Source organism: Blennius ocellaris (genome assembly GCF_963422515.1).
Source record: "Blennius ocellaris genome assembly, chromosome: 1".
Taxonomy (NCBI): Eukaryota; Metazoa; Chordata; class Actinopteri; order Blenniiformes; family Blenniidae; genus Blennius; species Blennius ocellaris.
In genome coordinates, this window is record NC_137650.1 from 31350350 (window position 1) to 31421909 (window position 71560).

Consider the following 71560-nt stretch of genomic DNA (forward strand, 5'->3'; position numbering starts at 1 on the left):
TAAAGAGTGAACTGATAAACGCACTGCTCACACCTTCAACACGAATCAAGCAGCTTGACGGCCTTGTGTCGCAGATAAGGCGAGGAAGTCTGGAGGTGATGAAAAGTTAATTAACACGTCTGCAGAGAGCAAAGGAGATGCATTTGCACTTGTGTTGACAGGTAACCATCGGGAATGAGAAGCATATGTTAGCTATAGAAAGTCAGAGGGAAACTAAGTCACAGAGTTTTTACATTTGTATTTGAGGGGTGAATTAGTCATTAATTGGTTTCTGTTGCTGCTGACAAGCTGTACTTCTTGGTTTTCCAAGTTTTGTAAAGAATACATGAAGTGAACTTACATCAGTAACACTTTTAGATTGTGTTGGTTACTGTGTCAGGAAAAAACAGTTACTGGTTACTTCCTTTAAAAGTAGTGGAGAATCACATTTATCCAGTTGCTCAGAAAAGTAACTCTCACCTTATTTGTTTTACTAATTAAGATATATGCATATACAGTGGGGTGACCGTACTTACCGAGAAAAGAGAAAACACTTGAAATACTTAATTGAAAGATTACTCATTTAAACCTTATAATTTGAATACATTTGAGTACTGATATATGACCTGTATTACAAAATGATGTCTCTCTATAACCAAAAACACTAATTCACATTGGGCTGTCTCTCAACTGATGACTCTTTTGATAATGATTAAAAAAATAACAATGATGTAATATTAGAAAAAAAATCTTATTGTATATAGAAATTTTAAATACAACAAAAAGGAATTGCTATATTTAAATCTTATTGGATAGTTTAATGCAAAATATGGAAATATTCAAAAAAATGTAAATAAAAATAAATTATTAAACAAAAGTTTAGTTTTTAAAATGGAATATTGTAAACAGTAAAAGATTGTCCCAAAGATTCTAGATCCACAAACTAAATATTTACACTTTCTTTAATCAATGTGTCAGATATGTTATTATTTCTGACGACTGAGAGTGAAGATTTGAAGTTACCTCATGAGGGTTACAGGCAATAAAGTGGTGAACCGTCAACTCAAATACAAACACGATAATCCAACAAAACCTGGACATTTCTGCAAAATGTATAAATTTCACTGAGAAAAGAGTACATTTGGTCACGGTAGCTGTGTGTGTTTTGTTTCTGTGAGACATTACCAAAGCTGTTATTTTGAAAACTGAGATAACTAAGAAAGCTTAATAAGGTGTTTGCCTGCGGTTAACGTAACAGCTGATGCAAACAGTTTGTTCAGGATGGAGAAGCTAAAAAAAAAAAAAAAAATCATTTTTTTAAAGGTAAAAGAACAGTTTCTACTGAGTCATACTGAATGTATGTAGTTAAAGCCAGAAATGAGAGTTCATTAATTAAGTAAAAAAAAAAAAAAAAATCCATTAAATCAATTGTACACCCTTAAAAACACAGTAATTTAATCGACCATGCAAAAATGATCTGAGCATTTTGTTTCAACATCATTCCATGATGACGACAACTTCATTACCGCATGTAATAATTGGAGATAAATCACTTAAAAGCTGGATTCATTTGGTTAAATTGATTGAATCAGGGAGAAAACATGATTTGAAATGTCAGAGCTAATATGGATCAAACAAACACTGCAGGGGGCGTGTAGATACTTTAATTGAGCTGTAGAGATCATATCAAGATTAGTCATGTTCCAGCATCTTTTGCTGAATAATTATTCTCTTTCAGTTAATTAGAAAGAATCAAGTAACCATGCCACAACAACAATGGAAAAAAAAATGTTTGCAGCAACATATATAGTAATAATGGCCAATAATTCAAAAATGACAGAAACAGAAAAAAATTATTTTGAATGCAATAAACGCAATTCTGTCGTGAATCTGCAAAAAATGTGGTAAAATAGTCAAAGATATTTTGAACAAAGATTGATTATAATGTCTCCTGAGGTGTTAAATATGAAAACTGGGGCATCCGTGATGCTTTTTTCACAAGTAAACTACAAAAAAAGGTTATTTTCTCAAATAAATGCTTTTTTCCCCAAGTTTGTTATAAGATGAACTAAAGTTATTACATTTAGAAAAGTATTGTTTTAATCCTAGTCACAAAATGTTACACTATAATGACTTAAATATCCTATTTCATTATTGGCCAGTTATTATATTGAAAAAGGCCATAACTATTATGTTGTTGGTTGTTACACACTTTGGTAAATTGCAGAACATAGAATTTCAAATACATGTATAACAGGCATGTTTATATTGTGTGCAGTGGTGTTGCCTAATTGGCAGCCTGTGTGTCCCCCTTTAGTTGTTATTGGTTTTAAGGCATTTTATTTATAAAACAAACAAACAAAATAACGCAAACTCAGGCCTGAAGTGTACAACTCGACTCAATCTGCTTGATTTTCAGTTTGGGGATATTTCAACATATTTTTCTCTAATAAAAAGGTAAACGTATTACAGTATGTGATAACTGAGAATACTTAAAGTGTTTTTGTTTTGCATCACTCCAGCTGCCTCTTACAATTCTGTTGAATATCTTATTAATTACATTAAAGATGCAGATGTTGAAGGATATGTTGAAGGATGATAAAATATGTGTATAATATTCATATTAATTCAATTAAATGAAATTAAATATAGAATAGATTAAAAATGAAAATGAAAACCTTCCCAAGATCCTGAGAGATATGATGGATGAAACAGAAAACACAATATTAGCAACCCAATCATCAGATTCAGCATCAAAGTTTGTTTTAATCTACATTTGAACCCCATCTATTAAAGGGCCAAGTACATTTAACACACCTTGTATGGAGTTAATGCTCAGTTTAGCAAACACTTACTACATTCAGATGAAGTCGGACACGTCTTTTGTCTCCATAGATGCAGCATCATTATCTCCACATAGTGGAGTTCGACTGACTGCAGACGCAGCACAATCACACGTACTTTATTATCATGAAGACCTCTGCTCTACCACAAGACTGTAACTCAGCCCGTTGATTATTTCCCTCAAGGCTCACCTGAACACTGCGTCAGTGTTAAAACATCCGACAGCCTAAGCAGCAGGTACAAATCAACTCCATCTAACAGTTATGTCCCTCCAAGGAAATGTACACAGAAGTGTTTTTTTCTATATATTTTGTTTTATAACTTTGTGTCCCTGCTGATTTGTGCCATGATTCACTTTAACGTTTAAAGTCCCCGCAGTTACAGAAGTGCGTCTGTGCTCTGCACTCATCTCGTGGTTTATGAGCCCTGCAGTCTGACGGAGTTAACTGCTGATTCAATTCAGTTCAGATATTGGATTTGACAGTCAGTCAAGGAAACCCAGTTTTCGTCAGCACGCAGAAATAAGGAAACACACAGCACAAAGTAGGTTCTAAAATGTATGAAGGTGTTTCCCTGCAACTAAAAAGCAGCCATAAATAACCCTCAGGTTGTAAAACATCGAGAACGTGAACGTAAACATAAATGCAACCTATTCAAATCAAAGCGATAAAAATGTGAAAGACTTTAATGGCCCCGGCTCCGCAGGCTTCCTCAGCATTATTGAATGATCACAAACCAAATTTCACTGTTTTAATTGCGCGTCGTTGCTCTCAACAGCCTCGTTTTGAGAAGCAGCTGATTCAGACAAAACCCTTCAGATAAACCAACCACATGTTCAAACACCAAACCACTATATATATAAATAAATAATAAAGATCATGAAAAAGTGCAAGATTTAGCCAAAAGTGGTCAATACGCCTCACCTCCCCAAAAAAATTATAAAAAATGTTAATTAATGTTTGACAGTATTCTAGAAAATTGCCAAAACTTCACTGTTAGTTTTTTCTGCAGTTTGCTTCACAACATTTCCAGGGTGTTTTCTAATACCAAACACATACACATAATGATTGCCTCGTAATAAATTGTTTTTGTTGATGTGAAGTTTAGTATGTTGTATCTTTCTTTCTTTATTCGTCCACTTTCTCCACATTCTTATTTTATATGGACATGTGTCTGCAATACAGATAATATATACTGCTTGTATTAAAACTAATTGAGTCAGATATTGTCAAGAGTAATGTGAAAGTTCTGACCAATAGATAACTGTATTTTAAGTGAAAAATAAAACGTTTGAATAAAATGAAAAAGTACTGCATGACTTTTTCACATTTTTAAGATACCAAACATGATTTAAATGGGATTCTAGTAAAATCTTACTTTGCGTTGTGTTTCAGGCACCTGAGTGTATTAAAAGTATTCAAACAATAAGAACATGTTATAGTTTTTCAATGCCCTATAAAAAGTTAATCAGGAAGATTACTATGGTCTTGAATACTTGGATTCTTTCATTTGGAATCAAAGACATTTAGACTTTAAGGATGAAGAATATCAAGTTTAATATTCAAGCAAGTAATGATTCAATTGCTGGCCCGACTGTAATATAAACAAAAGCCTTCCTGCTCTTTTATTTGGTAATAATTGCAGCCTGGTAAAACTGAGCCAGTAACTCATTATGTGAACATCCAGTTTTCCTCGCTGTGACTAATAACCCTCTCAGAAGCTCTGACCAGTCATAAGCAGGGCACCTTATTGCTTTTGTTATGAAGAGACAGCGTCATTTATCACGCCACGTTGCAAATGAAGCAGCTTATATAGGCTGTAAACAAAAGCGTCTGGCAGCTGAAGAGTGACTGCAGACTCCTGCAAGACGCCACGAGAAGCATTTAATTGGTTTGTTCTTTTGAGTTTCTGACATCTTCTGAAAAGGCCCGACTTTGTTTCGAAAGTTGAATATTTGAAATTAGAACGAAGCCCCGATGGAGAAAATGAAACATACATTAAGTCTGACAACGTGTCAACGCAGCCTTTAAAATCCATTCCAAATGGAGTTATCCATCATAGTCCCACTGTTGAATAAGGCTGAATGTCTCTGCAGTGCTCAGTGTGGTTTTCTTTTTTTTCTTTTTTCATAGCCGTGGAATCGCTGAAACACCTCAGGCAATATTTTCCTGTTGTAATTTTAACCGCTGTGGTTTTTCAGCGGGTGAGTCACGCCATGCGGAGTCACACCGAGTGGCATATATGGGCCACGGCTTCTTCACAAACACGCTTGACGTCTCCATCGGCCCTCCCGTACGTGAGGTCTCGCCCTCTGTCCGGTGGCAAGTCGTCCGAAACGACGGCTGCAGAGGGCTTTACCCATCATGCACTGGTGGCAGCAGTGTGTAGGCCGACTCTGCTTTCGCTTTTATTCCACAAAGCTGCAAACACCCACCCACCATCAAACATCTCGGCCAGATTTTCAAGTGGAGAGGGAAGCTTTCCTTCTGCACAGCCTTCGTTTTTTTTTGGTTGGTTTTTTTTTCCTGGGCGACAGAGAGGTTGCATGCGATACAGTAGATACCAGTGAAGTCAGTGATGAAATATGGATGAAGCTGGAGAGCTTTGACAGTTTGAGGACCAGTATGTGGAAAATCTGACATGAAAACATCAACTCAAATCAAAAATGGAAGCTTTAGGTTCATTCTTACAAATGAGGAGAAGAACATAGAAAACGATGAGGATGAAAACTAAACAATCAAAGCAATCAGAGGAGCTGTAAAATATGTAAAACTCCAGGAAAAACATGTTATTTAGGACAACATGAAGATTGCTGCTTTTCCCTTTCATCCCTTCATCACAAAGCACCGCGTCTGCTCACTTATCAGATCCTGTCGTCTTCCAAACTAACAACAGTAATGTTGCTTTATTTTGAGTTTTTTGGGATTATTGTTTGGATTTTTTCATAATTGTAGACTAGAAATGGTTAAATGTATGTTATTTGGGTCATTACATTTTTTTTTTTTTTTTATTCTCATTAATACTGACTTTTAAAGTCTAGAAAAAAAACCTTTCAAACTTTCAATTTGCAAGTATTTCAATAAGTTTCCTATCAGGATTTAAGAATACCGCACTACTGCTTTGAACCAACCATCTCTTTTTTCCCCATTAAGAGTCGACACAGAGCTGACAGAGGCACTTTTACTACAGCGACCAGCCTCCCTCATTTAATCCTCCCATTATTAGAGCATGGTATTCAGCCAGATGAGAGAGGCACGAGCCACACGGGCCCAGACTGCATTTATGGAGCGTTTGTTTCCATGATAACTGTCTGAATGATGAGTGGGCACACGAGCGGCTTTCACAGGAGATTGTCCTTGGACACATTAATGACTTGAATTAGAAATTGTCCGAAAAAAAAAAGCGAGGCACTTAATGAGACACTTAGATATGCAGCGCTTCTTTAATTGTAGTTGGCTCGTAGTGCAGCAACAATATTTTTCAAGCCTTGAACATCATTTCATGGAACCAATGCAAGGCGACCGAGGCCTCTGTCTTTTGGATTATCTTTTTTTTTTTATGCTAATCCAGTAGCAATTAGCCAAATCTCTAACCAGATCGATCCCTTACTTCTAATTTATATAGAACTTTTCTTTTCATATAAAATAAAATATAACAGAAATTGCTTACACAATAAAAACGTACAAAATAACAGTGTAAAGACCACCGGTTGTATAAAATAGTACTTGATGGCTACAGCAAGGCTCAAACATATTTAACTTCACTCTTTATGTGTCTTCCTACCTTAGGAGGAAGCCTAAAAAAAACGTGCATTCAGCAAACAACAATACCCGGGTGGTTCACTTTTTGGCAGCCCATCTTTGCAAATAAGCTTCAGCGGATATTTAAATTGTCGACAGCCTCCACGGGTGTTTAATTAACCCAGTTATCTTTGCTGTCTGTTACACTGAGAAAACAGCCCCACAGTTTGGACACTTGCTGCCACATTGTGTGTCGACCGTGAGCAAACACAGCTGCTTGTGGTTTACAATCGCCGCGTGAACCAATCAGGTGGCGCTGTTGGGTTTTTGGATTAAACTCTGGCGATTTGGATATAAAGCATGAAATTCTGAAGCGAATGCTAAAATGTGGTGATGAATATTTTACATTTTCGAAGCTGGTTGGAGAAAAGACACACATGTGGCGCAGTTTTATTCATGTTATTTAAATATATGCACAGCAATGGATTTATTGACGATAAATCCCAAACAGTGGAGTATTGGGATTCCTGCCCCTCAATCTGTGGGGGGTTTTAAACAGAGCTTGGATACGTTCCTCTTTTCCAAAACATTTAAGTGCACCTTGTTGTTAGGCCTTTATGTTAATTGTTGCTTATAGTTCATATTGCTTTAGTGCCCCCCCCCCCCCCCCCCCCCTCCATCCCATTGATTTCACAAGCAGTCAGTGCATTAGTATTACATTTACTTCTTCTTCTCCACGGGCCTTCAATCTTCATTTATATGCTGAGTATTCACAAAAGGAGATCAATACTGTTTGGTCTGCCACCAGTGGTCACACTAGTCAGTGCATTATAAATTAGTCAGTGCTCTGCTCACACGTTCACCATTCGGATGATCAGCAAGCTGAACAAACGCAGATTGTTCACCTCTTTCCAATGAAAATGTGACAGTAGAAGAACAACCACTATAAGCTGGGGGGGCAGCATGTTTGCCCAGTAAACATGCTGCTCATCTGACTGCTCCCGTGCATACATTAGCCTTCAAATGTGATTCGTCAGCTTTACATTATAACCCCGTAAAGTGGCACCTTTGTGTCTTTCCATTACCCAACATGCAACCTCTGAATATTAACTCAGGTCATTTTCTCTTCAGGAGATAATTTATTGCCCCCCCCCCCCCCCCCCGCCTGCGCCCTTGTTTTCTTTTAGCAAGGAAAGGCGGGATAAGTAGTGCGCGTCAGCTCCTTCACATTTTTGTGGTGTTGGAACAACATGGTTCATGCTAAATATAGATTACCCCCATGAAACGCCTGCATGATTTGAATGCTGCTGGTGCCGCCGCTGCTGCTGCTGCTTAGCACTTGCCTTTACCTCTTCTACGATGTGATGCTGCCTTCATACTCTCATGCAGCGTCCTCTCCCTCCGACAGAAATGCTGCAATGCGTCTCCCTCAGCCAAGACTGGGTCAGTGTAACTCGGCTAGCAGCAGCCGAAGGAGTGTTCCCATAGCACCACGCAATAAGACCTGTGGCTCAAGATTATAATTTTTTTATATACATTATTATTTTGATATATCTGAAAAAAGGGGGATTAAACTCATCACGGGGGACGGATATGGTGGCAGTGGCGAAATGAGATGGCGAGTGAGCAGCAGAGCGGACGGGGAGGGGCTGAAGATGCTCGAGCACATGTTCAGGGTCATAGATAAGACAGTGTAATATCTGCAAATGGACTCTTCATTCAATATTGTGGAGGCGCTGTGTATCGCTGAAACATTGTTATAGAGTGGAGTGAAGGCAGTCACAATGTGATCTGAGTCAGCTGTAACACGTTGGGTGATACCTACTGTCCATATAGCGCCACCATCAGGCCAGAACATTATTATTTATGCAATTCAGAACTCATACTTGACATAAACAACTGATCACTCACATTATGTTATGTTAATGCTATTATGCAAATCAACCATGCACTTACATTGAATTAGTCTCAACATCCATCAGAGATGGGACATTGATACACAAGTGCAGCTATTTAGTAGGTCATGGGCTAAAATATCTGCTGTACTCTGGTTTCCTTCCACAGTCCCAAAACATGGATGGATGGATGGATGGATGAATATGTCAGGCTACACAGGGATTTTAGAGTCTTAGCAGGAAGTTCAGGTCCTAGTCCGAGTTGGTCTTAAGATTGTGTGTGTACTTTCTTTAAGATTAACTGGTGACTCTAAATTGCTGATGAGAGTGAATGCCAGTATGTGGGTGGTTGTCTTTCTCTCTGTCTGTTTGCTCTGTGACATGTTTTTTTTTAATTAAAATTTTTTTTTTACTTCTGTTGGGATGAAATGCAGATGCATCAAAACACCTTTTTCTGCATGCCCGTTTCATTGACGTGAAAATATTATAGATGAGTGGTGAGCACATATCCTTGCATCAATATCATCTATAATAGAGATGGTTTCATGTTTTCGTTATTGCATTGTATGTAATTAGCTCAGCCCAACATAACAAAGCATTTTTAATATTTCTATTGGACCCAAATTAACTATAAAAATATGTGTTTTAATGGTTTTTACATTATAATTTAAAATAATCTTTATTGCAGCCACAGGTCCATATAAAACAAGAACGTACACATTTTCCACTTGTCAGGAACTTTGTGTAGAAACCACCATTTATTATAAGTAGATATTATGTCCTCTGTGACTTGTGTTCTTCTGTGTGAAGCATTTTAAAATGTACCCTTCGTTTATTCTATGATTCATGTGCTTTTCTGTAGGACAGCGAATTTTGCAGTATCAGAGTGATGTCCTGGAGACAGTTGTGTTGGTGAACCCGTCAGAGGAAACCGCTGCTTCAGAGGTGAGTCACACTCGCTCATCAAATCATCATCAAGTATCTGTCCTCTTTTGATTTGATCCCACTGAGAAGTTTGGGGCCAAAGGGTTTGGTCTGATGTTTCCACTCGTTCTTCACTGTGAATCCCCAGTGGGACGTCCAAGTCCAACCTGCCAGTGATTACCGCTCCTCTGACGAACATGAAAACACAAAGTCAGTCACAGCTGTGAGTCTCACAGTGTGCGAGACAGACGATAATTTCAGATCCTACCGCTGTATAAACCCAGTAAATCAGATTCTTTGCCGTCTTCAGTGTGAAAATGAGTCAGGTGTGAGTTTGGTTTTTGACGGTTGATGATGTTGACTTATCTGGCAAATCTGCTTTTTCTTATGTTCAAATTTCACCAACATCATAGTTTCCATGATTATTTTTTGTCTTGTGTTTAACTTTTGATTTATAAAAGCAAGAGGCAGCAACAAAACAGCTGTGATAAACAACATGCAGACAGCACTTACAATGGGACACATAACATTTGTTTTAGGGCACTAATGCAATACAGGCACTATGTATTTACGCTAATGGTTATGTCATTTGGACTAGGACACCTCTCATGTTCTCCTGTAAATGGTTGGGGGTTTTTTGTGGGTTGTTTCTGTTTTGTTTAATTACAGGTGCATTTCACTGCAGGCAAAAGCTTTGGATCCTGCTAAATGTAAAGTTTTTCAGTGCCAAGAGAGACAGCAGCTCTGCTTCTCTTTACATTTTTTGACAAGATAACCAGTAATTAGAAAACTAACTGTAATTTTGTAATCTATATATCGTAATCAGTTCACGCAAGGATTGCTAAAGTTGTAGTGTTAAAGTAACACATATATGTGTTATTTACAACTCTATGCTTATGTAGGGAAGCGGCATATTGCAGTGACCCTATAATGTTCAGTGTGTGATTTTATGACATGTACTGTATATAATTGAAATTGCCTTTTACAATGCTTGTGCTGGGTCAAGATACCAGTTTAGTCGAGAGGCTGAGGACAAGCCTAGATGAGGTATGTTTAAGTGAGCCGAGGGTAAGACAGGTGGGTGAGAAAGCTGGAGGAGATGCTGGAAACTATCAGCTCAGTAGCCTCGTCTTTGTTCCGTTGGACGATAACCACTGTTACATTAATAAAGACGAAGTTACAAGCCAATTCCTCATCTTCCTTTCTGTTGCACCAGTGCAGAATCGCACAGTATATCATGGGGAGATATTGATGTCAGCTCCATCTTCAATGGTTTGTAGATTTATGCAATGCTAAGAGTTTTATTCTTAGCAAAACAAGTCCAGTTTACATCAGTTGGTAGAAACCACAATACAATAAAAGTATGTACATGAACTTAGAACCTATTTATAATAGATTCGATCCTGATTTTATAAGCTGAGATGGGTTTTTTTGCGAATGAAGTACCTCACAAGAATGATGACGCTTGCTGCATGTATGCTTTGTATTTATTGTCCTTTTTTTCTCCAATGCTTTACACAAAGGTGAAAGGCAGAATATGCCACATAATGTTGAAAAGATAATGCTAAGCAAGCTATGAACAAGGCAGAAAAAAAAAATTCCAACAATTGTTTAAACGTTGCTTGAAGTGTGCACGAGCTCACACAAAATGAAACTCCATAGCCAGTATCTGGAATATTAACATTAGAAATATAAGTAAAGCCAAGTTTTTCAGTGCTTTGAGTAAATATCCTCGATAGAAACAAAGCTGGGACAAGACTCAAGACATAAACACCAAAGTCCATGCAGACAAAGGGATCTTGTGCATTCTTAAGCTCTAACACACACACACACGGCATTTGTTTGCACATTATGCTGTCTCACTAATAATCACCTCATGCAAATCAGAGGAAAGTGTGAAATCACTGGCAGGTCTGTGTATCATGTCACTGCACGTGTGCACACATTAGGCATGTCTGGTTGAGCATCGTCATCAGAATACACAATTTTATCATAACTCTTCCACCTGTCACACATCCAGACATGTTCTTTTTTATAACTGAGCCACCTGGACATGGTAACACATTGAGTCTTGTTTTGTTTTGTTTTTTTCTCTCCTGTTTGTTATCTTTTTTTGTCTGAATTGCTGTTTCAACCAAATGGTGCACACAAATGGCTCAAGCAGAGTCGAGTTTGTTAATTCAAGCCAGACAAAAAAAAAAGAAATGGAAAATTGAGTTTCTAAAAAAAAAAATTGAGTTATTATTTTCATCCATAAAGACATTGTATTGCCCTGAACCACAACCAATCTCCTATTATTCAGTATGTTAATTCTTCTGACTCACACCATCAGATCTGTAACCTTAACTCCAATACATGCATCCCTTGTTTTCATGCCTTTGCATACAATTGTCCACATATAGAAACCAGCTCTACTGAAGTCCACAGCGACAATTTAACGTTTGAAGCTTCAGTACTGAAATATGTAATCGATAATGAACCTGCACTTTGCAAGAAACCTTATTTATTAAAAAAAAAAAAACTTCCAGTTATGAGGTTCATCTTTTTCCAATGAATAATATCACTTTGATATTTTCAAAATGTCTAAAACAAAACATTCATTTTAGTTCATTTGACTGGTTTAAAAATAGTATAAAACGTTGTGAACACTTTATTTTCAGGGTGACAGTAATTACACAGAGATTAATTTCAGACTGCTGCATTCGTGTCTGATGTTTCGGATCAATTCCTCATGCTGAATGTGTGACTTAATGTTTGAATTTTGCCCCAATAACCATAATTGTTGGCAGTTATTATAGTGGTTGTAGTGCTAATTATTTCCTCTACCACACAGACTCGCTCGCTGATCACCGACTCTGCTGCCAATAAGTTGCTGATACTGACCGGCCAGAGCTCTGAGCAAGGAGGTGACATCCTACTCCAAAGTGGTGCCTTCACCTGGCAGCACTTCTCTGACATCATATCAAACCCTCAAGTAAGCCAAGTTCCCTTTCTTCTTGTTTGTACATGCAGGGATCAAGCACATCGATAAATGTCTTTTTCTGTTTGGGTTTTAGGTGATTGAAGTCTTGTCTCAAGCTGCGCCAGAGCCGCCAGCAAAGCTCACGGTTTCCATTCAGGGAGACGGGGGCTGGAGCTCCCTGGGCCAAAGCCAGGAGCAACAGCCGCTTCAAAATCTTCTGGAGTACCGCTTGAACCCTGAACCCCACCTTCCCGACATGGATGGAGTCACAGAGTTCACGGAGTATGTTTCCGAGACGGTGGATGTGCCGTCACCCTTTGAACTCTTGGAGCCGCCGACCTCTGGAGGGTTTTTGAAGCTGTCTAAACCCTGCTGCTACATCTTCCCTGGGGGCAGGGGGGACTCCGCTCTGTTTGCCGTCAATGGATTCAACATACTGGTGGATGGAGGGTCTGACCACAAGTCTTGCTTCTGGAAGCTGGTTCGTCACCTGGACAGGATTGACTCGGTTCTGCTCACCCACATTGGGGCTGACAACCTCCCTGGCATCAATGGTCTGTTCCAGAGGAAGATTGCAGAGCAAGAGGAGGAACGAAATCAGGGGTCTGGCTCCAGCAGCAACGGTGAATGGATGAAGAACCTGATCTCGCCCGAGCTCGGGATTGTGTTTTTCAATGTTCCGGAGAAGCTTCGGATGCCCGAATCTGCACTGAAAGTGAAGCGAAGCATTGAGGAGGCATCGCTGACATTGCAGTACCTCAATAAGCTTGGCATCACACCAGAGCCTCTTCACAGGGTTGTGAGCAACACCATCGAACCTATAACATTGTTTCACAAACTTGGTGTAGGAAAACTGGATATGTATGTCTTAAACCCCGTGAAAGAAAGCAAAGAGATGCAGTTTCTCATGCAAAAATGGGCTGGCAACAGCAAAGCAAAGACTGGCATTATGATGCCAAATGGAAAGGAAGGGGAAATATCTGTCCCATATTTGACATCAGTCACAGCTCTCATTGTTTGGATTCCACACCGTCCGACAGAAAAGATTGTCCGGGTGCTTTTCCCAGGAAACGCACCTCAGAATAAAATCTTTGAGGGCCTTGAGAAACTGAAGCACCTTGACTTTCTGCGATACCCTGTGGCCACCCAAAAGGATATAAGCGCCGGTGCACCCCCTCCCATCATTAAACAAACTAAAATGAGATCCAGAACCGACAGCAAGGAGAGTCTGAAGTCATCACCCAAACCACACTCTAAAACAACCAAGAAAGAGACTGGTGGGCAGGAAGAGGAGCCAAAGAGCGACACTGCAAAAGAGAATAAAGTAGAAAAGAAAGAAGAGAAGAAAGTAAAAAGTGAAAGTCTTAAAGCCACGAAACAACAGAAAAACAGCGCGGTGGCTCCCGCCACAGAAAAGAAAGAGAAGAAGAAAATACCAAAAGAGAAAACTTCCAAACAAGAGAAAGCATCCAAGATGGATGAAAAGAAAGACAAAGAGAAAAAAGAAGTGAAGAAAGAGAAAGTGAAAAAAGATGAGAATATAAGAAAGGAGGAGAAAAAAGAAAGTAAGGCCAAGGAGAACAAAAAGAAGGATCCCAGCAAACCTGAGTTGAGAAAGATCACCAAACCCGACCTGAAGCCACTCACTCCAGAAGTGAGAAAAACTCTACACAAGGCCAAGACTCAAGCTAAGCCCAAGACTGACAAAAACAAAACAGCTAAAGAGGATTCAAATGAGAAGAAACCAGTTCCAAAGAACATCCCCGAAGAGGTCGCAGCAGCGGCTTTGGCAGACAGGTCCATTGTGTCCTCACCCGAAGACCTCACTGAAGACTTTGAGGCTCTAAAGAATGAAGAGCTGTCCAAACCTAAGAGTGAGCCAATCCAGAATGATGTGATGTCTGGTCATTCAGCATTCACAGAAACTAAGGTTTCCTCCATGGTGTTCCCTGAGCAGAAATCTACAACCCCGATGACTGAGACAAAATCTGCTTCGCCCACATCTCCTGTCAAACCAGAAGAAAACAAGGGGACAACAGAACAGGCTGTCGCCCATCAAATGAAAGACATAAGTGATGCCTTTGATAAGAAGTATGAAGAGGAAAAAATGGAAAAATATGACAAATACTCTGTGAAGGACAGATCAAAGAAGAGTGAAAGCTCCGAGGAGGAAGGAGACGTGATTGAAAAGGCTGAACTTGAAGGAACAGAAGATGATGAGGTACTGAAATATAAAATGGAAGAAGTAAAGAATGAGAAAGCTGTAAAGGAGTGGGACACCAAGCCAGCCGAGGAAAAACCTCTACCCACCACAACCCTGTTAGGACAAGCAGGAGCAGCTTCTGCGTCGGAGCAGTTCTCTTTCATCCAGGACGAGACCATCCCCGGTTACTCTGAGACAGAGCAGACAATCTCTGATGAAGAGATCCATGAAGAAACGGAGGACAGAATCCCACAGCTGCGCTACGACGTGGGCTCCTATGACATCTCTGTTCCTGATGTCCCTGGAACATTTGACTCCATGCATGGAATAAAAGAGATGAAGAGCTCGGCAGTGTCAGATGTTTCAGATGTCAAACCAAAATCCTTCATGGGAAGCCACGAGCCTGAGCTTGCACCTTACCCCGCCATCATTGCTGCCCCTCTTGCTGAAGAGGAGCACATCTCCTCAGCGACATCCATCACAGATTACGACAAGCTGTCCTCTTTTGCTACATCGGTCGCTGAAGACCAGTCGATTGCCTCCGTGACAGCGCCACAAGCTGAGGACGCTGGCAGGCCCTCCCTCCTACTCGATACCAACATACCTTCTCGTGCAGAGGCAGTCCAAGGAAAAGACTATCTCCACTCTGCAGGAACCATCTCCCCCACTTCATCTTTAGAGGATGACAAGTGCTTCAAGTCCCCTTCCTCCGATGAATATCAGCCCAATATTCCTGAAATGGAGGGCGATGCAAAAATACAAATGGCCCAGGAAGAAGAAGATGATGAGGACGAAGAGGATGAGGATCAGACTCCAAATGTTGACATTCCTCTGGGTAAACTTCAGGAGGGCTATGAACACGCAGCCTCCAAAATGCTACATGAAAAAGAAAAATCACCCTCTGCCCCTTTTGCGCCACCTCCACCTTTCTCAGCTACGCATTATTCGCCGTCACAGACCATCACACAAGATCCAACTCCCTTCAGTACAGACACAGCGAAGATGGAAATGGATGTAAAACCAATTTCACCTCCTCCTGCCTTCTCTCCAGGGTTTGACTCTCACTCAAGGCAGGAGAGTGAGGAGAGATGCCCAAGTCCAGACGACAGCACCATGAGACTGGCCTCGCCCACACAGTCTGTTCCCACAAGCAGTGGCTACTCCCCAACAGAGGATAAGCCATTTAAGCTTGAAGACAGAGATGAAGCAGTAACCAGTGTAAAAGCTGATTTACAGAAAAATGAAAAGTCAGTCACAATCACAGACAATACCTCATTGATCGGTCTGCCCGGTGACAAGACAACATTTGAAGCTTCTGAAGAATCTGATGAAGACAATGAGGAGGAAGATGAGGAGGAGGAAGAAGAGGAGGAGGAGGAGGATTACGATAAAAAAGAGCTACAGCCCACTGTAAAGGCAAAGCTCATGGAAGCAAAAGAAGGCCGCTTCTTGGATGATGACTTGGAAGGTGATGTTGAGGGAAAATCTGAGAAGAAAGAAGCAGAAGTCAAGAGTGGAGACAAGACACAGGTGTCCTTTAGCACAGAGAAGAATCCAAAGGTGATGTTCCCCGATGAAGATGAAGATGAAGATGAAGATGAAGACGAAGGCGAAGACGAAGACGAAAAGGACGATGACTTTCCAAGTGGGGAAGAGTCAAAACTATTTTCACCCAATCAAGGTAAAACAGATTCTATAGACACTACAAATACAACAGATGAAGCTGCCAAAGAAGCTGAGAAAAGTGTTCACTTTAGTCTCTATGGCTTTCCAGAGAAAGAGGGAAGAGAAAGAGCTTCATATAAAAGACAGGACACACCCTATGTACATGGAAAGACCTTCTCTTATGGTGACATTTACGACAGTAAAACTAGTTCAGTGGACTCAGATTTCTATCACCAGGAGTCTGTTGACAAGCTGGAAAAAGAGGCTACAAATGTTATGGATTTCCAGAAAGAAGAGCCACTGTCCGCCACTACAGACAAGGACAAGACATCAGAGAAGGAGGGCTTTGCCATCTCTTATGGAAAAGAGCTGTCCACCTCATCATGTCAGGAAACAACAGGCCCTTCAGCGACTTTGACGTTTCAAAAAGAGGTCACAGGTGAGACCTTTGCATACAGCGAAAGTAATAGATTCCCTTCAGTGGCTGACCGACCCGAGGCCTCAACCACCTCTTTAACATCGGAGAAGGATTCTGCTTCGAAAAGCCCAACTGACAAGAAGCCTGCGTATTCCCCTATGATGGCATTTGACAAACTTGCTTTCCCAGGTAACAGTGAGAAAGGATCATGTTTGGAGATTGATATGCGCAAATTAACTGCAAGGGATGAGGAGGACTATGATGATGATGTCGTTGACGAAGACGATGATGATGAAGAAGAGGAAGAAGAAGAAGAGGATGATGATGAAGGTGGAATTGATTCTGATACTGAGAAAGGTGCCAAAGAGAAGTCCGAGAAGGAAGTAAAGAGTCCAATCAGTGAAATGTTTGGCTCGAACAGACCAGAATTTATGGTTTCAATGGCTGGATATGGCTTTAACAGTCAGGGCAAGCCGACCAAAGAAACCAGCTGCAGTTCACTCACAAAGGCGGAGGATGGAGCAAAGAATGACTCCTTGTCCTTCAGTGGACAGCCAATGGATTTAGGGGCCACGGGATTTTCTGGCTGCTCATCGGGATTTGAATACTCATATGGAAAGGCCAGTAAAGACGAGGTAAAAGATGACTTCACTTTGAGATCCACAGAAGATGATTATTATCAGAATGACCGAGTAGAAGCTGACTTTGACAAACAGAAGACACCAGACCTTCTGAGTAAGCAATCACTGGAATCAAGTTTCCAGTATGCAACCACTGCTGCTCCTGGCTACTCATCCTCCTCCGCTTACAGCTACTCCTCCTCCACCTCAGGCTCCCTCTCCACCAGCCGTCAGTTTGGAGAGGAACTGGAGACTCCTGCCTCAGCTGAGCCCCTTTTCGAGTACTCTTCTTTCAAAGAGGAACAGTCACTTGTCATGGATTCCCCTCTCTCCAGCTCTGCTGGCGCCAAAGACGGATATCTGGAAGTTTCTGAGAAACAGATTACTGCTGCAACCACAGCAGAATCTACCTCCAGTTTAGCCCACTTCTCACCCCTCAGCCCATTTGAAGAGGCCAAATCCTTCTCTTCAGTCCCGTCTGCTGCTACTGCTGCTGCTGATAACAAGAAGGAGCATACAGCCTCATTAGGCCTTGATACAGATAAAGGCCCTCAATCTGAGTGCTTTTACAAGCCCAACTGGTCTGAGGGAGGAAAGCAGGACACAATTCTTGGGTTCGGGGTTTCGGCTGGACCATTTGCTCAACTTTCAGAGCTATCCAAGGACAAAGAAGCAGCCAGTGCTGCTCTGTTTGGTGTCACATCCTCACCTCGGCCAGACTTAGAAGGCAAGCATTACTTTGAGGAGACTGATAGCAGTGAAGAGGAGGATGAGGAGGCTTACATGCGTGAGATGACTCGGAGGTCTCCTTCTGGTGGTTTGACTGGTAATCTCCCATTTACTGATAAGCCTGTTGCTCCAACTGTCAGTGAAAAAACAAGTGGTGCACTTCCAGATGTCCTTGGTTCCTACACACCGTCACCGCTCCAGGTCAGCAAGCCAGATGCATCAAATGGCCCCACAGAGGTCAATGCAACCGCTACACTCCCTTCTGGAGGGGCAGCTGGTGGTGCCACTTCAGGCCCTGCCAAGGTGGAGTCCAGAGAGGGAGCAACAGGTTACATTAGGAGTTCTTACGAGTGGGAAATGCCAAAATCCCAGATGGGCATGGTGCCTGGAGACTCACCTCCTCATTACCGTCATGATGATGAATTTGAAGAGGAATGTGAGATGGAACCAGAGCACCCAGCCCGCCCGTTGTCACTGTCCACAACCGATCAGCCATTCCGCTCCCCGTTTTATGCAGAGGAGTGCAGCCGGGGAGAGCAGGATGATGATGATGACGATGATGACGACAGTGATCAGGACGTGCCCATTGGAGCTACCTCCTCATACACCAGTCGCACATCTCCTGGATATTCGTCGTCTGAGTTGAGACAGCGTAAAGAGGACCTATCGCCTTCCTTCATTAACCCCTGCATGCGACAGCTATCAAGCGACGAAGAGGACGAGGAGCGCGGTCGGAGAAGTGATCAGTCACAAGAAGGTGACGAACATGACCTGTCGGTCAAACGAAGGGCTCACAAACAGCCCCATCATCCCCCCCACAGCAGGGACAGCAGCTCCCTGCACCAACACGGTGGGATGTCAGTTGGTCTGGGCCTAGCTACAGAAGATACTCCACCGACCTCCGTCAGTGAGTCTCTAGCCTCTCAGTCAGATTCCGATGCTCCCCTCGGCACTGAGGAATACCCCTCAGTTACTGGAGAAGGCAACATGGACTCAGATGAGGATGCAGACTACATGCCTATAGATAAATCTGCTATGGGGGGAGGCACCCATCACTCTGCTTCACAGAGGAGCCAGGACCCTCCCCCTGCTCCCCTCATGGACCCCCACCCTCATCCTCCACACCCAGATGCTTGCATGGTGGATCCCGACTCCTTGGACAACAGCTCACTGAAGAAAGAGCCAAAAGCCAAGAGCTTGAAAAAGTCGTCTGGGAAAACCAAATCAGCCTCCCCGGCAAGGCGCAAGAAGTCTCCGATGCCTGTCAAACAGACGCCGTCTCCTCGCAGTGCCTCCCTGAAGAAGAAGGAAGCAGACAAGAGCTCGCGCATGTCTCGTCTGTCAGACGGGCAAGGGTCCAAAGATGATGACCTCTCTCGATCTAGCTACAATCCCAGCAAGGGCCTGACCAACGGCGTCAAGAGTAGTTCAGGTGAGTGAAACAAGAAAGATAACCTTGAAAGCTTATTCTTCAATTGGTATCAGCAAAAACTGCAAATGAATTGGTGAGTTCTAATTGGAAGTTTCATTCTTCCAATTAGGTTCGCAGAAGTCTGGCTCTTCAGCTGCTCCTGGCCTTCCCATTTATGTGGATCTGGCCTACATCCCAAACCACTGCAGTGCCAAGAATGTGGACCAGGAGTTTTTCAAGCGCATTCGCTCTGCGTACTACGTGGTTAGTGGAAACGATGGAGCGAGTGGTGAACCAAGCCGAGGTGTCCTTGATGCACTTTTGGATGGCAAAGCTCAGTGGGGATCAAACCTACAGGTAAAACTAGTATCTGCCACTTGTATTAAATTTTAATTGTTCGCTCTGGCTACGGTCTGATGTCTGCTTGTGCTGCGAAAAAGCTAAAGATGCTTGTCTCACTTAAGGTCAAGAGTCATGTTTTTGAACTGTGAATCCTCAACGAAGTTGTTATAGTGGAAACTGAGCACCAGAAAGTGTACTACACTAACAATCTGGTGTGTTATATCAGAGAGAAACTTGAAACATGCCGGACATATAAAATAAAGCTTTCTACTTCCCTCTTAGGTGACGCTGATTCCCACCCATGACACAGAAGTGACCCGAGACTGGTACCAACAGACACACGAGAGGCAGCAGGAGCTCAACATCATGGTCCTTGCCTCCAGCAGCACCGTCGTCATGCAGGACGAGTCTTTCCCTGCTTGCAAGATCGAGTTTTAAGATTTCTGTGTCCTCTGCGTCTCGCTCACTCTCTCTTCATCTGACTGGCCTCCCCAGTGTAGATCGGTTTTCATTTGCTCTTCTCTATAGCCTGATATGCAAATGTGTTTCTGCTCCTGGCACGTGTATATGGCGCAAGTTAAGTTGAAAAGCAGAAACAGATCTGGATAACTAATTCTTTCTCGATTTTCCTTTCTGAGCTTGCCATGGCTACCACAGTTTGTATTACAAAGGTAGTATTTGGCAGCTCTTTATCCTCCACTGCATTATTAACATTCAGTCTTATCATTTTGTATACTTTAACATTCTTTTTATGTTCACTTTGTGAAATAATGATTTACTTATCTAACTGCAAAGACAACATATTCGCAGCATAATAAATTAGCATCGTATTCAAAACGACTTGAAAGATGTGAGGTCGCCAGTGTTCAAATTGACTCGAAGCACAAGTTTGCACACCTTGAACTCAGCAAGAACAACTAAAGACGAAATTGCAATATTATTTAAATCAATGAAATCTGAGACATCCAGCTCTTCATACATCGGTTTCAGTTAAATTTTCCTCAACTTTCTCCTTGCGCCTCTTTTGAAACATTGACAGTGTTGATCCTTGTGCGTCCCACTGTCATTGTGAATTAGAAAACTAGAGAAAAAAAAAAAACAGTAGATCTCAGCGGTCCTCTCAATGTTTTTTGAGTATATTCGCAGTAGCATAGGGAAGATCGTAATGAAAAAAAATCTGTATTGTAGTGAACTATTATATTTCTAACGGTCTTTCCACGTGAAGATCAATCAGTAGCTGTTATTTCTTACAGTGAATTTGACTGATACTTTGGTTTCCGTTGTCTTTGGTGTCTTTTTTCAGTGTTTCCAGTCGACATATCGTCCCAGAGGTCACGTAGAGAGCAGTAGGCAGAGGTGAAAAAAAAAAAATTATCCTTAAATATCTTATCTGTTTTTATCTTTGCAAAAAAAAAGAATACACACTCCCGAGAGCAAAAGAGACAAACCTCATATCAATGTAAACAAAAGCTATGTTACAGAACGAAAGAATGTATTTCCACGACAACAATAGGAACATGTGGTTGCGAGTGAGAGATTAGCGTTTGACTGGTGAAGCGAAGTTGTGGCGCTGGTTCGATGGATGTTAGAGGCTAGACTGTCACCCACATGTGCCTTTCTGTCCTGCTGTGCTGGAAGGGAAAAAGAAAACGTGTGCTTGTTGGAGGAAACATGCGCGGTACATCTACGGCTCTGTGGCAAAGGCTCAGTTGAGCTGGTCTCCTCTGATGTTGTTTCCGTAGTTTATTTTCTTCTCCATTTTTTTTTTTTTCCCTGTCAGCACACAAAAAGGGGTCTGACTTGTATGCATGTGAGTGGTAAACGGCACTTTTCAAGCACCAACTCAGTATTTCAGCTGCCACTCAACGAAGCACAAAGGGCAAACCGGTGTGCAAAGCTTCATCTGTTTCGCAATTATACATTTATAATTTCCTGGGAAAATAGGATATTTTTGTTGTTTTGTAACCACAAGTTTATTGACTTTCTCCTTTGAGTTGTTAAATTATAACTTTTACCAGCAAATTTCTTACTCTCAGTCGTATGCAGTGGTTGTTTTGACCTAAATATTTTGTGTAGATGTGTTTTTGAGTTGACTGATTGAGTGATTTTTTTATATTTTGATAAGTTTGGAGTAACAGAGTTGATTTTAACCAGTGACTAAACCAACAATCTAACAAACAAAAAGGACCAACAAGCCGCGCCAGATTATTTCATGATCTGCAATCAAAGTCAAAAATATTTTGTCAGCGTCATCATTTAAATTTCCCTCGACTCATCCGGCGATGCATGTGCAACATATGCATGTACTTAAAGGAGATGGCTCGTTGAAAATGGAAAAAAAAAAAGAAAAAGAAAAGGGAAATTATGACAAAGTGTTAGAAACCGAGGAGCGTCCTCCCTGAAATTAAAAAAAGAAAAGAAAAGAAAACCCTCAGTGGCTCCAAACGGCTCGAATGTGAAGATGCAGATTACCTTTATGTTCTCCCTGGAGGACTTCTACGATCTCCTGGTTGCCTTGTGCATCATACAGACTGTGTCATACAAACTGCTTCATACTACATCTGAATCAAGCAGCAAACAAACTCTGTAGCCTGAAATACTTCAATCTGTGGAGGGGAGAAATCCATCACCTTCTCTCCCTGTGGATGTCAGGATGCAGTGATTTCTCTCAGCTGCACAACAAATCAGCATTGAAGTGATCAAATATAGAGTCACGGTTCATATTATTTCCTGCTGCGCTCACAGCGCTTCGTAGATCTGCTGTTAATCCATTGTGTCAAGCACTCAGCTGCATTTGAAAAAAAAAGGAATTTGAGTTCAGAAAACTGTTCCCTTGCTGTCACAATGCTTCTTGGTAATACATCGTATACTATTGGAAAGTCTGTTAATTCTCCTTTTAAATGGCACTGCATTTATTAAGAACATGCATTTCTGGGATGGGCTGCAAAAAATGTGTATGCGGGCTGCACACATGACGAAATTAACAAAGCAGTTTATCTTTGTTGGATTGCCTGATGGAAGAATGAAGAAACGAGACATACAAGTTACTTTAAGACGACAAAGACGAACCTCAGTAACAGTTAGAAGCACCACAACAGCCTGGCATCATCTCTTCATCCTCTTTGGTTTCTGCCTATACTGGGAAATGCCATCTTTATCCTTCAAGTTCTTATCTCTTGGCATTGAGGAGCAATTTTTTTAAATTTTAGTTTCCGTGCTCTTGTCTGCAGCTCGTCCCACGTATTTATTCTCCTGACACCCGTGGCCACGTCTGAAAAGGGAAACGAACAAGCTTTCCAACAAGGCTCAGCAACAGAGAAATAATCAACCAGAACACAATTTTCCTTCACATTTTGTGCTATGAGTGTTTGACACGGAACATTGTTGATGATCAATACCGCTCACATTAGAACAGACCAACTCACAACCCAGACTGCCAGACAGGAGGGACCTCCTCCTGTCAACACATCTTTATCTGTAGTGGATTGCATAACACACGCACACACACACACACACACACACACACACACACACACACACACACACACACACACACACACACACACACACACACACACACACTCAGAATTGCAGCATTTTCATATTACGCAAAGAAAAGATGGAAAAAAAAAACCTAACTCCGATAACATTTCTGTGGCGTTCGGACTCGTCCGAAAACAATGAGCCCTGCTTGTACGTGCATGTGTACCTTTTCAGTTCTCCTGTATTGTAATAGTGACGATTTAAGAAAAAATGAAGAAAAAAAAAAAGACTTAACATAGAAATGCTATTTTAAAAGATGTATATTTACGAAGCTAAAGCTGTCTGGTAAGTGAGGAGGCACATGTAACCTGGCTGTGCTGTGCTGTAAAGGAAGCCTTGTGATCGTTTTACTTACTTTTTTCCCCCTCCTTTCGCTGCTTCATGGTTCTACTTTCATCTCTTGTTTTAAGTGCAATATTCTCTTTATCTCTCTTTAAATGCTTAAAAAGGTCATATAGAAAACAGATTTATTGTTAAAAAGGGAAAAAGTGTGGTAAAGACCAATAAAAACACCATTTAATGACAAAAAAAAAAGTCTCCCGTTGTTTTTTGTCTGATAAATTGTGTTAAAAGTTAAAAATGGAAGCGAGAGAATGAAAATTTACTTGACAATGATTGCTCAGGACGTTAGGTGGACTTGACAGGTCACTACTGTGGCACCCTGTAAGTAAAACTGTTTTTGTTAAGGACGTTATTCAGGATTTCAATAATTCACTGTCAAGTTTTGATTGACAGTGAATTATTGAAAAATAAAACGTCTAAGAAATAGAAATATGAATGGGTCAAAACATTAGTAATAAAAAATATAGCCGAAATGTAAATTAAACCATTTGATAATGAAGCGTTAATTTTATCTTAAATATGAAGTATGTAAAATGGGTCACATTAATTTATATATTTTGCTATTAATGACTAATTGTAAAAAAAATAATAAATACAATTCTGATAAGTTGCAAAATCCAGGATTTTTTTTGGGCCAATATCACTGAAAAGGTGAAGATTAGAATAACTAGTATTTCTTTTCCAACCAGGCTTGTGCTAGAGAATCAGGTCGTCCTTTCGTGAGGTCCAGACCCCGTCTGAGAACCTGCTGGATTGTTGGGATGACGTAATCCAGCCCGGTCGAACCCCACAGAAAGCTGCAGATGCAGGAACAGTGTGGGCTTTGTTCTTTCCGGGAAACATCCAGAGACATGCAGTGGCGGAGTGGGGCGGGACCCTGAACCCCCCCCCCCCCCCCCCCCCCCCCCCGCCCCCCCCAAAGCCCCTGATATGAGCCGTTTGTGATGCAAAACAAAAACCCAAACAGAGACGGCGGCGATTCATGGAAACCATCCGTTCTTTGTGAGGCTGACACTGCGATGGAGGAAGGAGGCGCAGGCTGGGAAGCTGCTGAAAAGATGCTGCGATTACCTCACAGGTCACATGACTCGGGCAGAGAACAAGAAAAACACATGTGACAGTTTCCAGTGTAGAATAGTGCAATTGACACAGTAGAGAGCCGAGTATAAAGAAGGTTGGAAAGTTGCCAGTGAGGAATTTCCCACATTTAAGTTGCACGGATAAAATGGTGTTTGTGAAGACTGTAAAGCGCTTTAATTTGACAGTTAACGCACGTGGTGAGTCCTATTAATGCCATCGCTGTTTAAAATACAGCTGGCCCATTAGGAAATATCATTTCTCATTATAACTTTGTCGTTTTACCGAGTTTAGGATGCGTTATAGCGTCTTTCCTCACGTCAGGTGATAAACTGTTTCCATGAACTGTTCATTCATGATCCGCAAATTCAAAATGACGGAGAAACGCATTTGATCTTGATTGAGTCACAAAAAAAAATGCAGTACTGACTAAAGTTTTATCAACTGACAAGGAGCTCAGACATTTCGGAGAACAAAGACGTTAACATGTGTTTGTATTCCTCCTAAATCGTTATTTATACAATTTTTTTAACACTGTGTTCAGTTTTCTGACTTCGAGTTTGTCGTTGAATGGATTCAGAGCAGAGAAGCCACAGAATTTAAAACAATGGGGGAATACTTGCTTAATCACTTATTCCAATGGGTCGTTTCTGAAGAACTTGGGTCGGTTTCGTTTCCTCCCAATAATCAATTTTCAAGACATTCTGGCCTGTTTATTTGCTTTCTTCTGGTGTTCGGGATTTACTCTTGTGCAAACACAAAACTCACATCAAAGATAACCCCTAACAGTTTCCAGGGATGACGGGGGAAAGACTGGACCATGAAAAACAACGCACAGCTTGAGTGGAAACTTCAAGTCAGACAAGTTTATTGATGTGAACCGAAGCTTTAGGTGTAGCAGCACCTGCTGCACGAGAACAAAGAGCCTGTCAGTTTTTATGTGCGCGCACAGTTTCAGTAACTCACAGTTGTGTAGTTTACCTCTGCAGTACATCGCAGTGTAACATGAAACCCACAGATTTGAACGCCGGACTGCACGCCGGTATCCTCATCTACCCGAATAGCTTCTCAAAGCATGTGTGTGTGCTCCTCCTCCTCCTCACTGAGACACACAAGTGCTACATAACTGCTTGCCACCATAAAAGCACACTGAATGTAAATGCCCCTCCTGTTTGTTCAGTCTTGAAATGAATACATTAGCTTTCAGATCCCCTCCCAACGAACATTTTAGCTGTGATTTTACAAAAAAATATACACAATAGCTATGGTACAATTAAATATCTGAAGTGTAGGTATTAAAAATACACTTTTTTTTTTTTTGTCCAAAATGAAATTTTCAAAATAAATATCACATTCTCTAAATTTACCTTGTGATTATATTAACTCTTCCATGAGGCTTAAGGACTTTGGCAGTAAGCAGTGCGCACACGGTTTGACCTGAAAACCGAACACTTGCGTTTCAGTTTTGTTGTTTGTTTTTGTTTTTTTTGTTTTAAATTATAAAATCACAGACGGAGGATCTCAACATGAAGCGGTGCAGAAACTCCAGTGAGTTTCTTCTCGTTTCTACAAAAAAAAAAAAAAGAAAAAAAAAAAGGGAGTGAGTATAGAGGTTTCTGTATCCCGTAGGAAAACTTGTGCTTAGGTCGAGAGGGTTGAGCAACGACATCTCTGAGGCTTTGAAACGTGGCCTGAAAGCTGCAGCTGGATCCAAACCAGAGAACTGAACCTTGACTGCTGCAGCTTTTAGCTTAAGATACACAAATAGAAGCATTAACAAAATAATCAAATATCTCTGTGGTAACAAAGGAATCAAAAGACAGAACACAGATTATTATTTCACAAGCTCGATTCTCTGCAGCTTTTAAGCCTCATGTAGCTCACTGATGCAGCTTCCTGCATGGTTAAAACGCCATGCCACGTTTAAAGGTTACTGCCCCCTGGCGGCCAAGATCAAGTAATGCAGCTGTGAAAAGGCTCTTCTCCAGCTTTTAAGTGTCAGTAACAGTTGAGTCTTTGAATGGGTCACGTTGGATGGATTGCACCGGTGGATTGTCAGGGGAGGCTCAGCGGTAAGGCAATGAGAAGCAGGTACTTCGTCGTCTTACGATCCTGCAGCGTCGAGAAGATTGAAAGAATCAGCTGTGTGGAATTATTACACAGGCACAAAAAAGATGGGAGGGAAGGGGGAGGTCAGCTTCAGCTCGATGCAGCACCTCACTGCTGATTAAGCTTGTAAAATCAAAAGATACAACTACAGTAGTTTCTGAGCGATGAACTGTAACCTGCTGACTCGGGGTCTCCGCCTCTACGGCTCTGCGGTGTGAGTGGATCCCCCCTCCAGGGGGCTCTCGGCATTTGGGACGCTCTCCGGACTGTCCATCCACAAATCCAGGGACTCCTGGGTGTCGAAGAACTCGTCGGGCCCTTCGGGAGACTGGGGCGTCTGGGAGCTGGAGCCCGCCTCGCTGCTGCTCTCTCTGAGCTCCAGAAGCACCGGCAGGGAGCCCGGGAGGCAGTAGCCCTCCAGGCGGCCCAGGGAGAGCTCGGCCAACGCGGAGCACGGAGGCCTCAGGCACGGGTCACAGACGGCATCAGAAGGATCCCCAGGGATGGGAGGAGCCGCCGCCGCCGCCACCGCAGCCGCCACCGCAGCCGCCACCGCAGCCTCCTCCTCCTGCCCCAGGAGCCCGGGATCAGAGTTGTCAGGTTGGTGGTCGGACCCAGCGTCCTCCTCCGGGGAGTTGTTAGGAGTCAGCGGGACCTCGGAGGGGTTGGCTGCAGCGGCGCCGGCTGAGTCGGGGTTCTGTGGCCCCGCAGCGGGAGCCGGCTGGCTGGAAACGTTTTGAGAGGAGTGGGCTTCCTCGCTGCTCTGTGGGGTGAGAGATATTTTGTCGCTGAAGCTGAACCGGGGGGAGGTGTCGGCCGTGGTGGGGGACGACGGGCCAGCGCTGGACACGGTGCTGGAAGGACCGCTGCTGTCTGCAGGTACACAAAAACACACACACATGGATTTTTACTAAACTGTAAAGTCTCACTTTCAGTGTGTCAAGTCTTAAACACAGTTTGGCTCCAGATGGCAACATCCTCAACTCCATGAGTTTCTCAAGTCCGGTGAAAATCAGGTCAGTGAAAGATAACTTTGTAAAAAAACCTTCCACAGCCTTACATTATTTCAAAAAAATTTTTTATCTAATTGCACCAAAAGTCTGAAGAAAAAGGGCAATTTAGAATGTTCTAAGTACTGCATATATCGATGTACTGACAAGAACACTGACTTGATTTGATCAACTGCGAATGTTCTACATGTGCAGACAGAAACTGAAAACCGATGCATTTTGAGTTTGTGTTTCACACTGGAGTCGTATTAAAGATTAATATTGTGTAAACTCAGATTGGTTCACTGGGTTCAGCAGAAACACAAGAATAAAAAAAAAAAAAAAAGAAAAGATAACAGGCAGCAACAACAGCAACTAAACTTGGATCTTCCATTTGAAAATGGCCAGAATAGACGGCGCGCGTCTATAAATATCCACAGACGTCTGGGACGGAGACAGCTGAAGAACCTAGAAATGTCACTTTTCGCAGGGTGATACTCACACCAAGGGGGTCTGTCAGAGCGAGATCTGAGAGAGATGGAGGAAGAGAGGACTCTCTGAGGGATGTACGAGTCCGTCGGTTGGTTGTGCGAGGCGAACATGGCTGACAGCGCTGCGGGGAGGAAGACGGAGCAGATTCACGGGTGTGTGTGTGTGTGTGTGTGTGCGTGTGTGTAGTGTCGGGTCAAGATGTTGACGAGTGGCTCTCCGGTGCCTACCTCTGGTGGTCCTGGTGTGTGGATCCCCGGCGCTCTCGCACACGCTGGTGAGGAACTGGTTGACCTGCTTCAGCGACAGCGAGTTGTGCAGCGTCTCCAGAGGGTAGATGGAGGGCACCATGGAGCAGCCTTCGAAGCCTGCGACAGAGGAGAGAGACGACGCCCGCAGGCACATCAGACCCTCAAGTTGACCCGGGGAGTCAATCAGGGGAAGCAGGCAGTTGCCGTCGCAGCCGACGCCCGGTACCACCACGACCCCGACGTCACCCTCGCACCAAAACCAACACCTCCACACGGCGCTTTAAAAGAAATCAAAAAAAAAAAAAAAAAAAAACCCTTCCTGCGTCACCTCATCGCCTGCTGTGAACTCCTGCCAGCCTTGATGGGTCTTTTCCATACGGGCAAGTAGCAAAACACCATGCCAAGACAACATGACACCATATCAAACAGAAACCAGGAAACGAAGAGAAAAAAAACACAAAAAAAAACAAGCGCATCAACCTTTTTTCTTATTTTTTTTTTTTAAAAAGAGCATTTCCAGTCTGTTGCAACACACACATGCTGCAGCTCTCACAGCAGCACGCAGCGACCAAAGCCATCCAGCTGCAGCTCCACTCCTGTTAGTTCAAAACCAAGTGGCGTTTCACCGCGGCCGTTCACAAAAGCGTCAAACCACAGCCTGCCTTCGCCCTCCTTCAAAAACACCTCCAGGAAAAGATGTTTTCATCCGAGTTCACCCCCGTCGAGTGTGCTCAACACGTACAGCGAATAAACAAGCAGTCGTCACATGCTGGCCAAGATCGGGTAGGAACGCCGCAGTATTCAAACTCAACTGGAAACAGAGCAGCCGTTGACACCAGTGTAATGAGGTTTTTGTCGTAATTAATCCCTCTGATTCCACCAGTCACACCGTCTATAAACTCTCATTACAGTGAAGAAATTAAACGCTTAAGGCCCCGAAAGAGCCCAAATGATATCTGGAAATCCTCATGGTTCGAGGGTGGATCTCGACTGTAATTTGACGACGTAATTCTACATTTACAATTCCTGCAAATTAGTATAAAAACATGTATGTCTGTGTGTTCTGCGGAGTCAAATGTCTGTGCTCAAACAACAAAAATGGGAAATAAAAGGGTTAATCTTTATCTGGCGGTGCAGCAATCTGGGCTGCGGCGCATAAACATGTGAATATTAATTTGTGTGCAGCGTGCCGCAACATCGGAATGTGATTTAGGTGAGAAGTGAGGAGACGTATGCAGAGAATTCTTCTATTCCGCTTCAATTGTGCAAAATATCACAAGAATAAGCCCGAAAACACAACAAATTATTTGGCAATTTTGGAAAAGGGGAGCTCTCTGGTTCATGTTGTATGATTTTTTTTTTTTTTATTTTATTACATTTTTCTTACATGTTTCTTCACAATAGGCATTTATCAAGAAGTAGTGGTGTACATATTCTGCATATTCTATAAGTTACAATTAGCGCCAAACTGCACGTTAGAATAAAGAGTCACTGTCCATTTTTTGGAAGGCTCAATCTTAAATGGGACATGTCGAACAAGAACCCAACCTCGGATACATTTCAGTCCACACAGGAATTAGGCACCAACATCACAAACATTTCAGAAACAAAGCATGAATTTTAATTAGTTGGTTTGTATTCAGAGCTTGACTTCCTGCTCGTCCGACTTCTTCTCTGGAAAAAAATGGCTGTGGACAAATTCAAACATAGTCAAAAAAAAAAAAAAAAAAGAAGATGGAAAGCCTACTGGTTCTCTGTATTGTCGATGCAACAAAAGTCATATTTTTGTTGTTTGATGCGAATGTCTGACAATATGTGAAAGAAATATTCCCTTCATGATGATTTGTGTGATCAGATTCTTGCCAGTATACAAATCTTACAAAACGTGAGAATTGTAACAATAAGAAACGTAGACTAGGACCTCAAACTATTAACATTTTCAAAACTGTTTACAGTTTTCATGAAAACGCTCCTTGGATGCGAGACGTTTTTTTGCTTTGCACTTAAAGGAAATGATGTGAAGCTCGGTTTTGTATGTCAAGAACAAATGAACAGGAAGAAACACAGCATTGAGGGATCAATACATTTAGGTATTTGAGGTATTTATGTATTGTATTGAAATGAGACACAGACTTCTAAAAGTTATATTCTGGATAACAAAGCCTGAAACAGCATTTCCAGATTAAACATTGGTCCTGCTGGATTTCTGATTGTATCTCAGAGTATGAGCAATAAAAACATGTGAAAGAAGAGGATAGGTTTGATGTTTGCCACTATGCCACTTCAATATGTGTATTGTTAACCTATTATGCCACATTTGAAGAATCTTGGTAAAGTGAACGGTCGCAAGACGTTTGTGCTTGGTATTTAGGAAACTGTGATTGGTATTTCAAAATGAACAGATGAATACGACATGTTCGTGTAATTGTTCCCACATTGTTGGTTTAAAAAAAAAAATGAAGGCAATCCTTCATTAAAAAAAAAAGAAGAAAAAAAGAAGAAGCTCCATAATTACAAGGCTGAGCGTTTAGCACTTGGAAAAAAGAAGGGGAGAGAAAACTGCTGACGTCACGGTTTAGGGGGAAGGTCAGTACGTCTCGCAAGGCCTCAAACTACCAAAACGGCTCAACACTTCACCGCTTCAGCTTGCAATCTGCAGAACCACAGAAACAGGCAAGCATGCAGAGAGACAGCAAGAGAACAAGCATGAGAGTCAACCACAAGAACAAGCACAGTCCCAACTAAACCGTGAGCAGTGGGGTCAACAGGGAGAGTGAGGCTGGGGGTTATGGAGGGCGGGGCAGGGGGCTGACCGTGGAGGTACTCTAGGGGGTCCTGGCCGGAGATGAGCCAGTTTCGGAAGAGGCGGAGGTGGTAGGAGCACTGGTGGAGGTGGTGGGCCAGCGCCCCGTCCAGAGAGAGGTGGCGGCCCAGGCTGAGGTCGGTGGAGAAACGCCTCAACAACTGGGCCACATGGTGCTCCTCCAGGGGCTCTGAGGAAGAAGAGGGAGAGCGAGGAAGGACAGAACAGTGGGCGAGGAGTGTGGAGGGTGAGGGGGAAGCAGAGAGGGAGCCGTACAAACGCAACAATAGGTTTTATGCCAAGATGAGGAGCAGGGAGGAGGACCGATAGAGATGAGGAAGATAACAGGGGCGAGGAGACAGAGAGGAGGGGTTACAGAGTGAGGAGGAGGAGGAGGAGGAGGAGGAAGAGGTGCAATGTGCACAGGAAGGAGGTGCTCGGAGGTGCACCACACAAAAGCAGCAGCCAGCAGCTTCTCCTGGCTGTCGAACAGCCGAAAGTCACGGGAGGAGGGGGGGGGGGGACAAGCAACAATTCATCAAACCATCCAGGAAAGCTCAGAGCAAGACACTGACTTAAAAAAAAAAAAAATGCATTACTCCTCTGCAGCTACTCTACATTAGTCTCAGAATCTGGCAACAGACAGTCATCACATTATTGAGGAGAAACACACAAAGTGCCACACACATCGTGTAACCAAAAAATAAAAAAAACACTTCTCCAAAAGCAATGCTGCAGAAGCATTCCAGAGGTGCAGATTAATGTTTAACCGCCCAGATCAAACAACCTCACTCTTTATTGGTCATATGCTGCAGCTGGATGTGAGGCCAACACAAAAAGGCAACACTGTAGGAGGGAACGGGGGTCGTACCTGTCGCAGTGCACCAGAGAGATGGAGCCACTGCTATCATGGAGGTGTCATCTTTTGTCCCTGTGGTGAATGATACGAGTAAATGACAGCAAAAATGGCTTGAACTGTGTATGTAGGCGATTTGCAGTGTATTCTCTTAAAGCAGTGGGGTCCAATCCCGCCATGGAGGCCCAGGGGAAAGCCTGAAAACACTCCACTCAATGAAATCAGGCATGTTGCAGTGAAGCGACATCTAAAACTGTGGTGATCCAGCACCGGGAGTGCACGACAATGTCTTTTACAAAGATTTTCAAGTACCGGGACGTTCTCGATTGTTCTTCGCAACTTAACATACAACAATATTCATGATGATGTCTGTCTTTGGCAGATTGAGACGTTATTATTGTCGTTTTCGATCATTGCTCATGAAGCTCCGGATATATGCAATTCTTCTGTCTCCACCCAATTACAGACAAAAACAAGCTTTCGTTGTGGTACAATTAGCACGGGCATCTACTGGAACCTTGACAGATGTGGGACAGATGCACCCTTTAGACGTCGTGTTTTTCAATATGTACCCACGATAGATTGTGTGAGCTGCAAAGTGGAGCAGCAGTTTCCACTCTTGGCCGACGGTGAGACGATCCAATTTCTATTCTGGTCCTTTTCTGTAGGGAGTTGGCTTGTCCCTTCTGGGTTTTCTATAGGAACTCTGTTCCACAACCCAAACATGTCTGCATTAGTTCTGTTAAATAATTATTCTACATCAGCTTTAAGTGCAGCATGTAGAATTCTTTGCTTCTGTGTGCTCCTGTGATGAACTGGGAACGTGTCCAGATCGCAACAAGTGGCTATGCTTGTTCGCCCCACGATATATAGTCTCCAGACCAGATATCAACAAACGCATTTTTCACTACTTCTTCCTCACTGCTCCACGTCTGCCCATGACATTTTCCCAACTTTCTCTTTCTGCGTCTGCTTCTTCTCGCGGCACTGGCTGTTTGTTTACTACCCAGAATGCATTGCGCACATCACCCCCCACCCACTAAAAAGTTTGTGTGTAAAGGAACCACTTTCTCGCTACTACACATCTGTGCACGAGCCATTTTCCCCCAGAGAAAACAATTGTTACGGGACTCCAGCTTTATTTTCCGCATCTTTTTCAGATTTGCGCGACCCAAAATGCATTGCACTCTACGTCACGACATCTCAACCTTCACCCTGCCCGCTCGAAAGTCTGTTTGAAAGAGGACCTGAAAAATCTGAAACCAGGTTCGGGGTGCGTTCACATTTCCTGAAAACGAAACAGACTTTCCCAGAAAGTCCCTAAAGAGAACTCTGGTCCACGTCAAACGGGGGAATGTGAACGCGCCCTTAGTCAACAAATACGCTTCTAGGATCATTAACATTGGAATTTTATCAAACTTTAATTTCGCTCAAAAATCAAAATTTGCGATAAAATGTTTTATATCTATATGTCGAGATATTCTAATCTAATAACAGCCATTAGAATGTGATCAAAATGGCATCTGTCACTACTGTGCTGCAAAGTTACTCTTTCAGGTTGATTTATAAGATTTGTAACACAACTTTTACTGCATCGACCAAAGTCATTATAAATTAACAATGTTGGTCCTTCCAGTGATTTATGTGCCTGAGTTAACATCATCAGAAGTTTTTTTGTTGTCCCACCAACAGCTTAAAAAAAAGATGCATTTCAAAAGAGGTAGATTTGCCATCAAAACACTGACGTAATGTCAACCGTCACATCGGTGACACTACAACGACAACCTTCACGACCCAGACAAATCAACCCAGCTTCGACTGCAAAATCCACGTGAAGGCAGACTGATCGATGACTTTTAATCCATATAAACCCGCCTTTTTATCCAGATGAAGCAGACAGACGGCTCTGTAAATGCTTCACAGCAACACTGTACCAACTGTACCTCCCTTCTTTCACCACCTTGATTCAAAATATGGAAAAAAAATAAGCCACCAAACAAATCCAGGATGACTGTTGCTCCACGTGTGCTCAATAGAATAAACACAACACTGACTGATGTTTCTTTCACAACAGACAGAGGAGATGAGATGGACAATGCTTTAACCCTTCTCCCCTTTACCAAGAAGAGCCGACGGTGGTTCATCTAGCTGCACATTCATACTTTAATCTGATAGAATAAAAGTGACCCTGTGATGAAACAAATCACAGGCTGGATTGCTCTTGAGAGGGTTACTAATTTCATGCAAGTGGAAAAGAGGAGAAGGATTAAACATTGATTTGCTGTTGAATGTGTTTAACAATGAACTCAACCCACATTCTTCGCAACGATGACAAACAACCGGATGCATTCACTGTGTGCACACATGCACGCAAGCACGTACACATCTACTTACTGGGAGGAAAAAAATAAGACTGAATAACTGGGTAATGGTGACCAAGTTCACAGACTGTATGCAGGATGTAGACAGGGTTCCCATCCCTGGCTTGTGTTGTGGCTCTTTTCGAGGTCGTCTTAGGTTTGTTATATAACGCAATAGTGGAACTGCTTTAGCTGGAATCTGGCATTTGTCATTAAATCCTGTGCAGCTCAAACTAAAGTTATCGTCCGGATACATAAGCCTCTGCTGCTTCAACCCTGAACCTTTGTCTTGTGCAAGTCTCCAAACTTTGAACCGACTCTAAAAGTCTAAAGGATATTGATTGAAATAAAGTTCTTTCACCTTCTCACAAAGGGCCTCAGCCCTCCGTCACACTGACAATTTGAAAAGACAGAACCAAACAAAGCGAGTGACATGTTTAAAAAACAAATAAAAGTGTTAGTGAAGCTGGGAACTGGGAAGTTGTGAGTTTTGAAATCCCCACTTTCACGATGGAAGTGTTCATTTGTCATCCAAAGAGTTCACAATTCAGCCAAAATAAAATCTACAAATAAATAACAAGGTCTTCACGCATTTGAGCTGAGACACCATATGATTTCTCATTTTTGTGGCTGTTTCTTCTCAGTTCTGGTTGAGCTGAAGACGAAACAGAAACAGACTGGACACTGAGCATTACCTTCGAGTTGCTTTGTTGACAACTCCAGACTTTGAGACTCTGTTCAGGAGCAAAAAAATAAATTAATCTAGCCCAGTTCTGCCATTAATTCCTCCAGTCTATGGGGTCAGTGTTACATCAACCATTGAGGTGAGCACTGCTTCATTTATCTCCTGACAGAAAAGATTGATTGATTTTGTGTACTTGAATCTTTTTTTGGATCTATTTGTGAATAAACACTGTGACTGAAGAAAGTATTTTTTTCCCCATAGTACAATTTTGGTTTTGATAGATTCAGCTAAATCTATATAATTTGAGTGTTTTTTTTTCTCAGTAGTTGCAGTTTTAATAGTATATATTTTGCATGAAAACATAGAGTCTGTTAAAAAATGGCTGTAACTGAAATGTTCTTATTGTTGTCAGCCTTGTGCTTAATGTGTAAATAAGTTACTCGATAGGACACTTATTTCTTCATTAATGGGGTACAAGCAAAAACAACATATTCTATTTGAAATTACTTCTCAGGAGTTTGACATATTATATTTGTGTGCAAAAGCACTGTCGAGTCTGTTTAAAAGGGGGTTTTGTTTTATTTAAAGTGCAACTAATTGAGCATAAAATGGAATATTTCTCTTTTTGTATTGCCACTTGTTATACGTATGGGTTTATCATGAAACTTTTTTGTGCTGACAAACTGATAAATTGTGGGCATTTGTCGCAAATGTCTTTGACTCAGGCAAAATGCTCATCTTTAGATGAATATACCATTTGATCATACATTTAAAATTGAAACATGTTTGTCAAAGGTGTTTGTCAACGTATCAAAAGATAACGAATTGCTTATGTGCGTTACTCTAGGAGCTTTAATTGCTCAATTTAAAAGAATATACCCTTTAATTGCTCAAATGATGCCGCTGGTATTCAGGAACGACAAAAATACTGAGTAAATACAATTACACTAATGGGGACATGACAGATCAGTCCCCCCCCCAAAAAAAAAATCTGTCCAAATAGAATCTACAGATTCATTTCTTTGAAACCTTTGGTCCTGATAAAGTAGAACTAAAGGTTGGATTCAATATCATCCAGGAAGGATCGCAGTCTTGGAATCAGAACAAGAAGGGGTTTCACTAAAGCTCTACAACAGCAGGACTCCAGAGGTTCAGTAAAAAGTAAAAATTTTAGGCAGGTGTGCGAACACTGCCCCCCAAACCCAATCTATGATGCTGGTCGTGTTAGAGAGGCTTCTAATTGGACACAAGTTTAGTCTGTAGCAGGAAAAATAATCCCCAACATAAAGCCAACGTCTGAAAGGACAGGGAGCGTCGCTCCCACAGAGCTCGGAGCTCAACTAGTCGATGGATCAAGGGATTCATAATGAATTTGAATCACTCACAAAGGGAAAATGCCCTCTGTGTAGAACTGCCTCCTTTTAAAAAAAGGCTTAGGATATTCTATTTAATGCCTTCTAATCATTAGCTTTCATCTAAGAACTGAACGAATAACATCACAGGAGATGACTCCTAATCGTTTCAGGAAATCTGTCGATATCTAATGGTATCTATTTTTCCATACAAGTTTTTAAATAATGCAGATTGACGATGGCTGTCGTCGTGCTAGCCTGCAATGAGGTGTTTTTTTTTGGACTCAGTGGGAACCCTGGTTAAAGAGAGGATGTCAGGTAGTGTTAGAAAAGTAAAGAGTCCGATGCGTATGGATCAATAAAAAAAAAATAAAAAAAAGAACAATTAGGGGGGGGAAAAGAGAAAATTAACGGAAATCTGAAATGCTGGAGGGCCATGTAAGGAAAAAAAAACAAACAACCCAAGGTCGAAAAACAAAAGTTTGAAGACATGCAAGACAAAGGGAGGTGAAGTGGAAAAATACTTGAAAGAAGCAGACGTACCATTAGTCGGATGCTTTGCAAACGACACAGAAAATCGTTTTACTGCCGGCATAGACAACAACTCTGAGGAAATAAAAAAAAAAAAAAAAAGTTCACTAGTGTTACTAGGAGCCACAATGAGTTGTGTACCATATTTTATCATTCTCCTGCTCTTCACTAGTGTGCACGCAATATAGAGACGATGAAGCAGCACCTAACTGTATTCGAGGATTGAGAATCAAAGATGTTCTTCTAGTTTAACTAAAGCCTCTGCTAAAGCGGATATTTGGGATTTGAGGATGTTTGAAGATGTCTGTTGGCCAGCACATCTTCAGATTAAAGTGAGATGAATGATTCAAACTGAAGAGGTGGACAGTGCACACACACACACACACACACACACACACACACGTTAATAAAAACAAACAAACAAACAAACAAACAAAAAAAAAACAAGAAAAGAAATACCCCTGTAAATCAAGCCCAATGCTCAGTTTTCGTTTTGATTCCGTAACCATGAGATTTACTGCTGTCCAGGTAAACTGACACTTCTGTATAGAGAAACCATGAAGACCCAAACTTGTGAACCTGACCGAGATCAAGATGCTTCCGCATGGGTGGGGAGGGGGGGGGGGCAAAATGTCACCAACACTGCAGTCACAGAGAAGCATGCACTGATGAATCACGGTACGGCAGCGTTGAAAAACCGTGCATTGAATCATGAAAATGAAGTGGAACAAGATGGATGACAAAGACCGGCAGTGAACCTGAACATGTGAAACAACAGACGGCGGCTGTGTGATGCCACACTGACACCTACTGGATGACATGAATACAGGCTCCGCCATGACCAAACATGGTGGCCATGTTCTGAGGTATGACTAAGCACCGAGTTTAAACACCTTACAAACAGGGGGAGCAGCCCCGATTTTCAAAACCCTATTTAAAAAAAATTATTTAAAAAAATTTGGGAGTAGGAAACCACTCATAGGTCAAATATGTTTCTCAAACTTCCTGGACTTTGAACAGATTTGTGTTGCGAACATACAAAAGCTTAATTGAAGAGTACAGCGGTGGGGTTTACACTGAACTTTAACAGGAGGAAGGCGCATGGATCATGCAAAGAAAACATGGCATGACTTTTGTTTTTCTTAAAGGGAGACCGTTAATGAATGTTTACAGATGAAGTCTTGAAAGCCCCTCTGTGCATGCAGGAGAGTGTGCAAAAACAAACCGAGCTTCCCCATCTGTGTCGGTGGGAACTACTCAATGCCACGTCAAATTATGATGACAGGTGTCAAAACCTGCACGTCGTAGTTAATTAAACAAAGCGGTAGCTATTGAGAGAGGGAAAAGGACAACACTGTGGGGTGTGTTCACACTTGGCAGGTTTGGTCGACTATAAACTGGTTCTGCCGACGTCAAAATGCTGGTGTGGCTAAAACCGCAGCACTTCTAAACTTTCAAAGTGCAGTTAGGTTCAAGCTTGAAAGCAGCACCGCCAAAACACTTCTGAACCGGACAAACCAAATGACATCGGAGGTGTCAGAGACACAATGTCTTCACAGGATGTGTTTTATAACTTCTATGAGCCCATGACGAGCTTCTGTCAGCTGGTGAAAACGCCCAAGACATTCACCTGCATGTTTACAACCCAAGGTCACAACTATTCCAAGTTCATGCTACAAACCTTCAAACACCTTTCCGAGTTTGAATTGGTAGCTGCTAAGTGGCTAAGCAGTTATAGGGTTTTGAGGTACTGAGCATAGTATGCACACGTCACCAATTCATCTGTGTCGTCGATAACTGCAGTTATAAATGCATCTGCTTTCCTCATTGTAAAACAGGAACTTTCTCAAGCCAAACTTGTGGCATACAAGGGTCTACAGGGGCCCTCAGCTGACTGCACACGCCATTCAGGTTGTAGCCGAGCTCGACTACAGCTGCTCAGAGACCAGAGGAGCAGCTTCAGTGCAGAAAAAAACTCTGCTCCATAGTTACGTTTATGTCACATCTCATTTGTTGAATTGAACAAAGGAAGCTCCTGTGATTCCACCTCTTGAAACGCCGATATAGCAAGGGACCGCAGGACTGCTTTTCACTTCGGAATATATCCACACCCCTTCGATATTAGCATGTCACAAACATGTCATAAGTGCAACACGGATTTCTTGATTGCCGATCAATTAAAAGAGACTAAAATCATCCCGATCTGATCAGGGCTTATAACTTAGCACTTCAGTGGACGCACAGAACGCTCTGTGTGACAAATGGTCATAGCAGGACGGGTGGTTGGGCTAAATTGCAGCAGTGGCAACGTATCACACACACGAATGAACCAATCACCTCTTTCCCTTTCTTATGTAGGGACAAGTCGGGATCTGATGGTGATCTCACAACCGTGCACACAGAAACAAGAAGCCAGGCCAGAAAAAGCTGATCAAACCTTGTTTGGAACAGAATACACTTAGACGTGACCCATTTTAGGAGATATAGAAGGTCTTTTCTGGCACACGCCTCTAATTTGCTGCAGAATGGATCTGACATGAAGGGTCCATCATGAATAATCTATAAATACTTTTCTCTCCTCAAGATTTAGCCCGTTTCTCAACATTGTCCGATTCTGTAGAGTTCAGTTGCGTCTTTTAAATTGGCAGGCACCTCCAATTTGTTCTTCCCCCCACTACACAACTGTACGAATATTAAATGTTTGAGTCACTAAAAAAGTGAGGCAAAGCTGTACTGCATCCGTAAATTAAAAAAAAGACACCCAAGTGCACAAACACTGGCTGCACAGAATCCTTACAGGGATTTCACACGTACCGCCTGTTGTGTTTTTTTTTCTGCGAGAGTTCAGAGCAGGAAAACCGCACAAGTGTGAACACAGCCGAGGACTCAACAAACCAGAACACTAAATTGGAACGGGATCTGAGGAACTTGACTACATGAGCTGCACTAGTACAACAATAAAAAAAGAAAAAATAAAGGCGACGCCTTTGCACTACTTCTCATTTTTCGATTTTTTTTTTGGGGGGGGGGTTGTTTTAATTGGGAACTTTGATTGGGCCTGAGGCAGCATGTACACAAAAAACATCAAAAGAAACACACCAATTTACATCAAAATGGTGTGGAGGAAAAAAAAAAAGATGGAGGATTGGAGTGGATTTAGTAACTACAATGAAAATGGAGTTTAAAATCGACTGTATGTAAAACTGTAAAAAAGAAAGAAAGAAAGAAAGAAAACACCTAGGATACATGTATGGGTATACATGATATTGTAGGGGGGGGGGGGATAAATCTACTAAAAAAAAAATCACCTAACAGCTGCAGTTAATGTTTTCCTTTGGTGAAGACGTGAAACACATATATTACAGAGTAAAACTATGCAGAGATGTGTGACACACTGATCTGCTGTTGTCCTGTTGCAGGTTTGTGAAGGAGCGCGGTCTCAAACACGTACCGTCTTTGTAGGACAGACTGCCGCTGGAGAATTTTTTGCGGTGTGCGCGTGCGTAGTCCTGCAGGTTAGGGGCGCTAGAGGACCCACCTAGGACTGTGGTGCTGAAGAGCCCGGCGCACTGAGAGCCTGCGAGGGGGGTGGGGTGGGGCAGGGGGGGGGGGGGGGCTGCTGTTAGTTATCACTACATTACATGCTGTTACTCAAACAACTGATCAAGAAGAGAGCGAGAGAGAGAGAGAGAGAGAGAGAACAGACAAGAGAGAAAGAAAACAGACAAGCAGAAAGGCAGACACACGCTTTCAGAAACGATCATGCAACTGACCCATCTTTTTACCCCTGCTCTCATTGTGAATAAAGCTTCGGAGCTGAAATGGAATTATAAAAGTGAACCCATACATCCCATCATTTCAGAATACCGGTACCACAAAGAAACCAAAAATCCCACTTTTGGAAGAATTAAGTAAAAAAAAAAGAAAATAGAACCACCAACCAGGGCTCCATGCTGACAGAGTTGTTAGCACTGGCAACCTCACAACAGGAAGACTTGAGTTTAACCTGGACCTTAACTGTTTCTCTGTGAGTTTACATGTTCTCCATGTGCTGGCATGTTTTTTTTTCTTCATTTTTTGAAATTCTCCCAGTTATTTTCAGCTGCTCCTGGTGTGTGTTGGTGCTGAACTTATTGTGAATTAATGTGAATTTCAGATCATCCGCCAAATCTGCCTGCAACAAACTGCAGAGCTGCTCTCACTGGATGCACTTCAAAGTCGATGCATCTGGCTATGGATTTTTCCATCAATGCTTCAAGATATAGAATGTCAAAGCTGAATGTCCATTAACATTATTGGAGGGTTTAGGTTTTCACATTCATCTGTCCATATTGCTCAAACATATATGTTCTATTTAAAAAGGTATAAAAGAAGCAATTTCATTCTAAGCTAACATTGAATTTCAAACTTCATACTTGCAATCTCTATATGTGCTGCTTCCAGAAGGAACCGCAGTACTCTTGGAGTTAAAGGTTAATTTGGAAAGAATTCCCTGATTAAATACATTTTGATGTTTGAATCAAGAAATCTTTACCCCTGTATATTTTCCTAAATGGTGGAGTTATACACCCCAATGCTCCATTTTAAAGGGGTCATTACAACAGGTCATTACCACTTGCACCATAAGGCCAGTTTTCATATATTGTATTTATTTTCTTTATGTGCTCTGTTATTTACTATTTCGATGTTTGCACTGATGGAGAAATTATAATAAATTTGAAACTTGAGTAAATATTTTGTCAATCAAACACTTAAATCCTAAAGCATCCATAGTGATTGTAAACTCTCAATAAGCAGAGAAATCAGAGGATAAGTTGAGAAAGAGATTACAGTTATAGATTCAATGATAAGAGATGATGCAGAGGGACAGACTCCGAGATCAGTTGTTGGGACTGCATTCACATGTAAAGGTACCTTTAGTGAATTAAGTCATCAGAGCGAAACACCAAAGTGTTAGGAGGGTAGGAGTTTTCTTTAAAAACTTCTGCCGCAGAGTTGATACTTATGGCTTCCGTAGAAGGTGGAGAGGACCTGAGGCTCAGTGAGACCAAACGAAGATGGAGTGAAATGATATCCGGACTATTTTCTCTCAATCTGTAACGGACCTAAGAAAACAGCAACTGAACATTGACACTTGTCATTGCATGTCAGTTTGTCATCTTCTGGCTGTGGAGGTTGTTTTTTTTAAAATGTTTTTTTAATGCTTCAGCTCTATTAAAATAGGTGTGTCATGTTTTTAGTTGTATGCAGCTAATTTGTATTTGCTTTTAGGTGCTTATGGTCTGTGACTGGATCAGTGCAGCTGCTCCGGATCTGAATGTCACTTGGGGACAAAATACTTAACACAAAATTTAAGATCGACTTCACATGAAAGGGCCAGAAACAAGCTGAAAACTGCATCACTTTTTGATTATGGCCACATTTGGATAAGCCTCAAAAACAAGTGGCCTTCATCCAGACACTAATATTAACAACAGTGATGTACTGCATACTTTACCAACCAAAAAATAAAGAATAAAAGAATGATGGCAAACACTGAGTGGATGATCATTTCCGTCCCAGACACTTTGTGTGACAGAACTTCTAAAGCATTCTCTGCTCAAAAAAAAAAAAAACTGCAGTCACAAAATTGAACAACTCTCACATTTACTTATCTTTTAATTAAATTCCAGTTTTCAAAACCAACATTTAAACGAACCATTTTTCTTCCTTTGGGGACATTATGTACAAGCCAGCAGCTTGTATGCATTTCACAGCTCCTAAAGTTTTATCTGCCTTTATTGCCATTTACCCAGAGCAGAAAGGCGACCTAATAAAATCTGCACCCTGTCCCTCCTACTCCCAAGCAATTTCTCAGGGTCATCTATACACAGTTTCCATGGCGACACTGCATCACGACACCTACCTAATCCACTTTGTTTCATCTCGGGGGATTGACGTGAGCAGAACGAGAAGAGGCGGTAGCTGCCGACTTTGGAGGAGGACGTTTCCGACAGGACCTTGAGGAAAAACATACACACAAGGTTCAGACAGGTGATTAGTACTGTATAATGAATACTGTGTGTCTCTGGGTGAATTCAGCTATTGATGAGCCACAAATAATAATAATAGAAAAAAAAAAAAATCAACATTTTTTTTTTACATAAAATTTCCTCTTTATCTTATCATGTAGGACTGTTTTTCAAATATTCATAATTGTATATTTTGAGTAAATTTGAAGTAAAAACAGCTCCTAAAAGGTTTCCAAAGGAATCTTTGGATAACCTGCGAGTCTCACCTCCATGGATCCAGTCTTGTGATTGCGAATGAGCGGGGACTTCCTCTGGATGGTGATTGGCTCGGACAGTGGCACGGCGCGGTCAGTTTCGTCCCTTGAGAGATCCTCCAGGCTGCCTGGGTCAGGCTGCTTTTGTCCGTTCTGAATGAGCGGAAAAAACGAGACGGGTTGCACAGGCCGTTTTCTGCAGAATGGCAGCAGAGAGGAGAAAATGTTCTGGTGGGATTCTACCTGCCGCGCCACCTCTGCAGAAGCTGGCCTGAAGCCGAAGCCGGTGGGTGCGTTCTCCTCTTCCTCCACGCCTTTGACACCGGGACTGAAGTGAAGCTCTACATGGAATCGTTCCTCAGAGGTGAGGTCCTTCATGATGGGTGGAGATAGAAAACATCAAATACATTCCTCTAATTCACGGTCACATATAACTTTAGAGAGCATATTTTGTAAGATGCATGCATCAAATACACATAATGACTGGATCTAAAGAAAACCATTGTTATACACTTCCTTGGCAAGAAACATATGTGCTTTATTACCGTGGCCTGTCATGGGCTTTACATGCATTATATATGAGGGTCCCCAAATGATCATACAATTTACATTTTAAAAACCGATTCATTCCAGAGCTCCACCAACTGGCCTTGGTGAAGATGTCAAATCGAATTATCTTGAATTAGCTAATGGTTTTTATTTCTGGCTTCTTGGATGAAGGCTGCTTTTGTGTCCCACCAGAATCCTGTTCATGTGGGGGTGCAGCTATGGTGAAGCATCAGCCACTGTAAGCAGAGAGCTCCTATCATTTTGTGAGTCATACATAATGAAAATGGCTTGGAGCTGCAGCAATCATTTTTTTAATTTATGTTTAATAACCTCAAGATGATAAATCTTTAATAAAAATACATTTAATAAGGACTTCAAATCAGTAGTTGAGAGGGGAATCTCATTCACTCACACAACCAATCAACTACAATTTAAACTTGGCAATAATAATAATTAAATGAGAATAACTTTGGACAATATTTTCTAAACGTACCCAATTGACCAACTTGTAACCCCAAATCGTATGCATTACTTCTATATTACAGTCAGTGGCACAAAGAGGCCAGATAGCTGATAAGAAAGCAAAGCAACACATTAAATTACCTTGTTGTTGTCCTCATAAAGCATGATGACAATCTGAGTCATGTAGTTGAGCTCCGAGACAGCGCTGAGGTAATCCATGGCACGTTTCCACTGCTGGTCTTTCTCCTCCTGGTGCAAACAAAACGAGCAGAAAGCGTGAGCGTCAGCTCAGATCTGCATACGAAAACATCACAGCACTGCATAATTGATGTTTACTCACATCGAGCAAGCCTCCATAGCGGAAAATGCTGAGCAGAGAGTGGACATGACTTTCGCTGGTGAAGTATAATCGTGTCCTGACGTGACGCCCAGGAGACATCACACCGCGCGAGTATCTGCAAAGAAACCGCTGATATCAGATATCAAAATAATCAATAGGCTTCGCATCAGGTCTTTCTACCCTTTTATTAAACCTAAATTGACTTTGTAAAGACTGTGACTCACAGAGGGTGCAGTTTGTTGACAGACTCGTCTTCGTGGGTTCTCTGCAAGTCAAGCTGGATCTTTCGGACCAGGGGGAGGCAGTAAGCGTACGCTATGTCCAGTTTCTCTGCTACATTTATACCATATTCCTGAAATACACAAAAACAATTTGTGAAAACATTGTACAAAGGTTGATGTAGTTAGTTCTCGAAAACTAAAAACAGCTTGCAGGTCTCTAAAACATCTCAAAAAACATATTACTTTGAGGATCTTCCATGCCCCTCCTCCCTTCGCTTACCTGTGGAATAACGACGTCAGCCAGAGCTCGAGACAGTCTGAACAGCTCCAGCGTGTCCTCCAGCCCGAGGGTGGCGTTATGGATCACGTCGTACTTCACGCAGTCGTAGATGTCAGGGATTTTGCTGATATCATAGCGGCCGTTCTTCATGCGGAAGTCCCTCTCCAGTTTGGACCAGCGCTGCAGCATGAGCTCCAGAGTTTCACTGTGGTACAGCTGCAAGTCTGCAGAGAGCCACACGAGAGGAAGGGGAAAAAAAAAAAAGGGTTAGAGAATGAAAAAGACCAAATTTAATGCTTTTAATATCTTGTGTTGACAACTTTACAAAATGTTTATTATAATTTCAATGTTATTATGAGCGCTGCTATTTATAAAAACAATTAAGAGTCCAAATGAATCAGAAGTAAAAAGGATTTAATCTTTCACCTGCAGATTTGGGATCTTCCATCCTCTTGCGGATCTGTGAGGTGAGACTCTGAATGAGAGCGTAGACCTGGTCGCATGTCTCCACCGGGTTCTCCACGATCCTCATTGTATTGACCAAAGACGCACTGCAGGTTGGGGCCAGCTGCCACAAAGACAAAAGAAAAAAAGTACCCTTTCTGTTAAAAAGAAATGAACGCTAACCTCAGGGATGTCAAACACTTGGCCTAAAGACTCGTGAACATTCCTGCTAACAAAATAACATTCACATCAAATCTCTACTATTGCGGTGAATTGGTAAAAACACAGAAGGCTGCAGAAGCCATGCATCCTGAGACACAACAGGCTTCAGGCAACATGAATCTGGAGAGAATCACCATCTGTCTCTCTCTCTCTCATCCAGGTGTGCTCAATAGTCCAGAAAATATGGTAGTTGTTTTATCTCACTTGGATTATTCTATTAGATTACATTTGTTTACAGTAAACAAAAATTAAAGTATTTTATCTTTCTTTTTTTTCCTGGCTTTGAACTAAAGTAGCACCATACATCTACACACGTTTTGTATACAAACATAAACACACAAAAAAACCCGCACTTGGCCGTGAAGAGCTATCGCACGTTCTTATGACATGCTTTAGCAGACTGTGCCTCACCGTCTTCTACAAGTTGAGAGGATGTGCCAGTTGGCAAAGTCTGTATTGTTACAACTTGTATCATAGCTGCCAAATAGGTGGCCCCCTTGTCGCTGCCGAGATGGTGCACATGTTTATTGACTTGCAGATGACGGTCTCCGTGGCAGACTTGTGTGAAGTTGTGGTGCAGCAGTAAACACAGTGGGTTACTCACCCGGTCGTAATCTTCCTCAGTGAACTCCCTGTCCTTCTGCAGGATTTCGTGGAGCCGGGCCTTGACGCGGTGCTGGCAGCTGCTCAGCGAGTCGCTGTCGCTGTCCAGCAGCCCGTTCATGTTGGCGCTCTTCACCATCTGCACGAGGATGGGAGTCAGCTCGCCCTCCAGAGCCAGCAGCCCCTGTGAACACGCCGCACGCAAACAAAAGACAGTGGGTGGCCTGCGATTCGTTCCTCATATTGTTTAAACAGTGGTGATTTAACATTTGTTCGCAGCAAGGAAGAAAACCCGGATGTAATTAATAATTAAACTAATTTACACACCGTGAAGATTACTGGTAAACATGTGACAAAATATGACAATAGATGTTCACAGCTGAAACCACTCAGTGCTTGCTCCTTGTATAAAGAAGTTATTCATCTCTGAAAGGTAAACATTCCAGCTATGAGATGCTTTTCCTTCATCAAACAAATGCCAGTTCTGTTGATATAATTTGAGTGTATGCAGGTGGAGATCTTTTTGTTTTGACCAGTTTCTGTTTGTGGTATTGTGTATCCTAGTGTATTTCTAAACGAGGACTAAATAAAGAACTTCCATCAATGAGCAACTTTTTATTTTTTTTTCTGATGCTCCTGAAAAGTTAGATCATATATAAAACCTATTTTACTGAAAACAATGACATTGCCCAGTTATTTACTTTCCCTGCTGATAACTATTAAAAAAAGCACATACAGTACAAATGCTAAAAGTGCTCATATTTATAATAAGTATCATTACTATTGTAAAAATGATACATTTTAAAACTTGTTCATGTTTTTCCAAAACATTTGAATAAATGTTGACTTTCTCAGAATGTGCTTTATAAAATGAAGAGAAACATTCAGAATGGTTGTTATTCTAATGTACTTATCCAATATTTTATCTGGTTTCGTGACCAGATAAAAGACCCGACATACCTTTGCAAAAGCTGCGGCCGTCATCTGCACCCTCCCCTCATCAGAGGCGTATATCTTCAGGTCATGTCTGTAGGTGCTGTGTAACCGCAGTAACCCACAGCCTGGAAATCCAGCATAGTCTCCTGCCAAAAAACAGAGTGCCGACAATCATGTTAGTTTACACAAAGACATCCAAGCTGCTGGTTTAAAGGTTACTGTAAACATGCTCTTAAAATAATGGTAAAAGAACATTATGGTATAGTGGGCAGTTTGGAATGGAATGTCCTTGTGTCGGTCCGCAGAGACAATTAAACGGTCGAGGTGAATACCGATTCCTCCTGTGACTGTTTGATTTGTTCTTTGGCTCAACTTTTATTGATCAAATTTCTTTTGTTTGTATCTCAGATTGAATAACTGAAGTTGTCCATTTAAAAGAGTGCAAACAAAGCTAAGATTTCTGATGCTTGAATGAGAATGAGTCACTCAGGAAGTTTATTCCCCCATCCAGTCAGAATCATTTCTTCAAGGACATATCAATTGAGCAGGGTAAACATGGGGAAGTATAAAAAGCACATGGATCCATGGAATATTTGCTGGACCACGAAAATTTCAAACTGAAAATACCCCCCTAAAAATGTAATGCATATAACAGGAACAGGTTCCTCTGGGTGCTGGCACCAATACCAGTTCAACTGAGTCATTCAGTTCATACCAAAATCAGTTTGGATGGAAGCATCGGATTAATTGCATTTAATTTCAAAGTCAAATATGAAGTAACATTTTTTTTTATTATATAAAAACATTAAGCACCACATTCGGCTGGAGCAGGTTTCAGTGACTTTATTTTTTCCAATACAAGCCTATAGCACGCACACGTTTCCATGACAACACAAGTAACATCAATATTCAGTGGTGTGGTGTGGGGTGGCAACAGCCAGAGGAATGACGCACGACGTGACATTTTCTTCTGTGTAAAATGCGGATGGGTGACCCTCACCCTGTCCCCCTGGGTACATGCAGCGGAAAGCTCTGCCCAGCTCCTCTGCCTGCACTCGGCCCGCGGGAGTCAACTCTCCTCCCCACTTCAGCACCAACAGCAGAGATGGACCTTCCTTACGTGTATCTAAAAGCAAACCAGGAGGCAGGCAGTTTAGCGGACTGGTCAAGCTTAGACTAATCACCAGGTGAAGTGAGTCCACTTCTATTTCCCCACCTTCTTCCTCACTTGAGGTTTTGGGCTGCCCATGGGGCAGATACGTTAGCTGGACTTTTCGGTTGATCCCCGAGAAGTGACCATACCTTCACGAGGAAAAAAAAGTAGCATAAATTAATCACAGGAACAGTTGTTTATGGACAAACGTAGATTATTGCTTTCTGCTCATCGAAAATACGGTCATAATATATTACTATCCTTTATAAATAGGGGTTGTTGTTGCCTAGAGATTAGATCAACAAGCTTCTCACTGGCAGGTTGGGATTTGAATCCTGCTGAGAGGTTGCGTCAGAGGAGCAACTGAGGTAAAAGGTGTGCCAAGTCACTCAGGAGGATCAGGATCCACTGTGCCTCCAGAAAAGGGAGGAATCAATTTCGAAAGATCCATTATAGATTTTGTTTTATGGAATCTTGATTAAATGTTATTTATTGTGCACTGGATATAAAAGGCACAGTAACTCTAACCATATTTGACTGTAACATAAAATGAGATAAACCTTTACTAGTCCCACAAAACTGCAAGATACAGGGTTTAAAACAGCTCTAAAAGATTCATTGGTTATAATCTGGGAAATTAATTGTGTTTTCTAATGTATGAGACAACTGCTTCCTTGGAAGAATAGAAGATTTGTCGGAGAACAATTCTTCCGAAAGCATGGCTTCATTTGTGGACATATTTAATTTGAAGCACTTTGTGTTATTACAATAGCCTCATGTGGTGTGTGAGGATGTCAGCTGGCTTCATTTCCATGAGTAGAGGCCATTTCCTGGGTATTAACCACAGCCACATCAGCCACACCTCATCAGCTGCTGCTGCTGCTGAACACAGCAGATGGTGACCTTTAAAAATAAACATCTATCATAATGAGTCATGGGAAGAAGCCAAAGACAAATTTAGGAAATCCAATGAGAAGCTTGATAAAGTTCACCAAGTTAGAATCTGTCTTTCTCGTCTTCCGTGTGTGACATATATCATGACTTAAAACAAATTGTGAAGCCCCAGAATGCCTGAAATGAATGTGACATCTGGGATTTGCAGTTGATATAAACCTGACCTGGTTCACTTACATTTCCAGAACAGTCTTCAGCTGCTCCAGTTTGGACTTCTTCTCCTCTATCTCACAGTCATTGTCTTGTCCCAGTTCTGCTAATAACTGCCGCGTGATGTCCAGCACCTCCTGTGTGTGTTATAGAGCAAAAAGCCATGAGATGCATAATGCATGTTCCCACAAAATTAAAGAATCACATGTTGAACCATTCTGATTGTTGTTGTTTTGGGGGGTTTTTTACCTGCAGTTGTTTCGGCTTCTTGAGTTTTAATTTCCCAGTTTTGTATCCTCCATATTTTTCAAACAGATCGAAGAACCTGGACATAACAAACATGAAACTCTTTAATCTGACGTCACTATTATAATGGCGGTCCGATGGTTAGGAAAGAGAGGACCTACATAGGATTGCGAACTTCCATTTTCATCTTCTGCTTGGGTGTTCGGTCTCCGTGTCGGATGACGGCGATAACGCACCGCAGCTCCATCCTGTAGAGTTCAAAGTAACAGTTCCTCATAACTCATCTCTTTTTCCATCCGTTGACAATTTGTTTAAATTACTTTAGTTATTTGGAATGCTTTGAAGCAAGAAGGGCTATCATATGATGGTTTTTTTATCCATTCTGCCATTAACGTAGTATTAATGTAGTATATCATTAATGTAGTATATGATATAGTAGCTACTACAAGTGCTATTGTTTCACATCTGTTCAGTCCCCAAAATCAGGTTAACACTAAAAATCAAGGTTTGATTTATTTATATTTCTTTATTAGAATTTAGGATATTATTTGAAATAAACATCTGCACTATTTACCAAGAAGAAAGCTATTTGGTTTTCGGTCTCAAGAGAGACATGTTGAATCAACCCCAGGAAATGGTCATTTGTGACTTCTGACAACAGGATTCTTGTGGCAACACTACCGCAAAGGTATAAACGAAGCAAAGGCCTATCATTGGTGTGTTGGATCTCCAGCCAGAATGACAAAATATGCACATGGCCTCAGTGATGAACAGTGTTGGCTCCCTTATGCATCAACGCCCAGGTTAAGCGAAGGACTCACATAGTTCCAGAAGTGGTGGGAACAATGGGGATGTCTTCTGCTTCTGTGGGGATGGACCAAGGAATCTGAAACTGGGGAGCCAGTTCACGCATCACAATATTCCTGAGAAGCAACGATTAAAAAAAGACAAATGATGAGAAATATAACGTACAGTTACGAAACAAAAAAAATTGGGAAAAAAATGTCCACATGGTACCCAAGGATCTTGGCACAGTCGTCATAGTACTTCATGGAGTTCTTCACAAAACTGAACCCATTGACGTCACATACATATGAATGGCCGTTGGCCCGGAGAAGGTCAAAGCCACACACAGTTTGCTGCAGAAGGAGAAGAGGATGACACTGTTCTTACTTCACGGAAACATACAGGAGACTTGACTGCATCCCCTTCAGTATATTCCGCTCACCTTGAATGCCAAGCAGACTTTACGGGCCACCAGCTTCTCCATCGCCGAGAGCATGACGGGATAACGGACTTCTTTCCCCTCGCTGTCTCGCTCCACCTTTCCGTCCAAAGCAGGAGACTTCCGGGCCTCAGCATGAGCGTAGTCCGGTCCCACAGTGTACACCTGATGCAACACACCCAGTCAATGTCTGACATTTCTAGTTTAAACACAATAAACGCTTCAAACTCTGTGGTATCCCATATTTGTTCTTAAGTCTGCTTTTATTTGAACCCAATTAGTTCATGTATATCACAGATTTTTTAAATACCTTTTAGAATAATCTAAAATAGATAAAGTCCTTTTTTTCTCAATGGTTCAAACCAAACACTACTCTATTGCTCATCAGAAAAAATACATTACATTGCATGTTCTTGGCCACTTTTGTAACTTTTAGAACAAAATTTTACAGGCTTTCTAATAATGCAACGTCACTAAAACAAAGGTACAAAAAAAGGAATTAGTTTCAAGGCTGTAATTGTGAGCCACTTTTCTGTAGGTTGTTGTTTTTTTATTGCAATGAGTAATATGAACTCTACCTTAACATCTGTGCCATCTGTGGGCATGAACTCTTCATAGATGTAGGAGCCCGTCTTCCTCACGCTGCTTTCTGGTGAGTAAACACTGCTCCGGCTCCCAATCTGCACCATCAAAGATAGGGTATGAGTCAAAAAGAGGTGCACGCCATAGTTCAAATGAGAATTCAGCAAATTCCCCATCACGTTTATTGTAAAACTGCATTAAAGGCTGTAGCGATAAGGGATCATTTTGAGCTGCTGGCAGACGTGTTTTCAGAGATCTTCAAACAACTGAACCAAGCCTGCCGCACCGTGTTGCTCAGCTGTAGGGTGTTGGAACAGCGCAAATTGATACAGTGATGTTGTAATCTGGCAACATTCCCATCTTTTAGTCTAGAATTCGAGACCTTTCTGAAGAGCCGCTGGCTGCCTCCGCCAGCAGACGTGGGGTAGTAGATGTAGACGTTATGGTCCTCGGCGCAGACGGGCTTCTCAACGAAAGGCTTTTGGAATATTTCCCCATTTACCTCGACGTGGTCTTCTCCTTCCACCAGGTTACACTCTGAGACAGACACACACACACACACACACGAGCTGCTTTTCATTTCCCCCCCCGGTAATAAATAGAGATGACACTTGACCCTGCTGTGTTTACTCTGGATCCCTGTGAAGCAGCTCTGCACTCTGAACCATGTGACATTCAAGGACATTTTAAAAACAGTCACTACTTTGACGCGAACACTTGATCATGTGATTGGCCACCCGTCGTAGGGGAGTGCCTCGATGTCAGTATGTAAAAACAGGATTTGAATGCCTGAACCATCGTATCACAGCACTTAAGTATGGGATGCTTGTGACTTCTTCACATTTGATTCTATATTTATCCATGTACTGAAATTAAACCAAAGCAGGCTCAAGGATGCTGCATGGATAACAGCTTCAGAGCCGTTTAACCCATCGTTTCAATCTCAAACAAACGTGTTTATTGCAGCTATGTATTTAATCAGATTTTTATTGGGTTTGACATATGTGCTTAAATATAGATGATATATCGACAACACGTGATTCAACAATGACACACATACCATCTGGTTTATCTGGGTCTCGGTTGAGCACAGCATAGCGTGGCAGGTCAATCCCTTCTTCTTGCAGGATGCGGTACACCTCTCGCCTGTTGAAATGTGCAATAAGACACAAAAAATATGAGGTAGGATTGGTGTTTGGCATCCCACTAAAACATACTGGACTCATTAAAGACCAACCTGTCCTGTATGTAATACTGCATGTTCAGGTCATTAATGAGCAGAGGATTTCTCAGCTTGGCATAGCTCACTGCCTTGTCCAGAGGAAATCCTGGTTGAAAGAAAACGAGAGTCATAAAAGTTCAGATTTATGCTTACCAAGGCTTTATTCTAAGCACGTTGCAAACTGAAACAGGCACGCGAAAGCAGGCCGACTGACCCTGTTGGATTGCACATAACGCTGACATTGCACTTCGACACGGGCTCTCTGTTTGGAGTGTAAATGGCCGGGCAGCTGAGAGGAAGCGACGTTATCACATGAACGGTATGCTGAATGTGTAACACGAGTGTGCATGTACATTTATTTGACTTCGCATGACAGAGCTTTTAAATCAACACCTATAGTTAACATGTGTTTAGGAAACAAATGAGGCATTCGTTACATGTAAAACGGAGAGCCGCTCACGTCACATATGTTGTTTCAATAGCAAGCGCGTGTTCTGTACCCTTGGAGTGGAAGGAGATGAGGCAGTCACACAGAGGCCATTTGTCCACGGGCTCGTTGAGGATGACATCCTCTGGGAAGATGACCACAGTGATGTACTCGAACCTGCACAGCCTCTCCAGAATCTGGGTCATTGGCTTGGACTTGGACTTCTTCATCATGCAACAGATTCCCACCACAATCTGTTGCTCCGGGGGCTGAAAATAGGGGAGGAATGGGAGGACAGCAGCATTTCACTCATCTATCCGTGGATTCACAACACTGCATCATCAACATCTAAAATATCACACTATTGACCCAACTGAAAAACTCACTCGACATTGGACAAATAAAAAATAAGGAGACGGTACTTTTTATGTCCACGGAATGTTCTGGAAATAAATACGTTTCTTCCAATCAAAATGACCGATTAACTCAAGCATTCTTAAAGAATTTGTCAAATTTACCCAAAACTGTGATTAGTGTGCAACTAAACAATAATAATAATGCGCCTTCTGTCTTCAATGCTTAAAATGAATCTGAGTTTAAGTTGTGCACAGGTAAGTGAAAACTCTAACCTGATTTAACACATTCAAACACAACAAAACATCAAATTGAGCATGTAGATGTCATCAAAAAGATCCAAATAATTCTGCATTGTTCATACTTCCTCATGTTAAAAAGACAATTATTGTTAGCCCGTCTGATCTGCGATATCATATGTAGCATGTTTGATTCTCAGTCAACAGATTGGGACTCAGCAGGAGCTGTCATTGGAGGTTAAATCCTCAAAGTAGTTGTCAAGTAGTTTATGCTTTGCAGAAAAGAAAACAAACTGGATGCGACGGTAAAAAAAACGTTTTTAGTCCTTTAACACTGAAAAATCTTTTATACTATGCTTCTGTTCATGGTAACGTGTTTTGCATTATAACCTTTTCTCAGTTTGTGTGAACATATAGAGAATCTGGGAATGATGAATTAGAGATATTAAGCTCATTTCTAGATTCATGTCGAGTAACTGTGTAAACTGAAAGCGCTCTCCTCCGAACTATGAATGCCTCTCTTCCTGGTAAGAATATCTCGGATAAGAGGAGGAAGAGCACCCTCACCGAGTCTGTGTCTTCGTCTTCGTCATACAGCTCCATGTCTCTCCTTATGCTCTCATCCAGGACCTCGCTCTCATCGTCCTCGCAGCCCACGAAGAATCTGGGAGCGCCACGCCGGCTCTCGCCCGGGCTGTTGGGCTCTGACATCACAGACCCAAGCGGCAGCCCTCAGCGTACCACCACGCCATCGTACACCAACACACCGCCGGAGCGGGCCGCCGATGGAAGGGCGCAAGGCCTGGGGAGGGGGGGCAGGTCCACCCTGCGGGGGCCGGGCAGCAGAGCCGGTCGGTGAAGACGTGTGGGGCAAACCGGAGAGACGAGACCGAGTGAGAAGTGCGTCAACATAAAAAGCAACGTGGGAAATTAGGCCACTGCCTCCTGCTCCGTGATGACCAAGTTACTTGGTGTTGTCATTCTTCTTGGAGCCAAATTACATCTTAAAAATCAGTGGCTCGGTTCCCCACTAAATTTTGTCAACAGGAAGTAGTTGTGATGACGGTTCTTTTTTCCATTTGTCTGCGAGATCAACAAACCTGCAGAAAAACAGAAACAAAAATTAAAGACAATCTATTCTGCCGCTGTGTAAATGTCTGCCTGTGTCTGAAATTCTGGTGGGCTGGAGAACTGGTGAGGATGAACCCCACCAGCACACACTGTCAGCTTGAAACAGCTCCAGTGGGGGTATAGATGGAATCTAAAATCGAAGCATTCATTCATTACATTGACGCTAAACCAATATGACTAGAAAAGCCAGCTTCTGTTGTGTATGAATATCATTTTTCAAGCGCCGTCCATAGCATTGTTACACATTTATAACTAGTAATAAATCAATAGTAGAAAAATGTTGCTCTTTTAACTTTACAAAAATATAAAATCATCATGCCTGACCTTGTAAATCACACCAACTGTTACACAAGAGAAGTCAAGTGCTTGACTAATAATTACCTCTCGCTCTTACTCTGCTGCTACACATTGACTTATGGCACTGCAGTCTGGTGCTGCAGGTTAGTATTGGACACCAGCATTCCCATTACCACTAAACATGCGCCTGACACGGAGACGTGAGAGTCAGCAAACCTCCTCACGTTGTACACGAACCACAAACTGCTTATTACTCTCTGGGAAACTCAAAGACACCCATCTCAACCACACGCTGCCTCAACGGTCGCCACAGTAACCTAAAGATCCACACGGACTCTGCACAGCTGAAAATACACATCAGTATTTGCAGATTGAGGAGGGGGCCAAAAGAGATAAACAAAGTAACAGTCACAGCCATGTTGGGAACACAAATAATATTGCCAAATGGTTTCAGCTGCAGAAATTGTTATTTGTTTTAGTTCCTGAAAACCCAGCATATATTTTGAGGTGTACCTGCGAGTTGGGCACCTACTTGTATCTGTGTTTGGGTTTGTTGTTAGAGCTGGAGAAAATTACATTTTCCTTTAATAAGTATGTATCGAACTCATCTGCTGTGGCTTTGCATGCATGCAGCAATTTTAATAATTATCAGCGGGAAAGAAGCCAAATTTTATTTCTAAGGTTGAAGTGACCCTGATTTTCACTTTCAATTAGAACATGAATACATCTTAAACCACATGTTAGATGTTGAAGTGCATGCATTTGATATTTTATACAAACCTGTACAGAAACAGACCGAGAGTGCACATAAGGCACTGTTGAGTATTACTATCGTGAAAATATTTACTTGCTACTGGTTACACCCTCTCGAATTCATTCTTATTCCCATTTTGGCTCCAAGTTGATCTAAAATAAACTCTTTCCACACGTAAGTGGATTAGTGTTTCAAAGCTGGACCAAAACAGTTAATCTCTTCGATTACACACGCTTACACAGACTAGCAGCAGGGCCACAGCTTTTACTAAGGACACTGAGGTTACGTCCTCTTCATTTTCATAGGACTTAGTTGAGGTGACCCAAGTAAAGTTTAACAAGTAATAGTAGCAATGTGAAATTCTGTATGCCAGCTTTTAAGAGGTGTGTTCAAACTGTATTGTGTATAAAGCCTGCGGTTTACGGTCAGCACTTTATACAGTTCATCTTCTACAGGAAGGTATAATCTCTGACCTGTAGCAATAACTTATTCACAGGAATGTTTAATAAGAATCTAAAAATAACCACTACGATTAATATTATTCTGCATAATATCTTGCTTATTGAACTGGACAAATAAAAGGATGTCTCGTGTGTGCTGCTGCACATTTTTTCCAGTCCCATTTTCCAGATTCACGTGACTTTCTAAAGAGACCTTGACCCCAATGACCCCAGATTCCATGCTGGGGAAAACTCAGACACCTCCCACTCAGCACACTGCATGGATCTGCTTCAGTCTGAAAAAAAGCAGTGCACTGGAGCTGGAATCTGCACCTGGACATGGTTTAAACCGATTTTTAAAACGTGTTTTTCTGGATCTCAAACTGTGGAACTCCAAATACAATTAACTGAGTGACATTCCACATGTCCCTCTAATGCATCATGCACTCATTAGCTCAATACGTTATGAACACCTTCCACTATAAAGCAATCATACTCCAACTACAATTCCGAAATGAACAAGTAGTAACAGTCTACCAGTAATTTGGGATCATGTGTAAAATGAAAACACCAGCAGAAAGAATCTGACAACCTCCTGGCAAGAATGTGACAACATTCATCTTCCAAAACTCCTGACCTTCCAGCTGTTTACAGACTACTGTTACAAGAAGGGAAGTACATGTACACACTAGCCAAACAATTTTGGAAATCTGATTGCAAAAGACTGATAGATTGATAACTTTGTAGGTTTTATGGTCGGTGTGTTGTCTGGGATTAAATCAAACAACTCATCCCGATGACGCTGCCTGAGCGTGTATTTCCAGCCTTTCCGTTTATCCATCGACCAAACACTTTAAAAGAAACATCTGGTTTTGAATCACTAAAACGACACAACAAGCATGCAAAGATCCCACGTTGTGTGCATGGATTCTCTCACAGTTCATTGCACCCGATGTTGGGAGTTGGAGAGCGCTCGACGCCCTTTTACTGTTGTGAATTTAGGGCACCGAAAAAAGGCACGCAGTAAAGCGGCATTGGTGGAATGTTTCGCGTTAACGGAGATTTATGAATGCAGCTGCAGTTTTAACCATTGCCTTATTAAGGTTACATCAAAAATACACTGCAAAAGGATGATGACGAATACCCAGACGTCAACGACGAGAAGTGTTGACCGTGTACCATCAAACGTGACTTGCATCACACCAAGTGTTTACAAGTGGCTAATTTCAATAACAAACGCGTTACAGCAAGGAAAACCTGCACACAAGCTCGTTTGACACATTTAGCCTATGTGAGCTAAAGTTAGCTTAATTTGTTAGCATCCAGCTACATCCACCCGAACCCCGTTACTGTAAATAAGTCCATCAGATGCCATTTTATCTGCAGTCATCGCAGACGCGGAAGCTCGGCGCTCTTATAAACGTCGTCGCCTACCGGTCGATGCGTGTCAGTCGCGGTTTGGGGAGCACGGGTGAAGGAAAGGACATGAACTCACAGTGTAGCTCCGAGGACCGTCCCGCTGCCATTAGCTCGATTCTTGACAGTTTGCATGTGAAACCAATCTTAATTACTGTACGTGTTGACACAAGTTTGCGCGACTTTCCGAACGGCCAATGGGAAAGAGGATCCGCTTCGTGGAGGCGGAACAGCTAATACAAATGAGCCAATGAGCAGCGACCTACGTCACCCTGATGGTATGACGTGAGGTGTTTAAGAGGGATACCATTATTGACCTCTGGCGGTAAAATGTAGAATTACCAGAGGTGGGATTTTTATGGTGCAGCTCTTGAATATCTTGTTATGGCTGTTTACGCCTGGTGGGAGTCATCTCGTCTGTGAGAGCGTCACTTTACTGTTGTTTTGCATAATTTTACAGAATTTCTTCGGTTCTCTTTTGGTCATATTTTATGTTACCTTGTGGTGGATTACTGGTTTAATGGTTCAGTGTTCTGCATCTTTTTTTATTTTTTTGTAATTTTACTATGACATGATTTGATCGAATGATGTTATATCCCAAATTGCTTCACCCTTGTCTTTCAAGCTCTTTGTTGTTGCTTTTGTCACTTCATGTTCATGACATGTTTTCTGCATTCTGTGTTTGAATTCTTCCAAGGATTTGCATCCATTTGTTATAGAATAGAATAGAATAGAATAGAATAGAACAGAATAGTATAGAATACAATACAATATACATGTTTTATTAATCCCAGAGGAATATGTCTCCTTGTTGTAATTTTAATTATATTATGATTGTACTCTGAATTTGTAAACATCATTTGCATCATTTCATCTCAGTTTTAATTTCACACTTTTTATGAGTCTTTCATGTATGTTTGTTTTAATTTGTAGTTTTGGTGCTCAGTGTTTGTTGTTCTGCATTTGTCATCTTTTAATAAAAGTGTACCTTTGCACAAACATGATTGTATGCTTTTCAATTTCTACAGCTTACTTTTTTCTTTTCCTGCTGGTGCTTTACTGTGGTCATACTTCTTTACTTATATCCTCATGTCTTAGTGACCATGCTGCCCCCCCCCCCAGAAGCAAACTGTTGATGTAAGGGCCAAAACTGACGTCAGTGTGTCGCAGACTGGTCTTGAGCAAACCATGAGCATGTTTGAGCCACGTGCCAACTGGTCGGTTACGTACATACCTGTGTGCCGGCCAAGTGGGGCGTCTGCAGAGAAACCAGCCGCACTGCTCATGAAAAGTCAGTTTTATGCACGGTAAAGGTGAACAGAGGACCAACAAAGCTCCTCTGTTGGCAAACTGGACATGGAAAGGAGGGAAGTGGGGGCACTCGCTTGCACAAATATTATCAGAGGTTATACCCTTTAGCCAACTACATTTTGTGTGCAAATAACAATGTTATTTTTAATGAATAACCAAGACTTGAGTGTCCTTGTGTTATTATTTCACCCCTTACTCAAAAGGGTCAAGTGAATATGACACAATTAGAATAAAGGTAATTGTTGATGAGAGTTCCTTTACAAAACAAAACAAAACAAAACAAAACAAAACAAAACAAAACAAAACAAAACAAAACAAAACAAAACAAAACAAAACAAAACAAAACAAAACAAAACAAAAAATTATAAAAGTATTTGCAAATTATACAGTTATGGAAATTGTAAGCATTCCTACATCTCGGGTTTCTTCTTTTAGAACAAAATTAACTAAAACCCTGCCAAACAGGCACATTAATAAAGTACCATCACTTTCTTTTTGTTTTGCTTTTATCATATGTTTAAGCACAAACAATAACAAAAAAAATAACCCAGAATATTAAAGATATCGTTTTTAATCTTTGTGTTCTGTAAAGTTAAGCTGCTACTTTTGTCATTTTTTCACTTAGATTAATCTAAGTGGCTCTTATTTTGTCCTTCAATTCTCTCAGTGTTTGTCACAAAGGGCCTCTGTGAGGGAATTCTCGTCCGCCCACAGACCTCATATGGCTCCCATTTTCGAAAGTCAGGGGTGTTACACTGAGTGTGACTTCCAGCAGCAGGTCAGACCAGGACAACCAATCTTATTATAAATGCATATCCAGTATCTTTAACTTCCTACACCAGTGACTTCCTGTAGGAGTGATGGATTTCCAGTATTTTCCAGTAAAATACAATCAATATATTACTGCCTGCCCTCAAAAGCATTTGCTAATTTAACACTGAACAGAAATGTTTGGTGGCAGGTGGAATGCAGCTTTCAGTTAGGCTGTTCTGCAGTGGAGGAACTCATCAAGATGATTGGCGTTTCGCTTTAGAGTCCCCCAATGGAGCTGTATATCAAAACTGGCCTTAAAATGGAATAACGCAAACATCACGTTGCAGAGAACCGAACCCTGATGTGGAAATTTCCACCAACCACACCTTCACCTGTGAGCTATTTGTTGTTTCATCCACTTTCTTTTCAGTAAAACCGTTTAAAGTGCAAGTTGCTGCATGAGCCTCCAGGGTGGGAAGAAGAAAAAAAATATGTATTTGATGGGAAGAATTGTACCAAATTAATTGGCACAAATGAACTGCAAACCCATAGACATGATAAAAAATTGGGTTATGTGATTCTAATTTCATAAAGCCCTTAAGCTTATGAACTAGGTTTATACTCTGTCAATGCTGTCATTTGCCGTTTATCACATCTGGATACTGTAAGTCACGTAAGAAATCTCTGATTTTTTTTTTTTCTCTTACAGTCTTGCATCTATAACAAATTAAGCAAATCATTCTCAAGCATGTTGACTGTGCTGGTGCGGTCAGAATGGTGTCGAAAAACGATTAAAAATACACACAAGACCTCTTTTGAACCACAGAGGCACGTGCAGTTACGTCCATGTGAGTGGCGCTGCCGTTTATGACCCCGGGCGTGGAGTAAAGGCAAGCTGGTGGAGATCTGGTAGTGGGTGGACGTTGTCGTTTATCAGCTGTGTTTTCCAGCCCTGGTCAAGGAGAAGAATGTCTGCTCTGTACCTTTACCAGAGAGGGAAACACGTTCTGTCAGAAACACCTTCAACACCTCCCCAGGAAGTGTTGATTCTGATTTTCAAAAAAGAAAACGTTGGCCTCGCATTGACTTGAGCACTGTCCTGTTACTAAAAGTGTCACTCTGCTATGACAAACTTCTGTTGTTTACATCAATTTTTGGACTTTCAAAGCTTCATTTCATTCAGACACCTGTGTTGAACAGTATCAATATTTCATACTTTTCATAAATAGAAGTCTTTTTAAAAACAAAGAAATCCTCAGCAGCTTAATTTATGTATGCCTTTTTAACATTTTCATAAAAAACAATTGCAGATTTTGCGTTATGCCAGAAATGAACCCCCCCCCCAAAAAAAAAACAAACAAAAAAAACCAAAACAATAACAACAACAGGAAATACTATTTCATTCCTTCAGTTTGAGTCTGGCTGTGAGACAAAATCAAGTTCAACTTGTAGTATTTATGTTAAACTTTTCGATACAAGCAGGTCTTGTATGCAGCAGTTACTTTCCAGATTTTTCTCATAAGATGAGGGCATTCATTCAGGTTCATAGCTAGAAAAAAAAACAGGATGCATTCTTTGTTTTTCAGTAAAGCTTGGCCTCAGAGGTTTCTAGGAAAATCCTTTCAGCACCACAGAGCTAACTTCCTGACCACAAGGAAACTTTTCAGTTCTCCGAAGTTCAAATGGACCAATGGAGTAGGTGTGAAACCAACGAGTGTTTTTCTCCATGTGAAATGACATCATGAGAGTCAGAGGACTGTTTTCACTAAGTGCTCGTGGGTCTGGGCTGTATCACTGTAAAAACAATGCCACTGGTTACAATTCTGGATCAGTGTGTGGCGTTTGCATGTTCTTCCTGAGCCTGCTTGGATTTTCCTCTGAGTTCAATGACTTTTTCCACAGAATCCAAAGATATGCTCAGTTTTGTGTAAAATTTGTCTTTGGCTTGTCACGGGTTTGTTACTGTTTTTCTTCCAGCGGAGTTTGACGACACAGTAGAAGGAATGATGAGAACTAATTATTATAAGGAGACTAAGAATTGAACATTAATGTAAAGAGCAACATTTTTCATTTTAAAGAAGAATTGGACTGGCAACTGTTACAGGTGAAATTTAAAGGAAGTTGCAGGGCACATCCTGATCTGACTGAGTTGTTAAGAAGAGATCAGAAGTGTGATTGAAGGACTGTTTAATTAAGGGGAGGTGGAGGTCACACAGAAAGTAATAGTAGTGAGTGAGAGCATATCATCTTTCATATATAGCAGCAGCAGAAGAACCTGTTCACTGAGACAACAATTCAATATATTTGAGACTTTTTTGGAAACAAGGCAGATTTTAACAGGGATAATACTATATAATTATATAATATAATTATATTTTGAAAGTCTCATAAATGCCTTTTATTGCCAGCGGTGAAGAGATCACAATAAAAAGCTGGTTGGTGTGAAAAAGTATTTTTCATTTTTGGGATCAAGGTTTCAGCTGTCACTTGTGGAGAATAACATAATTTTTTGTCTGTTGTTTGTTCTCTCTTTGAGAATAAATTAAGCTGCTGCATTCAAATGTTCTTGGAGTTCCAGTTTGGACAAACTCCTGCGCCAGGGTCATAACGGTTATTTCAATTAAAAAACAAAAATAAACAAAACACTGCTAGGACAGCAACCATACTCAGAAAAAAAACAAGCCTGTAAATGAAGTGAAGGATTTCAATAAAACAGTATCCATCATGTGACGAGTGTGAATCATGTAACAGGAAATCTTAGGACCAGAGACACAAACATGCTCATGAACAAGGTAACGGTTATTCTTATGTCATTGCAACACACCGTGCTGGAAAACAGTCATGCGCTTTTGAGGTGGAGACTGAGTGCAAATGTCATCACTTTGTCAAACAATTTACCGGTAGTAATTTCGGCCAACCCTCAGGTTCCATTATAAATAGCCCGTCCGTCATGCAGACACACCTTGTCCCGAAGACTCGGGACAAATATCCTAAAAGTGGAAAAATCCAAACATTACAGAGAAAATAAGACAGTATGGAAAGTTTGAGCATTTATTTGAGTAGTACTAGTAGCATGTTTTTTTTTTAATGTTAGTAGTAGTACTAGTAAGCATCAAAATTGCTACTTGTAATACTAGCGCATCTTTTATTAAGGTCCAATGTCTCTCTCATTGGAAGTACTAGTAGAGATTTTCAGCCTCATTAATAGTACTAGTAAAGTCAAAAACACCTCACTGGTAGTACACTTCAGCAGATTGGGCCTTACTAGTAGCACAAGTGATGTCAAAAAAGATGCACAAGTAATACCAGTACAAATTCCGATGCTAAAAAGCATCATACTCGTACTACTAGTTTACATTTAGTGCCTTACTAGTAGTTCTAGTGTGCATCCTTGCTGTTACTAGTAGCACTGGTAAGATAAAACATACCTCGCTCGTATTACTAGTGGACATTTTGACCTCACGAGTAGTACTAGTGAGATCAAAAATACCTTACTAGTGCTACTCGTGGGCATTTTAGCACTACTAGTAGGGTCTAGGCTACTAGTGAGTAACACATGCCTACTAGTTGGACCTAGTAGTGTTGCTAGTGCAGCACAGTAGTTTACTGGTGAGGTTGACCAGTTGATTGCGCACTCGTAGTCCAAAAGTGGCACTAGTAGTGGAAAAACAGTCATTCTACTAGTGTTCCTTAGTTGTTCTGCTCGTGCGCGGTATTGTCTTACTAGTCAGGACAAAGAGCTTACTAGTACACTGACCTTGAGTTTGATATCAAGGATGTCAAATAAATGCTCAAACAGCTTTCCATAAGGCAGAGTTGAAGGTAGAAGTGCACTATAAAGGAGCAGCGGGCAGGAACCGATCGCCTTTAAAGCCCGGTTCACTTACCACATGCTATTGACATTCAAGTCCAGCGAGAACCGACCCACAGAGGGCGAGTCTGACCCCAGAACTCTAAAGTGTAGCATTCCCTCCATTCCTGCACCCCTGAAGCTTCTCATCAGTGTTTGTGAAGTTAAAGTGGAATTAAAAGGGCAAACTTTCACTCAAGTTAGCATAAAGGAAAATTGTGTGGTATTATAACGCAGGTTAAATGTGTTGCAAATAGCGCATTACCCTGATTGTGTTCCACTTATGCCAGACTCTAAGTACCTGTAAAGTGGGACTCATTTGTATCAGCGCCAGCAGCATTTTTAGCCACGTGAATGTGCTGTAATTACCTTTTCCTGCCCTCCGAGTGCTCAGAGCTACCCGACTGAAAGAACAGCTTTGTCCCCCCCCCAGTTTGGGTGGCTTTTTTCCCTCCTTTCTTTCTCTTTTCTTTTCAGGAGTGAAATCAAGCAGGCGGAGTGAAGTTAAAGGGGCGAGGTGTTTCAGCAGTCCGGTAATGAGTCAAAAGGTGACGGCGGGACAAGAGAGCTAAGAGACGTTTAAGAAATCTGAGGCTGTTGGGTTCAAGGATTAACCGACTTCATTATGAATCAAGTTTACAGAAGGATTTAGGAACTTTGATAACAGTTTGGTATTAGAGGAAAACTGGCAAATTAAATCAATTGGGGAGGCAGTGCTTCAATGAACCTGATTGTTTCCCATTGACAGAGTCAACCCCAAAGAAGCATCATTACCTCATTTTTTACCAAATGGATGGGATGTTACTCATCCTTCAGCCTTCACTAGCTCCCCCCCCCCCCCCCCCCCCCCCCCCTCCCAACACTGAGTCAGGCACTTCAACAGGCAAAAGCAGCAGTCTTCAAAGTAAAAGCAAAGGGTATAGTTTTCCAGGTCTGCTCTATATTTTTGAAATGTGCACATCTAATTTTGACAACTTTGGAGTAGGCAGATTTTTAATGCTTTAAAGTCACTTTTATAATTATCGTGGTGTGCTGTTGCTTACCTGGTTAAATGCAGGCTCCAAAATGATTCTCTGCACTTTGCAACAGCACCATCCTTGGAAGAATAGATTCAATTTCAATTGTATTTGTAACATCAAATACAACAGTCATTTCAAGACACCTACAGAGAGGAAGCCAACAACTCCACATGAGCAAGTATAAGTGACCATGGAAAATAAAAAGTCCCTTTTAGCAGGAAGAAACCTTTGCAGAACCAGGGTCAGAGGCGGCAGCATTTTGATGTTCTGATCAGGATTAGGGGATGGAAGGAGAGAAAAAAATAGGACAGACAGATAGATATGGATTCAAACCCTGATTATAGCTCTAAAATGATGCCAGGACCCTAAAACAGGGGTCATGTAGTTTAGGTAAATGATAATTAAGGAATAACTAGTTGTTATTTGTGTGGCCTAATAACCAAAATCATATCAGCACACTGCTATAAAAAAACAAAAACAAAAACAAACCCAAAGCAGCATCCCTCCCTCTAGGTTGATTTAAAGAGCTGTCCAGCATTTATTGTGAAAGCAGGAGTCAGAAGTAACTGTGTGTGACTGTGAGCAGCTTGACAGCCGTCTTTCCCCTCTGAGGTTTGACAGCCATACCTGGTCCCAGGATCTTTCTTCCTCACAGAGGCACCAAGCATCCTGACCTCTCTGCTGCTGCTGCTGCTGCTTGTTCGGACTTTGAAACACGCAGCTCAACAACGGGCAGCAAAAATACACCACAGAAAAGAAGTTTGACATCTACAAGTGTGAGAGAGTTTCTGAACAAGGTGAGCGATATACTTTGTTTCTTCGCTGAGGTGTATTTTATGAGGAGGTAAAGATATTTAATTTACTCCATGCATGTGATTTCCCTTTTTTCATGACCGTTTTCACATTTCCTTCAACCTGCTTCATCTTTAACTACATAGAACACACTTAATGTCTTGTACTTTCCTGACCCAGTCAGCAGATTCATGTTTTCACTCATCAAAAGGAAATGTATCTTGAAATGCATTGTGAGATTTTAAGAACTTTTTGATTTGTGTTAAAATGAGATAAATTAGATTATACTTTTTGGGGGATGTGTTTATAATAATTGGCTGTAATATAATTTTTGATTAATAGAAGCTAATGTGCCACAATGTTGCACTCAACATGATGTTGCATTAAATACGATCTATCGACAAGAAATAATGTGCTATAAAGTGAAATAACCATAAACAGGCACATTTATTAAAATTGAACAACTTTTTGATAATCGTGTTAGGATGATTCTTTAGAAAACAAAATGCGTGGTAATGATGCTTGCTAGTTTTCTAACATATGATACAAACATAATATATTCACTCAAAGATGCCACAAAAACACATTAGGATGGAATTTCTTGGTGGAATATTGCTCCCAAAATTCCAAAATATCAAAATTTCCCCTTTTAAATGTGCCTCATATAGAGAGAAAACTTAAATACCAGATGTCCAGGTGAGGATCAAACCCCGTCATGTCTCACACTTTCCGGCCTGAATGTAAGCAGTGTTGAGACGCGATGGAAAGGGCGGACTCTGAAATACACTCGGAGCTGTTTACATAGGCCTTGTGTGTCGTCAGAGCTGCCATAATACGGGCTTCAGCAGGGGAACAGATCTGGTTTTATGTCCCCCCCCCCCCTCCCTTGCCTCACTGGGAGTGGACCTCAACCACAGAGCAGTTTGAATGAGTGTAGTGTGGAGCCGGCTCTTGTCTGCTAATGAACTGTCACTGAAGTCCAAACACCACATCTCCATCCCGAGAAGACGCTCCCTGCAGGTTTAAGAAGTGTTTGCATACGTTGCTCCGACAGATTTGATTTCACTTTGTGAGAAGGTGCTGACAGGGGGAAAAAACCCCAAGAAACCAAAAAGGGAAATCCTGATGAGTACACATTGATGACATCAGATTTGATTGGATTTAAAATGGAATATCAGCTTAAAACTGCGGATATGACAGTATTAGTCATCGCTTGACTCAATAGTTCTAAAGAACCTTCACAAACAGTGGGGTTAGGTTTTTAATTTTATTTATTTAAGTGTTCTCCCTGTGCCTGTTGGTTTTCACCAGATGCTGCAGCTTATTTAGTGAATAATTAGCTTGTCTGTCCGTGTTGTTCCTGTGATGGACCTGTGTCCCGCCCAAGCTTTAATGCACCGCTCGTTTATTGATAGCTTTGGATTGGCTGAATTTGATAAATTCAGATTAGAAATGGATGGATGGATGGATGATATCATGACACATTGTAGCCTGTTTTGTTTTTTTTGGATGGAAACATAAAACATGACAGAAATTCACCAAAACTAAATATCTAATAACATATATTCAAAATATAACTTTTTTTTAAATGTAGAGTTTAAATGTGACTATTTTGCTTTGTAACAGTAAGATTTTAATTGAAACATCCATCCATTTGATTCAATCCCAAAAGACCTTATCTAACAGCTGTCAGTGGCAAAACGTATTTTTTTTTTCTGTTTAGCTCTCAATGTGCACAAATAAAACGTTCATTTTTTAAATTATTATTATTATTTCAGGTCACATATTATTGTTTTTTTTGTGTTTGTTTTTCTTAAATGCTGTTCCACACAATTTGAACTAACCCAATCAACAAACCAGTATTTCTAAAATTTCTTTCTATGCAACTGTTGTTTTTAGTTTACGACCTTGTGTTTTAGCTGATATCTCATCTTTTTTCTTATATGAGAAGTTTCTCTGTCTTAAATTGTTGCCACAGAATATGCTCTGGACTTTAAAAAAATACACCCAGTTTTTCTAACAGATTACATATATATGATGATTTAAGAAGTGTCTGTTGTTAATCCAGAAATATTCTTGGTTTGCAGATAATATTCTTCTGTCAGATCCTTATAAACAATCCGCCATTGCCCCTGGTTTATCTTTTAAGTATCATTTCTAGTTCTTGTTATCTTTCTGGTTCCCTTTTACAAAAAGCTCATATGGACAGGTATGCACTGTAATATTGACACAATATTTATTGACACAAATACGATAAAAAGAAGTTCAGTGCAGAGTTAGGCAGATTGGCGCGCCTTTAATTACCATAGTTATGGGTATGTTCAACAAAGCTTTTTTTTGTCCACTGAATTTGTTCCTGTTCTCTTGTTTTGCTCATTTTACACATTTCACTGTATATTTACACAAAACAATAGAGAAGCAGTGAGTGTACCATGCAATGACCAAATGTCTTTCATGATACGTTGATAAGGACATCTCTGTACCAATAACAGATATAAATATGTTTGCAAATGTTTCAGGTTGAGTATGATCCGGTGGACTGTTGTGCTTTCTTTGTGCCTTAATGTCGTCTCAGCAACGTTTGATTATATTTTAGAGGAGCAGTCCTTTTTGGGTAAGAAATCATCCTGAGAAGTATAAGGTGTGATTTCAAGAGCAGAGCTTCTCGGTTCTACAATTTCGTTTCTGTCTTCTTCCCAGACCCAGAGGATGTGCTGAGTGTGAGCATCTCTCTGGGGGGGCCACAGCGTCCTCTACTGGGAGGAACGTTGGTACTCCCATGTTACTTTGAGGTGTGTAGTTTTTAATGTTTGTTCAATTTAAACTAATATTTTTCTCTGCAGTGTTATTTTCACGGAAAGCTAGCAGCATATATGTGATGCTCAGATACATCTTTGAAAGACCACACGAGAGCACATTGGGATTCTGGGACTTTAAATGAAATGTGCACATGTTAATGAAGCCAAAATAAAACACTTTTTAGAATCTGGAGCAGACCTGGGAGAATGGAAATTTCAAAAGCTCCTGTATTTGTAAGCTTGTGAGAGTGGCTGTGTCATCAGAGATTGATAAACCCAAGATCAGGTTTTCTTAGAGGCAGACTGTGTGTGAGGGTTGGGGTTGGGGGGGGAACCACTGGTTTCAATGATAACCACTGGATGAGAAAGAGAAAAAAATGTGTTTCCAATATTCTTCTCAAAATGAAATTGAGATTTTATGACAAAATACCTGTTTATTGATAATATGTTTGCATCAGGGAGTAAAGATCGTCTGTATGTCAAAGCAATTACATAATATTCAGTTACCCAGTTGGTTAGCCATTTTTTTATTCCAATACAGGACCACACTGTCCCAGACCCCGGAGCTCCCATCATTGCCCCTTTATCTCATCGTATCAAATGGAGCCTTGTCACTAAAGAAAAGGTCACAACCATCCTTGTGGCCCTGGAGGGAAAGGTGCTGATCACAGAGCGCTACATGGACAGAGTTCACATGCTTGGCTACCCCAAGATCCCAACGGACGCCAGCATCCAGATATCTGAGCTGCGCTCCAGTGACTCCGGAGTGTATCGCTGCGAGGTCCAGCATGGCATCGAGGACAACCATGACCTCGTCCACGTGCAGGTTCAAGGTATGCAAATAAAATAGGTTTTCCGTAAAGCCAGTGAGCATTACACCAGGGCAACTGGTAAACTGAGAGCAATCCCTAAAAGTAAGTCAACCTGGATTAAATGACGGGGACATTCTTTTAACTGTTTTATGTCAATAAAAAGATACTTCTGTCAAGCCCACTTTTGAAAGGCATATATTCAGCTGCTGTTGTTTTATTTTGCTCTCGGCGTTGTAATATATGCTTTTTAGCTATTACCGTTTCTTGTGAAACATTATGTAAGACCAGTTCGGATTTAAAACCATTCAATTATTAGAAGTATAATCATTATTTTGATAAAAAGAATTATGAAATATAATAACAATTATAGAAATGCAACAAAATCAGGTGTCATTATTTCATCTGTATTTACTGGACTTCATATGAATGGGGCCCTCAAGTGGCCACAATGAGTATAGCAGTAGCAATGTTGCAAGGCAAGGAATACGACACAAAACCAATCTATTTAAACCATTTCAAGTCCTTTTTTTTTTTACTTTCCGATAGGGTTTTTAATTTGCTGACACTGAATTCACCTTTGAAGTAGAGTTTTTCTTATCCCTGTAGGTATTGTTTTCCACTATCGAGCCATCACGGGCCGCTACAGTCTGACTTTTGAGAAGGCGAAGGCGGCGTGCTCACAGAACAGCGCCATCGTGGCTTCACCTGAACAGTTACAAGCCGCCTATGATGATGGTTTCCACCAATGTGATGCCGGCTGGTTATCTGACCAGACGGTGAGGTGAGTTTACCTCAAGATGGGAAACACTGCTATGAAAACATCAACAGCAGGTTTTATCAGCAGGATATGGTAGCCTCTCATTTCGAAAGCACTAAATCTCATCATAATTCAACCAAAAGGTACCCAATCCATGACCCTCGAGTGAACTGTTATGGAGACAAAGAAGAACTTCCAGGAGTCAGGACATATGGAGTCAGAAACGTCAGTGAGACTTACGATGTTTACTGCTTTGCTGAGAAGATGACAGGTACTCAAGTGTGCACACTGTGATGCATTTCAAGCTCAGTCCTTCATTAGCAAATCACATTCTAATTTTAAAAAATCTCCTATCTGGAACAGGCAGAGTTTTCTACACTGCTGCTGCAGAGAAGTTTACCTTCTCTGAGGCTGTGCTGGCCTGCTTCAACCAGGGCGCTCGCCTGGCCTCCACTGGTGAGCTCTACCTGGCCTGGCAGGGCGGGATGGATGTCTGTAATGCTGGGTGGCTGGGAGACAGGAGCGTCCGCTATCCCATCAACATTCGTCGGTCACAATGTGGAGGAGGGCTCCTGGGTGTGCGAACAGTGTATCTCCACACGAATCAGACAGGGTTCCCACTGCCTGAGACGCGCTACGATGCCTTCTGCTACACAGGTAGAAATTATTACAGGTTGAAGATACTGGGGGTGTAAAAGCTAATAGTTAGATGAAGAAAAAAAAATGGATGAATTTTAATTTCACTTACAGGAAAGTCAAAATCTTACCAAATTGTACCAAAAAAAGTTTGAGCAAAAGTGAAAGCTTTTAACACGTAACAATAAATCATCCTCTTTCACTGTGACCTTCAGAGTCTCCTGATGAAGAAGGTTCAGGCTTCATCGAGGGGAGCGGCATCCCGAATATAAACACAGCGACCCACAGTCCGGAGGTTTTCATCAGTAGGACGACCAATGAAAGCGAGGCAGTCGGCGAGGTGGAGACTCAACAACCTACTGTTACCTACACAGAAATCCCCACCGAGCTCCCAGTGACTCCACCAACGGTCGTCGTCCCGAGCCTGATAGTACCAATCCTCTGCCCCCCAGAAGTGGGATTTGTGATGCCGCCGACCGGTCAGTGTCTGAAGTGCCAGTGTCATGTCATGGCCTCCGCCCCAGAGAGTGTCAATAAAAGCTGCTACACGCAGGAATTTCTTGTTTCTTTGTGCAGGTGTGGTCTTCCATTACCGCTCCATCGCCGGCCGCTATGCCTTCACTTTTGTTGAGGCCCAGCTGGCCTGTCAGAGTGTCGGAGCCACCATCGCCACACCACAGCTGCTGCAGGCAGCATACGAGGCCGGATATCACCATTGTGATGCTGGTTGGCTGCGAGACCAGACTGTAAGGTAAATCAAAACAATTCTTCATAGTAAGTGGTTTTATCACTGTGAAAAAA

General features: G+C 41.6%; 3 protein-coding genes across 17 annotated transcripts in view; 2 read left to right on the forward strand and 1 right to left on the reverse strand.

Annotated features, from left to right (window-relative positions):
- The first annotated feature begins 9326 nt into the window (after window positions 1-9326).
- Window positions 9327-23722, forward strand: map1aa (microtubule-associated protein 1Aa). Its single transcript, XM_080496810.1, has 5 exons — window positions 9327-9403; window positions 12216-12356; window positions 12439-19411; window positions 19521-19747; window positions 20015-23722. Exons 3-5 carry the CDS (start codon window positions 12601-12603, stop codon window positions 20168-20170), a joined length of 7194 nt encoding a protein of 2397 aa, XP_080352936.1. The 5' UTR covers window positions 9327-9403; window positions 12216-12356; window positions 12439-12600; the 3' UTR covers window positions 20171-23722.
- Window positions 23723-26872: 3150 nt separating this feature from the next.
- On the reverse strand, window positions 26873-58176 carry ppip5k1a (diphosphoinositol pentakisphosphate kinase 1a). 13 transcript variants are annotated; one of them, XM_080496383.1, is made up of 32 exons: window positions 58111-58176; window positions 54561-55093; window positions 53474-53669; window positions 52989-53079; window positions 52812-52897; window positions 52134-52288; window positions 51748-51849; window positions 51173-51334; window positions 50962-51083; window positions 50766-50867; window positions 50106-50192; window positions 49948-50023; window positions 49726-49835; window positions 48658-48743; window positions 48442-48567; window positions 47466-47587; window positions 46507-46689; window positions 45663-45804; window positions 45237-45460; window positions 44960-45087; window positions 44736-44850; window positions 44537-44644; window positions 43628-43756; window positions 43397-43537; window positions 43025-43118; window positions 40571-40696; window positions 37132-37194; window positions 32207-32266; window positions 31346-31525; window positions 28512-28649; window positions 28295-28405; window positions 26873-27676 (listed from the first exon to the last, which is right to left on the reverse strand). In XM_080496383.1, exons 2-32 carry the CDS (start codon window positions 54702-54704, stop codon window positions 27003-27005), a joined length of 4383 nt encoding a protein of 1460 aa, XP_080352509.1. In that variant the 5' UTR covers window positions 54705-55093; window positions 58111-58176; the 3' UTR covers window positions 26873-27002. The 13 variants fall into 13 exon arrangements, with proteins under 13 accessions (XP_080352509.1, XP_080352502.1, XP_080352507.1 ...); XM_080496376.1 differs by having other exon boundaries at window positions 43397-43756; XM_080496381.1 differs by having other exon boundaries at window positions 48442-48743.
- A 7434-nt stretch (window positions 58177-65610) lies between these two features.
- The window catches only part of LOC308130466 (aggrecan core protein-like), a 21194-nt gene continuing 15244 nt past the window's right edge, over window positions 65611-71560 (forward strand). For 2 of the 3 annotated variants that reach the window (XM_080496867.1, XM_080496869.1), the window contains exons 1-9: window positions 65611-65761; window positions 68276-68370; window positions 68457-68548; window positions 69096-69387; window positions 69973-70147; window positions 70267-70394; window positions 70487-70780; window positions 70975-71238; window positions 71336-71510. In XM_080496867.1, the coding sequence (XP_080352993.1) occupies window positions 68283-68370; window positions 68457-68548; window positions 69096-69387; window positions 69973-70147; window positions 70267-70394; window positions 70487-70780; window positions 70975-71238; window positions 71336-71510 (1508 nt within the window). In that variant the 5' untranslated portion in view covers window positions 65611-65761; window positions 68276-68282. Of the gene's footprint in view, window positions 65762-68248; window positions 68371-68456; window positions 68549-69095; window positions 69388-69972; window positions 70148-70266; window positions 70395-70486; window positions 70781-70974; window positions 71239-71335; window positions 71511-71560 lie in introns of all 3 variants that reach the window. The other variant, XM_080496868.1, reaches the window with a different exon arrangement.

Excerpts from the sequence above, each read along its gene's own strand:
- ppip5k1a (XM_080496376.1), bottom strand. The coding sequence starts at position 54,704 with ATGTCAGAGCCCAACAGCCCGGGCGAGAGCCGGCGTGGCGCTCCCAGA. Across the intron at positions 51,084-51,172 it reads AAGTCTGCTTGGCATTCAAG|CAAACTGTGTGTGGCTTTGA; the intron begins GTGAGCGGAATA and ends CTCCTTCTGCAG. Across the intron at positions 44,851-44,959 it reads GTCAACAAACTGCACCCTCT|ATACTCGCGCGGTGTGATGT; the intron begins GTGAGTCACAGT and ends GTTTCTTTGCAG.
- map1aa (XM_080496810.1), top strand. The coding sequence starts at position 12,601 with ATGGATGGAGTCACAGAGTTCACGGAGTATGTTTCCGAGACGGTGGAT. Across the intron at positions 19,412-19,520 it reads CGGCGTCAAGAGTAGTTCAG|GTTCGCAGAAGTCTGGCTCT; the intron begins GTGAGTGAAACA and ends TCTTCCAATTAG. Across the intron at positions 19,748-20,014 it reads AGTGGGGATCAAACCTACAG|GTGACGCTGATTCCCACCCA; the intron begins GTAAAACTAGTA and ends CTTCCCTCTTAG.